The 71,442-nt window shown below is 42.9% G+C and overlaps 2 protein-coding genes across 4 annotated transcripts; one reads left to right on the top strand and one right to left on the bottom strand.

Annotated features, from left to right (window-relative positions):
- The first annotated feature begins 25,959 nt into the window (after window positions 1–25,959).
- Serpine2 (serpin family E member 2) lies at window positions 25,960–51,700 on the top strand. Of its 2 annotated transcripts, none has more exons than XM_035439254.1 (8): window positions 25,960–26,227; window positions 29,795–30,022; window positions 35,955–36,152; window positions 43,594–43,792; window positions 45,048–45,148; window positions 47,032–47,118; window positions 49,164–49,247; window positions 51,663–51,700. In XM_035439254.1, exons 1-8 carry the CDS (start codon window positions 25,969–25,971, stop codon window positions 51,698–51,700), a joined length of 1,194 nt encoding a protein of 397 aa, XP_035295145.1. In that variant the 5' UTR covers window positions 25,960–25,968. The 2 variants fall into 2 exon arrangements, with proteins under 2 accessions (XP_035295145.1, XP_035295144.1); XM_035439253.1 differs by having other exon boundaries at window positions 25,969–26,227; window positions 45,048–45,157; window positions 47,038–47,118.
- An 11,806-nt stretch (window positions 51,701–63,506) lies between these two features.
- Window positions 63,507–68,548, bottom strand: Mrpl44 (mitochondrial ribosomal protein L44). 2 transcript variants are annotated; one of them, XM_027397349.2, is made up of 4 exons: window positions 68,323–68,548; window positions 66,510–66,978; window positions 65,324–65,502; window positions 63,507–63,818 (listed from the first exon to the last, which is right to left on the bottom strand). In XM_027397349.2, exons 1-4 carry the CDS (start codon window positions 68,499–68,501, stop codon window positions 63,647–63,649), a joined length of 999 nt encoding a protein of 332 aa, XP_027253150.1. In that variant the 5' UTR covers window positions 68,502–68,548; the 3' UTR covers window positions 63,507–63,646. The 2 variants fall into 2 exon arrangements, with proteins under 2 accessions (XP_027253150.1, XP_035296945.1); XM_035441054.1 differs by having other exon boundaries at window positions 68,285–68,393.
- Between the last annotated feature and the right edge of the window lie 2,894 nt (window positions 68,549–71,442).

Here is a 71,442-nt window from a genome sequence, read left to right as displayed (position 1 = left end):
AGTTCTGGTCATTTGCCTTTCCTTGCATCAATGGCTGCAGTTATGAGAATGGGGCTCTTACAAGTGGTTGGATCTGAGTCAGGTGTTCAGTGACGTGTAGGGTAAGGGTAGAGGTAGGGTGTGCTAAGCACATAAGTTATCATCACCTGATGGATGCTCTTGAGGGCTCCTTGAACTTGCTGCCTACCTCTAGAGTAGGAGCTAATATCTCTTCCACTCACACAGTTGTGAAAGAAGAGTAGAAAAGCGGGTGTGTCTGTGGTCATATAGCCTGTGTGTTGTGATGGAGTTAGGTCTGTTAAATTTGTGAACTGTGAGCTGATAGCACAGGTCACACAGACTTATGTCACTTCTCAGCAGTGTTTATGTCTTCCCAAAGAGAAAATCTCCCAAATCACACCCTTCCTTCCAAGTCACTGCCCTTTCCCTAGGGCATGAAAGCCCAAGTGCATGAGGGAGGAATAGGCCGACCTTTTATGTTGTTTGAAGTAATGTGTTTATATCATTTGGCCTCCCAGTTTGTTCCTTAGACATGCCTCCCCACCCCCCTGACTGGAGTCTAAAATTAGTGCTGACCTTTGGATGGAGAAGGCATTTACACACATTTCAAAGGACCAATTTAGCCTGAGCTGGATAACATTCCACAGAACCAAGAATGAGTGTAACCTGATGTTTAAATTCAACTCTATTTGGGATTTCACTTTTCTTTTTGTCAAGTTGATACTTTATTCCAAACTTGTCACTTCTGTATAGCAGAGACTTCCCCTCCTTCCCTTCTCTGTTCCTTCCCCTCCATTTCCTCATCTCCCTCCTCCTCTAGATTTGGAGTCTAGTAGACTTTGGTTTGAATCTAGATCCCATCAGTTGCAAGCAGAACATAGCCAGGTTTCTAAGGTTTCCTGAGCCTTGTTTGTGAGTTGAGCATGAAGGCAATCACCTCTTGGGTACTGTAAGGAGAGAGTGGAGAGTATATCTTAGGTAGCTTCTGTGCATGGTGATAGGAGTGATGTCTAACAGGACAGGAGGTGGCCATGGTCATAGTTCTGGATTGTATTTGCCACAGTGTAGGTGAGTCCTTAACTTCCCCAAGATTCCAATTCTGTGTGTCTCAGACCTGGTGAGTGAGTTACTTGCCCTGCGTATTTGGTACCCTTTGTATTCAGTCTCCCATCCTGTGACACTAAACGGGCAACACTCCCTGTGAGCAGCTTCAAGTCAACATTCAGTATCTTCCTCTATCTCTCCCCACTTCATTGAGATGGGGCCTCTCGCTGAACCTGATTGTGTCTCTTCTTGCTAGCCAGTTTGCTCCAGGGATATTCTGTGTGAGTGCTGAGATTTCAGTTGGACTACCTCTTCCAAGGCTCTTAAGAGGGTTCTGGAGATCCAAACTCTCATCCTCACATTTCTGTGGCAAACACTTTACCCAGGATCATCTCCCCCACTCAGAAATGACTGTTTTAAAGATGTGCTGCATGAATTTAGAACGCAAGTTCATTTAAGTATGATTGGATTCCCTAATTATACAAGAATCCTAAGAATGTTTAACTTGCAAGTATTCCCAGATCAGACATGCATTTTCTGCTGTAGTTGATAGAGTTGTCTTAGGGTTTTCCTGGAACTTAGCCATTTGAGACTTAATACAATGCTCAGAGTATGTGCCTGCACCTGAGTTCTTGCCCTGACAATGGCAAGGAAGATGCTATGGCGTTTTGGTGTGGTGGATAACTCAATTATAAAAGGGTTTCCTTTCTAAAGACATGAATTTTCTCTCTGGAATTAATTCACCAAGAGATTCACATCACTTTCTGCTAAATCTATGCTAGTTTCTTAATAAGACATGTGGGTTAAGACAGCAATTTAGAAGATTGGCCAAAGATACTCAGATATTCATAATAAACCTATTCTTGTGCAACAGGGTGGTAAATTATGAATATTGAAGTGCTGATCATGTAAATGTGATTTAATTCAGCATAGTCGAAGGGCTGAAAGCACAGTTGTTCCTACAGGCGTGCACCACTTATTTGACTACAATTTCTTTGTGCAAGGTAAGTCCACCTTTTGCGCATATGACGGCTAAGTTATGTTTTCCTGCCCCTCCCTTCATGTTCTAGTTGTGGGTGTCTAATCTGTCCTGTGAGTACACACACACCTATCTTGTCCTTCTGAGTTCCTTTTACTGTGCCTGGCATAGAGGAGCTGAAAAGAAGCTCCAAGGAGAAGAAAGAAATGAAAGATTAACAGATAATCCATGTGCCAGGTACTGTTAGGCATGCTTCATACCTGACTTTGAGTCTTAACAACACTAACAGTAAGGTAGGAGTGGGTCATCTTTTATCGTGAGAAATCAAGGGATGCAGATGTGAGCAGCATCTTTCTCAGACGCCCTTGGATGGAAGAGAATTTGGAACCATGTGTCCTCATGGAAGAAACTTTTTGTTCTGGATTGCTGTTTTCAGTGGCTGAGCACCAAGGCCAGGCAGCTCACATTAAAAAGGTCAGACATTGCCAGGCAGGGAATCACTGGGCAGTCAGAAGAACTTGGGTTTAAATCCCAGCTCCACCTGCATTTGTTGTGTCTAGCTAATGTCAATAGTCACCTATCCATGCTCAGTTTCCACAGGTGGGAAGTACACACGGTGGAGGTTTCCCTCTTTATGAGAGAGGGATCATGTCTGTCCCATTTCATACGGAAGGAGCTAGAAAATTCAGGGACCTAAATCCATGTCAAGGTTGGGGCTGTGACAGAACTCCGCTTTTCTGATTACTGTCATCTGTTGCTCTCAGGATGTCAAGTCTGGGTACAGTTTTGCAACAGACTACCCTGCCTGCTTCCTACCCCTGATTGGACCCTTTATTTGTCGGCTGTCCCATCCGTTTCCTAAGAACATGTGGCCACCACACCTCTCCCCCTGTCTGTATTCACTCCCAGCATCCTGAAGACAAATCAGTCTTGAGAGTGCAAGAGATTCTACAAATGGACTGGTGATGTGCATGTCACTCCCATAACATCCAGAAATTGAATAGCAGTCCTGTCACTGGGGTGAAATTCAGCTTAAAAGCTTGGTTTTGGGTACATACTCAGAGTTAACTGGAGGCAACCAGATGTATGGACAGGACTGTTACAATAAATCTTTCCGCCAAAAGCCACCCAAGCCCCACCTCCACGTGGGCGGTCTCCGCCAGCCGCCCGAGTTCTGCTGGCTGTGTGGATGGACAAAATAATACAGAGACATATTAGGTACAATGCTGCTTGGCCAATGATTAGGAGTCTCATCTGTTAGCTCAGTCTTAATTATCAAAAATCTATATATTTTATAAGACTTATCTTATCGGACGCCTTATTGGTGTCCCTCCTTGCCGGTGGATCACATTGCGGTGCTGGAGGAAGAGCGGAGGGGAAAAGGGGCCATTTCCTATTTCTCCTTGGTTAAATATGAGTCTCCTTGCTATGTCACTTCCTGCCTGGATCACCACTTCTCTACTACATTTCCCAGAATCCTCTTTGACTCCTAGTCCTGTCTAACTTGCTCTTTCATTGGCCAAACAGAACTTTATTAAACAATAAGATAAACATACACAGAAGTACTTCCCCCATCACAGGACAGGCATCAACCTTGGAGGTTTCTCATCTACTTATGCTGAAAACATTTCTGTGATCAGGATAGCCTAGAACAGTGGCAGAAGGGAAGTGACCACAGAATGCTCTAGACCAGTGATTCTCAGCCTTCTTAATGCAGTGACCCTTATGTTGTAGTGAACCCCCCAACCACAAAATTGTTTCGTTGCTACTTCAAAACTGTAATTTTGCCACTGTTCTGGATTGTAATGTAAATATTTGATACGCAGGATATCTGATATGTGACCATCGTGAAAGGGTCATTCAACCCCCAAAGGGGCGGTGACCCACTAGTTGAGAACAGCGTCTTAAGAGGGTACAAAAACAACAGTGAAGGGGCTGGAGAGATGGCTCAGTAAGTAGTAAAGTGTTTGCTGCACAAGGCCAAGGACCTGAGTTTGTATCCCCGGTGCTCATGTAGAATTTGCAGTGTGTATTTCTCATCCCAGAATTGGGGAGGCAAGTAGGCAGGTACTTGGGGCTAGCTGGCTACCTGTTCTAGTTGAAATGATTAAGGTTCAATAAGAGACCCCCATGCCAAAAACTCAGACTGCAAGCAGTAGAGGGAGACACCCAGCATTGTACAGTTACATGCATACTTAAGGACACCATACACACACATACAAATATACATGCTCAAAAGTGGCAAGCCGGTTTCCATGGAGTTGTTTTGCTCTTTATCGTCTTGCACCGACTTGGTCAGTATTCCCTCACCAGAGCAGACTTGAGCCTGTGACCTCCATCCTGCCCCTAGTCCTTCACCAGGGCAGTCATAAGCTGCTAACATTAATGACGCTAATCAAGTGTTTGGCATGTCAGAATGGTTAGTGGTCGGTGTGGACTGACTTGTTGAGAAGGCTACACTGAAGTCTCTCCCTCCTATGTCTCTTATAAAAGGAATCTAAAAACGTAGTCTGTGGTCTTGAAAGGCAGAGAAGCCCTGATGTCCCGATGAAGCCCTGGCCTGGGAAGATCCTGCTGAATCTTCCACGTGGTCTGCAGAAGCTTGTGGTTCTGTAGATGAGGAACTCAGACTCCCCACTTAAAAATACAGGCAAGTGACAGGATTTCCTCTGTGACATGAGGACAGTGATAGCCAGTCCTTAGGCAGTTGGCTGGGAGGCCTTGTGTGAAACCCTTCACGCAGAGAAGTGACTTAAATGTCACAAGGATGTCTGCAAGGTAAGTCTATGCACAGGTGAGGGGTGGGAATGAATGTAATGTGTCTATTTGCCCTATGGGTAATAAATAGTCTTTGTATGTTCACAAAATTCCATTTGCCATAAACTTTGGGGTCTTTTTGTTTTGTTTTGTTTTTTTATTGATTTGTTTCAGCCAAGAATTGTTTGGCTTTCTGTGGCTGACTACAAGTAGAAACTCCTTTACAGAGGAGAAATTAGTTTGTACACAAAAGGTGAACGATTTGGTGGATAACTTTGGAGAGTGTGAGCTATATTGTTCATAGGAAGCTTGAACTTTCATTCAGTATGTGTGGTTACAAGAATAGTCACATGTGGAATTGTTGTCCACACTCAGATTACATGATGGGCCAGGCCTGGGAACAGCATATATCATCTCCTCTGTTTTGCTACGTTTACTTGCACCTTCAGCATAGGCCAGGAAGTGTCATCCAGCTCTGGGGATGGAATGATGAGGAAATGGATTAGCTGATATCCTAGTTACTATGTGATAAAGCACCATGGCAAAAACAGCTTGGGGGACATGGTTTATTTCAGCTTACACTTCCAGGTGGCCGTCCGTCACTGAGGGAAGTCAGGGCAGGAACTGAAACAGGAATCTGGTAGCAGGATGATGCAGAGGCCATCAGGGAGTGCTGCTTCCTGGCTTGCTCCCCGTGGCTTGCTCAGTCTGCTTTTCTTATAGCACCCAGCACCACCTGCCCAGATGTGGTCCCACCCACAGTGGGCTGGGCTCTCCTCCATCAATCACTAATTAAGAAAATGCCCGGCAGGCTTGTCTACAGGCTAATCTTATGGAAGCATTGTTTTTTCATTTGGGGTCCCCTCTCTGATGACTCTAGCCTGTGTCAAATTGACATAAAATTAGCCAGCACAGCTGAAGCCCTATGTACTGTCAGGAAAAGACTACTAAAGGTCATTTTTTAGCATCATCAGTACAGTCAGTCATTGGCCCTAGGAGTCTGAAGGCAATTGTACAGATGCTCCCTCAGGGTCTTCTCATAGCAACCAAGACAACATTTCAGAGTCAGCGCCTATGACATGTCACTTGGTAAGGAGCTGTGGTACCTGGGAACATAGTTGAGAACTACAGAAATGATAGCAGGTATTGGAGGATGGCCAAGGACAGGCCAAAATAAATTGCTTCAAAGAAGAAGGGGGAGGAAAGAAATGTGTTACTTGTAGCTCACAGCAGATGGGATTTCATGTCTTAGTCATAAAGTTTGTTTAGTCTGGTTAACCCCCAACTTGTGATGGTAGTGAGGATCTTCTCACTGAGGAGAGAGGAAACTGAGTTTGCTCAATAGTCGTCTGCACTTGGGAGTTAGAAGTCCATTAATGGAATAGTACATCGTCTAGAAGAAAGACCCTTTCTTTAACAGTGTGGAAAGGAGTGTTGGGTGTACTGGAAATTCAGCTCTAACTCTGGGGTATCTAGGAAGAAAGTTGAGACCAAGCTTAGGTGTGGCATTTTCTGGAAGAAGCACTGGCAATGCCAGCCTTGAGGGAGACACACCCTACATGTTTCCTTATGTCCATCTCTCTTTGACTATGTGACATGGCTGAGATATATACCATCTGTACATCTCATGTGTGATGTGACATGTCAACAAGACTGTGACCCTTTTAGGAACGTTGTTAGTGAAACCACTCACTTTCTGCATTGTTGAGGAGTATCCTCTTTTCTTTAGAATATGCTTCCATGACAAGCTAAGTGTGGCTACCCGCCCTACCCATTGCCTGGTGCACCATCCATTCTAGAAGTTAGGAAAAGGGAGAAAGTGAACTTTGAGTTCTTGTTTTTTTTTTCTTTTCTGTTTGTTTTATTTAGAAATCCTTGTTCTTCTGCCATAGATTGGATCTGGAAGAGAAAAGTGGTCGATCCTACAAGGAAAATCTCTCAGATTTATGTCATCACTCCCACCATGACAGTTCCCTGAAGTAGAAGGTGGATGAAAAGGGTTAGCACTCACTATGGAGCAGGGAAACTGAGTCACTGAGCAGGTCTGTGATCTATGAAAACAGGCAGAGATGAGGCAGCTGGTCTGTGTTCCACATTTGTATTGGGTGACCTTGGACTTCTTGTAGGAAGTAGCTAAATATCCCTCTTGTTGCCTCCCTCCTAGATGCCTTCAGAAGGTGTCAGCACTTACTGTAGCAAGGGAAGTTGCAGCACACCAAAGGAGGAAACTTTATTTGAAGCCATCATGTTCCTATCACTTGAGGTGATTTCTAAGCTTTGAAGAATTATTTTGGTTTCATGGTGAGGATGATTTGTAAATATAGAATTATATTTTCTGTTACTGTGATAAAACACTACTACCAAGAGCAACTTATAGAAGAAAGGGTTTATTTTGGGACTTACAGTTTCAGAGGGTTAGGAGTCCATGATGAGGGAATCGAAGGCATGCCAGTAGGAAGAGTAGCTGAGAGCTTATACCTTACAAGTGGCAAGCAGGCAGAGAGGAAAAGGCTAGGAATGAGACAGAAGACAAGTCTTTTGAAAATCTCGAGTCCTGCTCCCAGTGACACACCTCCTCCAACAAGGCCACACCTCCCAACCCTTCCCAAACAGTTCCACCAACTTGGGGAGCCAAGCACTCAAATATGTGAGCCTGTGGGGGCCCATTCTCATTCAGACAACAGGAAGCATACCCTCCTACCATGCTTATTGCCCTTCTTTCCACTATTCTGATTTATTTTTTCACATATTCTTTGGGGTGAAAGACTTGGAATCAAGAGGCTAAGATGGTCCCTTACCCTTTCTAGTACCAGGACAAACCCAGTGCCTTTCACACATAGGGCAAGCACACTATCACTAAGCTATATCCTTAGACCCACAAGAGCCTTTTCTTAGAATTATTTCCAGATCCATGCCTTTGGATATGTGTGTGCATGTGTGTACATATGAGTGTGCATGTGTGTGTTTAGTTTATTTTGGAAGGTGGCTCATAGAATTTGTCCCATCCCATATATGTTTGTAATACTTTCTTGGCAGCTAGTTTTGCTTACTGTAACTCACCAGAAAGATCTGCTTAGGAAGTTGGACTGTATCAAACCTGGATGGGCAGGCAAGAGACTTGGTTGAGAACCACCACCACCACCCAAAAAGGGGACTAATATCATGGGGTCACATCAGTGAGTGCCGTAGCTGACTTCACAGCAGCCATAGCAGTGCTAATAACAAATGCAAAACACTGGTTCCTGTTTCCTGGTGGAATCCCTTTTAAGTGTGATGTCTTCAATGAATTTCGAGAACTTTTTAACACCTGAATGTTTAGTTTCTACGTCTGTTTGGGAACATGGATGTCTTAGGAATCTAATTTAACTATATAGCTCTTTCCTTCTCTTTCTCTCTCAGCTTCTGGTTGTGTTCCTTGTGCTTACCCTGGGGAAAAGATAATAAATACTGTCTCTTGCTGTGGGTAAGGGAAAGGCATACAGCAAGTGATCAAAACGATGCTACGTTTTTCTTGCATGTCAGAAAAATTGGCTACTTAGATGACATTTCCTCCTGGGGTTCACAGCGTGAAGTATGGGATAAAAGTTCAGAGTTTGTGGGCCCAAGATCTAACTCTAATGCACAAACTGACTTAGTGGAGCCCATTCTATATGGAGAGATACCTTGTCCAGCCTAGACACAGGGGTATAGGGGTAGATAGGTGCCTTGGTCCTGCTTCAATGAGATGATGGGACAGACTTAGTAGACTTCCTAGGGAAGGCCTTACCCACTCTGTGGAGCAGATGGGAGGAAGGGAGGAGAGGAGGGAAAGAGAACTGGGATTGGAAAGCAAAAAATAAATTAAAAAAAAGAAAAGTTCAGAGTTTGTCATGGTGCTCAGTGTTATTTAGAGTTAGAGAGACTAAGAGTTACTAATCTCACAGACATGTGACAGATAAATGGGGTCCTTTGCATGAATAGCATACCCCATGGTGTGATGGTTCAGAGGCAGAGGCAGAAGGATCTTCATAAATTTAAGGGCAGCCTGACCCATTATTGAACTGCAGATACATCAGGATCACTTAGCAAGACCTATTTCAAAAATTCAAAACCAAAGCACAATAACAACAAATCTTGACTGATTGGTAAGGTCGTGTAAGTTGACGGGTATGGTGGTGCATGCATTTGGTCTCAGCACAGAGGCAGGTGGATCTGTAAGATCATCTGGATGTACATAGAAATTCCAGGATAGCCAAGGCTACATTTAAAAAAAAAATCATGTAAGTTAGTAGCCTAATTCACAGAACTAAAAAACCCCCAGGTAGTTCCATGTAGACTGTTTCCTAGCCAGGAGGCACAGGTAGTAGTTAGGTTATCAAAAGTTACACACAACTACATCCCCTCTGTTCTTATGCATAGCTATAGATAATGTAAGAGCTTCACATTATTGAAATTTCTAGGTTGTGAGTTCTTTTTGCCCTAATTTCATTTCTTATTTTATAGACTAGAGATGAGGGTTTAAAGTGTGACTGGAACTTCCATGCCCTCAATAGATGTATATTCGATGTCCCTTGTGTTTCCTGACTTTATAGTCTAATGATTTTTTGTTCTATGCTGGTAGTTATTAGATACTAATTGCTACCACTATTGGTCCCTTGTGTCTGTGAAGAACAATGTTTCCCCTCCTGTTCGTATGGTCTCCTAATTATTTACTACATGGGGGGACACTGATAATCAGTGTGACCATTTATAAAGGCAGGTAGCTGCCTCCCTCATTGGCCTGAAGCTCTTCTTACTATCCGTCAATTTCTGCCTTGATTCTTTTTCCTTTAAGGATGTCTGTCATTCATCCGTTCTGAAGGTTCTTGGTGTAGGACTTCAATAACTGCTTTGTTAACTTGGGAAGTGCACAGGCTACTTCAAAACCTGCAGAGCTCTCAGAAATGGAAGGTGGTCACACATTTCCTTACACCCTTCTTCCAAATAGCATCTTTTAAATCCCAGCCTCTGTCTTCATCCTCATGTTGCTGTTAACCACCCCAGTGTGGAACATGGAGGGGCCTTTGTGTCTTGAATCATATAGTTCTGGGCACTCTTGAGAACTCTGTTGTGCCTCCTTGGTGAGTATGCTCTTATGGCCGGTGCCTTCCTCCTGTCAGGCATGCTGGCATCCTGCAGCCATTTTGAGCTTTCTTCTCTGGGTCTCACAGGTTTGAACCAGGCAAATCTATGGAATGTTTGTTTTCTCAAGAAAAAGAGCTTCTTTCAAGCCATTGTTTTTACAAGTCACTTGGAGCCTTAAAAACCTCAATCATTAATTCACAGTGCTAAAATTTAGGAGTGGCTGGGCCTTCAGGCAAACTATATTGAATTAAATGTATAGAGCACTTTAAGACAGCATTTGATTGTACATTTAAAATAGGGAATGCAAATTGAAATTCCTCCTGGGTGCTTTAAATCATGCATTATATGTGCAGTATTTTCAATTAGCTACAGAAAAAAAATTCCTTCAGTACAGCTCTATTTTTACAGCTGGGAATTGCTCAGAGAACACAATTGACTATTTTATACATGTAAGATTTATTTAAATGACTTGTGGGGCATTTGTAATTTAACCAATAATTGAAAATATTGTTGCAGGGTGGCAGGTAAAACTAGGAAGTCATTTTGCATTCCAGAAGAGGTGCTGTGAGCTCAATAGAGCCTTAGAGTGGGCTGGATGGGGAGTGATGGCAGCAGAGATTTGGTCCCTCACATTTCATACCTAGCTTTTGCCCCACCATAGAGAGGAGAATGATTGGCTGTAAGGTGGTACTTTCAACTGGAACTTCCAACTCTAAGGTGTTATCCATTTTCTCCCCTTCCTTCCTTCCTTCCTTCCTTCCTTCCTTCCTTCCTTCCTTCCTTCATTTCTTTCATGTGCCAAACCCAAATTAAAAGTCAGATGGGATAAAAAGAACCACAGCTCATTCTCTGAATCCTGCCCCACCCTTCCCATTGTTCACCATCATCTCACTTCACCAGGAATATTGATGCAGAAAGCAAGTTGAAGCCATCGGGATGGACTAACCCACACCTCCATGGTTGTTTATAAGAATGACTGGGGTGGGGCGGTTATAACGAATACTCCTACTGAAACAAGTGATGTTATAAATGGTTGTTCAGCCACACTGTACTGAAAACCATCACTATTCTGTTTCAGACAATGAATATAGGTTAATTAGGCGTTTTGTGCTCAGAATGGGAATGGTATCCATTTATTTCTAACCTTTATAATAGTGGTTGCCAACCAGGATAGACCTTCCCTCTATCTTCCAGGGATGTCTGTTAATGTCTCTAGGCATGTAGTTATCACGATTGGGTAGAGAGGATGCCAAGAATTTCTTGGGTAAAGCCTAGAGATCCTGCTTAACAATTTATGATACACAGCCCCTTACAACCAAGAGTCATCCAGCCCTGCATGTGAAGTGTGCCAAGCACTTGGCGAATGTGTTAGACTATATGAAATGGTCCATGGTGCACCATTAAATTAAGTTGATCTTTAGAGGCCTGGATACTTCTTTAATACCTTGTTTGTATGTTGAAGCCCTGGATATCCATGTGCCATCCTGGATACTCAGGTACAGTGATAGACAGGGCAGATAAAGAAACCAAGGGGAAACAAGATGATGGGAAGAACTTTAACATGGAAGCCTGATGCTGAAAAGAAACAGGAAGAATCAGTATATTTGGAGGAAAAAAGCTTGAACCTGGCTAGATAGTGACTTACAGACTGCAGGATGGACTTGCAGTTGCTAATACGAATATTAGAAAACCATTGGAGAGTTTGGCACAGATCTTTTGCAAAAGTTCATGCTCAGCTTTCCTTCTCAGCAGTGTGGGTGGTGAGTTTGGTACAGGAAGTCAGTGCTGCCTTCCAGAGTAGTTGGTAACTTAGACTGGACAAGGAGATGGAGAGAATATTCGAGATGTATTTAAGAGGGACAATGAATTTGTTGATGATTCTAACCGGATAAAGGAAAAGACAGTTCCCAGACTTTTGGCTTGGATTCCTGGCTGGGAAGTAGGTGGTGGGTGTTACCAGTTATTAAGATCTGGCAAATAGCAAGTTTTGTGGTTAGGACTAGCTCCTCCCCCTCCTAGTATCTCCATGAAAATTGCTAGGGACTGTCTATATTCAGGAACACTGTGTTTTGGGGTCCACTTACAAACACTTAAACCTTTTCTCCCAGATTGCCTGTTCTTCTGGGGTCACCCTAATAGGCTTTTTACTGTGGTACCATATTATTTATAAGTGGTCTCTTTGGGTAGTTGTCAAGCATTTCCTGTTCCATGTTATTCTATCCATCTAAACAAACAGAGCATTCTGAGAGTCAGCTTAAAATCCAGATGGCTGCCATTAAATCTCATGACCACCGAGACAGGGTTTGTCTGGTTGCACCACACTAAAACCTTCAAAAATTGCTTGGATCTAATCGCACCTTTTCAGTTTCAGGCTGGTAGGAAAATACTCCATATTTATGAGCTTGACAGCCTTGGAAAAAACACGGGTGCCTGATGCCCATTTCCCAAGCTGACATGGTACTCCACAGTCATTTCTAATCCTGTCATGGGGACTGTTGATGGAACAGCAACTCTCTATCCCGCCCTGGGGATAGGGATCTGTGCCCAGCTGCAAAGGACCTGTAATGTCATACCCTAGACCTTTGAAGCCCTCCTTCATTGAAGAAATATTGGAAATTGGTCAGCAATGGAAAAGAAAGACAAGTAAATGAAGAAGGCAACTTTCTCTTTGTTTTCAGGAACCACTTTGAGTCTTTTGTACTTGAAGTTAAGGTTAAGGTGGCCTATAGTGGAAACTCTCAGAGAATGAGATCCTCATGTCTGTCCATGATGGTCAGTAATAGTGATGGCCAGCATTGATAGAGGCCTTAAGAACTGGCCTAAGCTGGAGAGATGCACCAGCAGCTAAGTGTACAGGCTGCTCTTCCATAGAACCTAGTTTGATTCCCAGCACCTGCATGATGGTTCACAACCATCTGTAACTCCGGTTTCAGAGGATCTAATGCCTTCTTTTGCATTCAGTGCATGCAGGCAAAACACCCATCCATTTAAAATAAAAATAAATCTCAATTCTGTTAAAAAAACAAAAACAAAAACAAAAAAACTAGCCTTCAAACCCGACACATTGTGTTTCTCAATAACTACAATACCTCATATTTTGCATAGCAATGGAGCAACACTACGACCAGCAAATCGGCATGTGCCATCTCCCCACCTCATTCATACTGTACCAGTTTCACATAGTAAATATTTATAAATATTTTCTCCTAGTTTTTTCATTTTTTTATGTGTGCATATTCGTGTGTATGTATGTATGTGTATAAACCAGAGGTCAACCTTAGGTGTCATTCCACAGCAGCTACTCACCTTGCCTTTTGAGCAGGGACTCCTACTGGCCTATGGCTCACTACATGGGCTGGGCTGACTGGTGGGCCGGTGAGCCCCAGGAACCTGAATGTTTACCCCCTAGCACTGTGTGGTTACAAGCCCACACCATCATACCCAGTTTTTCATGTGGATGCTGGGGATTAAGGGAAGACTTAGACCTTCATGTCTGAGCAGTAAGTACATTCACCAGCTGAGCCATCTCCCCAGCCTCTTTATAGGATCTTTTTTGAAGAACAAAAGGTTTTCATTTTTACTAACTTTTCTTTTTATTAGTTTTACCTTTTATGGCGATATGGATGCTTGTAGTGTGAAATCTGAGAAAGACTGGAGTTGGGGTCCCGCCTCTTATCCTGTGCAGTTTCTGGTGGCTGTGGATGGGCAGTGGAGGCAGGTGGACACAGGTATGAGAGGTTCTTCAGCTGCTCTCTAGTTTGGGCTTTGATGTGTGTTGCCGTGATTTGGGTTTCCCACTCCGGGGTCTCCTGTGCCTGGCAAAGACTGCGAAGTGACGATGTCATGGAAAGAGAAGAAACAAAGCCATCAAAGGCATTTTACCCTCTAGACCATCTTAATGGAAGATTTTCTGACATCTCTCCCTGCTCCTTGGACTAGTTGCATATACCTCATTCTCCAGGCTCCACCGGGGTGGGTGGGGCTTTATAGGCCCTCTCTGTGTGGGTGTGCCTGGCTTCCATTGCTGTACAGCCTACTTGCTTTCAGAGCATTTGTATCAAAGATAGCTAAAAATGAGTTCAAGTATTGCCTCGGTGGCATGATGCTTTGATTAAAGTCTTCTTCTCTAAAGTAGGACCTACCAACCTCTCTATTCTGTTGACACACTGGACTATGTCATTCCTCATTGTTGGGGGCTTTTGTGGCTCCCAGTGTCCCTGGCTTCTACTGGGGATGTCATAGCACTTTCCTCCCCACCCTTCTATGTTTCTAAGAACCACAAATGTCTTTAGAGATGATGTCCAAGGGTCCAGACCACTTGGGTTGAGAACCCTGAGAGGAGATGCTAATGTTTATGATTTGATCATCAATTTGATTTGCATGTGAAACAGCAGGTGCACCTCATTAGTGCCATTATCACATGCAATTAAAAGGTGCTCGCACCAAGGCCTGGTTCTCTTCTGGCAGCCCAGCAATGAGCCCAGTTAGTATCTGTGGAATAGAGGACTGGATGGCTGTGCTTAATATCCAAAAAAAAAAATCTTAATACTACCTGACTTCAGGGGAGCCAAGAGGCTTTAGCTGGGAAATTGAGCCCTAGCACTCTGAATCCCTCTCTGCATGGTTGAATGTGGGTTTCCTTGCCCACCACCCCCACTAACTGAAATAGGAGCACAAGGACCTTCAGGTTCCTGCCTGATTAAAGCCCACATCCTCTGTTAGTGCTGTTAAAGCTGGGCCTCGAAGCTCAGAAAAAGCATCTCTATGACTTCTTTGCAGGGCTCGGATGTCACCTACCCACTTACTGATCTGCTAAAGAAGGCATCCTTCCCCATGAAGATGGAAACTCCCTACACACAATGCACACACACACACACACACACACACACACACACACACACACACACAGACACCTTCACTTTTCAGGGTAATTTGACATGGGGTCATCTTGAGACTTAATTCATAATTTATTGGGCGAGTAGTCTGGCTTTCCTGGCTAGAAAGACAGGTCTCCTCAGATGAAGGAGGGAGTAGAGTTGGGGTGGGGCTCAGAGTTGCTTAGCTCAGTGGGTCCTGGAGATAAGTGGTTCAGAAAGTGCCAGGGAATGAATACAGAGGTGTGAAACATAGCACAGGGTGTGTGTGAACTTTCAGGGTCTTCTCTCCACTTGGCAGTTGCATTTCCCGAACACGACTGATAGAGCGAGTAGCTTTGGTTTAGCAAAAACAAGCAGCCACAGGGAGAGAGCCGACGGTCTGTGGGAAGGAGGACATACCAAGGGCAGAACTTGTGATGCCACTCGGCTTCCTGCTGCTGCTCTTCGGAGAGTTTAGGGAAATAACTGCCCAGTAACTCAGCCTGGTATTACCATCTCCCCATGCTTCTTGCTGGAAGCAGCAGCTCATTAAAATGTCTGTCCCTCTGCTTCCAGCCTCAGCGTTCCTCCACAGGCTGTGGCAAACTGGAGGTGACACATTGGATGAGGTGAACTATCAGGCTGAAGGTATAATTGCTGGTCATAAGCCTTCCTTTCTAGGATGCACTGACATAATTGGCTGGATTCCTTCCTCTTCCACACAGGAAAGTTTCAGGTTCTTACACACACACACACACACACACACACACACACACACACACACACACACACACACACACACCAGAAAATCATGATGTGAATTGGTGCCAGTGCTGCCATTGCTTTGGCTATGATTATAAATGAAGGGAAGCCAGTGACATTGTGGAATGGCCTGGGCAATGGAGGAATGTGTGGTCTTCTGTGCATCCCATAGGTTCTCTTGGAGTCCTGAGGCATGAGGTGTGGGAGCTGACCCATACCCTGAGAGCTTCTACCCATAAGGTTCTGTATCCTTGGTCTCCACCCACTAGATGGCATAACACCACTTACCCAAGTAGTATGACAACCAGAAGTGTCTTCAAAAATCCCCTGGGGACAGAGTTGCCCCCACCCTGAATGAAAGCCACCGCCCTAGAGTAACAAACACTATGTTCAGTTTGGCACTCTTGAAAGCTGTGGTCACTTGTTTGTTCCAAGTGTTTGGTGAGTTAAGCCCAGGTAGAGGAACACAGTGTTTCTTCACCTTTTCCTTCACTGGCCTTTAAACTCCACCAAAGGAAGCACTGTGGCATATTAGCCAAGAGTACAGGCTCTCAGCCAAAGGTCTCTCTACCATGTATGAGCTATGCAATCTAGGTGGGTTGCTCATCTTTTTTTTCTGGTCCCCAGTTTCCACCATTGTAATGTAGAAACAGCTAAGGCCTACTTCTTATATGGAGGATTAAATTGAATTTTCAATGTAAAATACAGTGTCTGACATTTAGTAGATGCTGTGTTCATTTAATCTGTTATAATGAAATACCATTGGCTGGTGAGCTTACAAACAACAGAAATTTATTTCTCACAGTTGTAGAGTCAGGGAAGTCTGCAGTGGCTGGTAAGGGCTCGATTTCGGTGGTACCTTCTGGTTGTTTCCTCATGTGTTAAGCAGGACTAGTTATCTATGGGGTCCCCTTTATAATTGCACTAATACCATTCATGAAGCCCCACCCCTAAGATCTAATCATCTCTCAAAGATATGATTTTTGTTATTATCATTATTATTGAGACAGAGTTTCACTGTATTTCCCTGGTTGGCTTGGAATTCACTATGTAGACAAAGCTGGCCTTGAATTCATAGAGAGGCATGTCTACCTCAGGAGTGCTTCGACTAAAGGCATGTGTGTACAAGAATCAACTTCTGATAACATCACATTGCAGGTTAGAACTTCAATAAGTGAATTCTTAGAGGATACATATATTCAAACTACAGCAGCGTGCATCCAGTTAATGATGGCTATTATTCCCAAGTACTTAACAGTGTAGCCTATAGATTTTAAGTAAGTTAGAATTGGGAAGAAAGATTTAATTGCCGTTGGCACACAGACTAGAAATGGAGCAGTTAACTTCCATTGAATTACAATTTGGTTCATAAGCATGTATTGAATCCCTTCTATAAGCTAGGCACTGTACTAAATTCATGGCATAAAATATTAATAAATAATTATCTTTATTTAAATGTTTGATATGGAGATATAGAGACAAATAGATCAAGTTGCTCATCAGAATAGAGCCGCCTCTATTTATTGACAGAAGAACATGGACAGCCTGTAACATTCACTGTAGTATATAGGAAAGGAGCTCACTGTGTTATGTGTCTACATTTCTCTCTCTTTCCAATAGATACCATTTGTTAGTTTTTCATGGTCTTCTGACTTGTTCTGTGCTCTGCAGCTTTCTCTGCTGCCTTTCCATCCAGCTTTCACCTTTCAGCTGATGTTGAATCCAACATCCTGTCATGCATGTTTTTATAAGCAGAAAAAAAGATTCTAAGAGAATTTCATTTCTGAAACTTTGCAAAATATATAGTGCTATGCAGCATGAAATGGTCGTCAGCAACAGTTGTGTAGTGGTAGCTCAATGATGTCCTTTAGTCTTTTTGCAAATGAGTATAATTTTTGCATAGTTGATTGTATCATAAATAGTCTTGTTGTCAATTAAAGTTATGTCTTTTCCAACCCTAGGGAGGCCGAGGCACAAGACTAAGCATTCTGAGGCCAGCCCAGGTTCTATAGCAAAAGTATCTCAGCAACAAAAAACAAATATTCCAGTTACCCAGCATTAATTACTACTAATATACTACTTCTTGGTTTTCATAACAGTGAGTAACACTGTTGGGTTGATGCCATTAACCACTACTCAGTGTTGGGTGACATTGGTCATGTATGTTCTCCCAGAAACAGCAAGGTGATTTGATAAGGAAGCACTTCTAGGCGAACCCAACAGGGGATGGGAAGAGAGAGCCTTAGAAAAGGGAGGAGCTAAGCAAGATATGGTATCAGGGCCAAGTCCTACTACAGAGCTCATGGGCATTCTGGAGAGTCATTTACAGCGAGACCAGGAGTCAATGGCTATTAGCCTTCTGGGAGGAAATAGTGTCTGTAAACACTTAAGGTCCATGAAGAAAAGTGGGCTTTGCTTCCCACTGGCAGTTGTCCAGAGGTAGCAGGTGCAAACAGTTAGCAATGGAGCACACAAAAGCTAGAGGGCAAGTATGCTGAGCTGCTAAAAGGCTACCCACAGTGCCACTTCCATTGGAGATTTAGATTGCAATTAAAATTGCCAGTTTAGCTGCTTATTGCAATCATTTTGCTTCTAGAAATAATCAGTTTTGGATGCAGATCTTTTATTCTCACGCAGTTATTTGATAAAGGGAGTTTGTTGTTTAACAGATATATATATATATATATATATATATATATATATATATATATATATATATATATATTTTAAGAATACATCTTTATTCCGGACTGGCTTTCAGAAAATTTTTTAAAACCATTTGTTCTTATAACCCTTGGCCTTTGTAGTTTGCCTCAATCAGCATCAATTTAAAGAGCACTGAGTTCTCCTCAATGAGAGGAGGACCCAGAGATAGCATCAGTGTTCTTGCAAAGGACTGGTGAAGTTATGTTCATGGCCTGGCTTTGCATATAGACTGAATAAACAGCATCTCAATGGGAGGTAAAAGAAACAAAAACATTTTTTAGGCTCAGACAGTAAAGGCACTTGCCACCAAGTCTCATGGCCTGAGTTCAACCCCAGAACCACATGCCAGAAGGAACAAACTGGTTCCTGTAAGTTGCCCTCTGATCCCCACATGCATGTCATGGCACACCCTCCTTGCACAAATAATTAAAATGTAAAAATAGATTTTTAAATGTACCTTAATTATGTTATTAAAGCAATTGTGAATTCACAATTATTTTTTTATCCCCAAAGTACAGTATCTGTTATACTTTTTTTTTGTAATACAATGAAATTGTTTCCCTGTTTATCAAAATGGTAAGCCACTGGTTGATATCACTGTAGTACTGAAGACCTCTCTTGGTTGGTGGATTAGGAAATTCCCCATCTGAAGCATTGTGGATTTAATGGGTTAAGTCTGTACACTGATAGGCATAGCTTACTATCATGAATGGCTTTGGGGAGGTGGGGGATATACACACCACATTTATCATCCCACCACTACCAACCACTGTATTCCTTTTTATACCTCATACCCACTCTTTCTTGTTTAAAACATCTAAGGAAACGGTAAAGACACACGTGGAGTAGTAGAGGAGAAAGCAAGCTTGATGAAGAGGTCACTCACTCTGCATCTCCTGATGAGTGGAGGTAGAAGTTGGATTTGAACTCCAAGCAAATTGAGTCTGAAACCTTGAAGGAAGTGGAGGAAAATGTTCCTGATCTTGTATTTTTCAAAGTAGACAACTAACAAATCTTCTTTAGCCTACCCCTGCCCCCTCCAAAAAAAAATCAGTATGAAAAATATATGGGTAAAAGGCACTTTACCAATAGAACATACCCTTTTCCCTTTGGGCCATTGCTGCCATACATTTCAATGGTTGAAAATGTCTTTCCTAAGCATTTTTAGGCTGGTTCTTGACCCAGTCGATTAGTGTGCTAGGTCAAACATACATGCATACCTGTTGAATTCACATTAAAAAACAAAAAACTATGAATAACTTCAGGGAATTTAAGTTTCTTTACAGTAACCTGGAAAGACCTTTTAAAGCTCCAGCAGCTCCAGCTGCCATTTCCTGTTTGTCCCTCCCTAAGTTAAAAGATGCTGACTCACGTGGACTGTGGCGTTCTTATCAGAGATGCACACCGTGATATGTTCTAGCTCGCTTGCTCTTCTGGTTTGGTTATCTTAAGGAAAACAAGGATGGCCCGAGGGACATAATTTCTGGAATGGCTTGCAGAAGTTTCTGTTGTAATCTTCTGGCTTCCATGTTTAAGGCTAGCCGCTTCTTGGCTTCATAATCTTAACTCCAGTTACTTATGGATGAACTGTTCCCACTGCTTTGCAGAGGGCCTTAAATCTTCATAGACCAACTCCTGAAGGGTCTCTAGAACACTGCTTGTGAAATGCTCTCTAGAGTTGGAAACATTTTTTTCTGCTGGCAAAAATATCAGTAGGAAATAGTTGGTCTTGAGCATCACAACCTGTGAAAAGGTTTTCATTTCTCCTTTGAGCAGTCCTTGTCGAAAGCTGTTGAGAAGATGTGGTCCTTCTCATGAAATCTGGTTTGCAGGTGTGTTCCTACCAGTCATTTCCCCTTAGAAGAATGGGCACATGGACAGATCTATGAGGGAGCATCTAGGTTTGAAGAAGAGAAACCTCAGAGCTTTCCCTGTTGGCTGTCTCTTGGACTGGGAAGAAGTGATGGAGGGAAACTGGGGAGTAGAGTGGGAGGTGACCTTTCTTGCAATACTATCAGTTTTTCATTCCAGCTTCCTGGCATTCTTGTGACCCTCCTTTTTATGATAAGGAGAAATTCAGGAGACTCGCTGATTTTTACACAGTAGTATACTTTAACCAGTATTACCAATTTTTAATGTCATCTGGACTTCCCAATTTTGGCCTCATCTAATGAGCCCCCTGTGGTTTTCTTGGCCCTGGGAGGCAAGGCAATTTATGTGCAGGCAGTCTGCCTTTCAAGATTTGGATACACCCCAGAGAACGACATAAATAAATGTGGGCTCTTCAGTCTCTCCGTCTCCCAGTATTGCTTCATTTTACTTGGGATTTATGAGATGGGGGTGTTCCAATGCAATCTGTAAATAGTGTTTCACCCTAAAAGGAGCCAGAGAAGTGACTGACTGTACGTGGGACAGGAAATATACAGATGAACCTAAGGACATTTTGTCAAATTAGAAGACAAGGAAGCTGGGGACACTCCCTGATCAAATTGAATGTTTCAAGAATCAGCTTGAGGTGACTTGATTGACTCTCGACAAGAATAATATTTACAGTGGATCAAGCCTCTAGAAGATGTTGAAAGCATGAGTTTGTAATGACCAGAAAACAAAGCAGAACACTCTGGTGAACTCAGAATTGTCAATGAAGTCATTTTGAATTGACAACTGTCTGGCATTTGTTCCACCTTTCCCACACATACTGAGGTTCATATGGAGCCTTTCTTTTTATCTAGATTCCTACTAGTGAAGGAAGCAAACTTAGTTATAAGAGCATCTACCATTTTGGAACCTCTAATTTTAAAAAAGAAGGTACTTGGGTAATGATCATGGTACAAAAGCAAAGCAGTTGACCTGAGCCTAACACCTTTGACAGCACCATTGCAATACAGCCTTCCCTGAAGAATCAGTGGAGTGCCTTAGCCTCTGGGTCAGGGTTGCAGATAACCTTCTAGGTAGTAAGTTTTCTGTTCTTCAGGCCACACCGTCTCTGTTGCCAACCACTCTGCTCTGATTCTATCAATTTTACAGAGGAATGCAGTTATTAAATTCCAGTGGGTATTAGAACCACAGTTAAAAGTAAAGCAAGGTGAGACTGTTGTTGTTGTTGTTCTGAAAAAGCAAGAGGGTCATCAACTTGCTGTAATGTCGGGAGCTTACGGAAATCTTGAATCAAATAAAGTTATAACAGAAGACAATCAGGACAGTGAGAACATTGGAGAATTAGCATTTGAAGGAGCTATTGATTTTGCTAAGTGATAATGATATTGTGGGTCTATATCCTGTCTAGGGGGTACATGTTTGAATGGTCCTGAATGCTGTTCTATGATGTCTGCAGTTTGCTTCAGCATAATCTTTGACATGCAAGAGATAAGCCATGAATTTGATCATTGTTATTGCTAAATGTTGAATATTGTGGACTTATATTTTTCCATATATTTTATGAATACTATAATACATGATTCGGTGTGTATACACATACATATGTGTGTTTGCACCACACATGTAGTTTATTATTGTTAGCTCTTCCAATATATTTTAGTGAGTGACGGAGGATAGACTATTGTCCTTTCTTTAGACACTCTTGGGTCCCCCAGAGCAGATGAGAAATATCTGGCCAAGTCTCAGAGCCTATAGACTTATGTTGTGGTTTTTTTTTTTTACACCAAAATGTTTACATATAGCTTGCTATGTTAAATACAGCATGTGGACATGGGATTTATTGTCTACTTGTGCTATGGATAAGATATATTTTATATAAAAATAGCTTGTTAAATAGAAAATTAGAAAATAACACCATTTACCAGGCTATCTCATTTTCTGTTCTATAGAAGGGCAGCAACGAATCAGTCTAGGGCTCTGTTTGCAAGTCCTTATGCAGCCCAGGCTAGTGATGGACAGAGAGCCACAGAAATCAAGACACATGACCAGTCCCCTGAGGAGCGGCACTGGAAGCAGGGCATTTGTGGTGAGAGTGAGGGCCCAGCCGTACCAGCCCTTCTCTTTTTTCACATTTCCTGTTTAGTAACGCTAAATCCAGACTTGTATGTGCCGTCTCCTGAATTTCAGTTTCCTAAAGTATTTTTGGAACACCACATTCCAAACCATATCCCAAGCAGTGGGATTAGGCCCTCGCTCCTGCCTCTGATTTAGTGCTTGCCAATGGTGAGGCTCTAAATAGACCCCGTAGGCTCCGGGACTCTAAAGGCTCCTGGTTTTGAGCTCCCTGTCTAGTAGGGAATAGGTGGGGCAGCTTGAAAACAAGCCAAATGAGAGGTGAGGAGAGAGGTGACATATTCACAGAGGAGGAGTCGGGGAATCTTTGGTGGTCACTAAGTGAACAATAGAGAAAAAAGGAAAGGAAAGGCCAGCAAGAGAAAACAATCCTGGAAGAGGCGAGGTGGGAGGCTGAGGGCTCTGCAACCCACCAGTGAGGGATTTTTATTTGTTTATTTATTTTTTGAGGTCAAGAGAGTGTCATGAACCATCAGGAGGAAATAGGTAGCAAGCTACTGGAAGCCTGACAGTGAAATTAGCAGAGATTTCAGCTTTGTCTCTGTAGATGTGACAGTTGAAGCTACTAAGTCTATGGCATGTGTTTCTCTCACGGCTGCCATGGCCACGAGACACATTTTCAAGTATGCATTTTGAATCTGGCATTTGCAGAACTAGCAGCCCATTATTTACTACGCTAAGCCATGCTTACCGCTCAGAGCAGTACCCAATTATTCTGGAGCGTTCCCTTGCTGGGGTGAAAAGGCTTGGAGTAGGAGAAAGACAACATTTGGAAGCCTGTGCCTGTGGCGGTAGTTTCATTGGTAGGCTTATGATCTCCCTCAATGATGGTCTAAAGCACAGGAATTGCTTTTTATTGTTGCAAAAAACGTTATTCAAGAAAGCGAAACACTCAAACCAGATTTATGAACTTCTATATCCATGTTACCCAATACATTTGAGCCAAATACTTATTCTTCCTCTCATACCCAAGTTTGAAGAGTTTTTTTTTTTAAATGAAAATAATGCTATATTCTTCCCATTGCAGGATTCTGCTTGTCCTGCAAATGAAGCATTTTAAAACCAGCCACACTTCTTTCATGTAAAACAGTATCTATAGGGGCATGAGTGTATTTTATTATTAGGACTTACTCAAACCTGAAGAGATTTATGGATCCACTAGTACTCCAGGCTCATGAGCTTATTCTTAGACATGTGTACAAGCCAGGTGAGTTTAGATTTGAGAGCATTTGGCCAAGCAGAAGTTATGCCCAGAACATCCATCAAAAATTGCCCTGATTCCAAGTTCCACACAGCCTGGAGACTGCCCAGTGTGCTTTTCAGAAGCCCAACATGGACATCTCTCAAACTTCCCTGGGCAAAGAAACCAAGAAAAACACTCCCACTATAATGAAACTGTTCTTTCAGAATGGTAACCAAAGTAACTTTGTTTGGGAGAGTATCCATGCTGATGCCAAGATATTAGGGCAGTTGAGAATTTTATTCTCATTTGTCCTTCTCATTTCAAAACTCTCTCTCTCTCTCTCTCTCTCTCTCTCTCTTTCTCTCTCTCTCCCTCCCTCTCCCTCCCTCTCTTTTTCTCTTTTCTCCCTCCCTCCCTCCTCCCTCTCCCTCCCTCCCTCTCTCTGTTAATTAGCTTTAAGCTACCAGTGACAAAACCAACATGATATATTTTTGTGCCTTTTGAGTGTACAAACCCAACCATTTATTCAAATATCCCCTCACCCAACAGTTTCTTAGGCGTCATTAAACTGAAATTGATGAGGCTGGTTGGTACAAAGATTCTGCACATTTTTTTTTAATTTTCAATCACTTTGTGATATGTTAAATTTCAAAGAGGAAATTCATTCCCTGAAGGAGAAAGGGAAATCAGAGCTAACTCAGAGGAGTGAGTGAAGCTGCCATGGTCAGGGCTTGGAAGTCCTCCAAGGTCCAACAGGCTCCAGGAAACTCGGGCAATTGTCGTAGTATTAGAGCCAGTCCAAGGTGCCAAAGTCAAAATAGGCCACTGCTGACCACAGCAGAGGCCCCACGTGGGAGTGTATGTAGGTCACTTACACATTTTGAATTTAGACAGGCTGAATTTAGACAATTATTTTATAATTAAGCTCTGGAGAGACCCTAAATGTTCTGAATTTTTAGAAGTTGCATATTTCACAATGTATAAGAAAATTACAACATGTGCTTGAATGGTATGTCCTTAGTGGCTCATAGTACGTGGGTGACCAGGTGGGGAATTCTGATTGTGCTGACAATCCTTGCTCAACCTGGATGCTGGCATTTCCTTGGACCAGTTTTGGAGTTCACTGTGATGCTCAGGACTAAACACAAGCATTTCCTCAACCACATTCAGTAAACTCTAGTTTGATGCAATGAAAAATAATAAAATTAGAAATTGGTGCTCATAGCCCCTAGGACTTAATCCCACAAGTGTCTTTTGAGTATCAGGCATACATGAACTAGTGTGGGACGTTCCCAAAACAGGGTAAGGAAGGCAGGAAGCCATAGTTTACCCCACCCTGCCCACACATTTCTTTTCCCTGTGGCCACTGATTTCCTATCACTCCAGGTCACCTGTCTCTCCAAATGCTTCCCTCTGGAACTTCCCATAGGTGACAAGGGGGTTCCAATGGCACCACAGGAGATTTGTGCCTTTTGAAACCTCGGGCCTAAAAGCAGGGATCAAATTAGTAACATCACAAATTCTGCCTTTGTTTTTGCTAAGTGCTGCCGCTGAGTTCTAACTTAATGGAAGTATTTGCTTTCCCATAAATACATGTAAACTCCTACCTCTTGTCGTAGCCAAAGAAAGCACTGTCGGTGGCAATCAAGGACTGAAGCATTTTTAAAGCAAATGGCTGTAATTGAAGTTCTCCGTGTAAGTGACGCCATCCGCACAGTTTATGGATTTAGCAATTGTTCTGCCCTGTTGTAGCTTTAAAGCTACCACTGAAATTTGTTTTAATTAACAGCCCTGTAATTTAAAAAAGTTGTGTGTGGTACATTAAAAGAATCAAGTCTGGGTGGTTATAAGAAAATCCCGACAAGCTGAATCATTCCCTCTCTTTAAAACCTTCCAAGTGGTCTCTTGTGACACTTGGTTTCTGTCTACCTTGGCCTCTATCAGATAGCCTACCTATTCTTCCTTTGTCCTGCTGTCCCTTTGCCTGGCATGCTCTTCCCACATCCATGCATGGCTAGTTCTTTTCTCAATATTTGACTGTCCTCACCGGTGTGCCTGCCACAGAGGTGGCATTCCCTAGGGTGTGGCCCTCCTATGGCCCTTCATTCACCCATATCACTTTGCTTTATTTGTGGCTTTTATTCTTCTCTGCAGTTACCTAATAGCTTCCTGGTTTTTCCCTGTGTCTCTCTAGGATACTCTTGAGAGGGCCAGGGTCACACCCATCAGATTTACAGTTGTCTGTCTAGCACTTACAGTAGGGCTTGGCACATGGAAGACTCTTGGAAATAACACTTTAAATGACTGACAGAGTTACAAGATTTAAATACTGATTTCAGCCTAGTGCCTGGTACATACTAAGGACCTAGCAGATGGAAATGTACTGCTTTCCAGCCCTGTCTGTCTAAACCCCATGCATTTGAGACTAACTTAGCACAGCGTTCAGTTATCATGAGCACAGGAAATCAGACCTAGTTGAGTTCAGAGTATTCATCCCTTTGTGTTCACAAAAGAGTGATGTGTTTCTATCTGCTTTTTCTTTTAGGCTGATCCTGTTGGAAGGAACCATGAATTGGCATTTTCCCTTCTTCATCTTGACCACAGTGACTTTGTCTTCTGTGTACTCCCAGTTCAACTCTCTGTCTCTGGAGGAACTAGGCTCTGACACAGGGATCCAGGTTTTCAATCAGATCATCAAGTCACGGCCTCATGAAAACATCGTCATCTCCCCACATGGGATTGCATCCATCCTGGGCATGCTGCAGCTGGGGGCTGATGGAAGGACGAAGAAGCAGCTCACGACGGTGATGAGATACAGCGTAAACGGTTCGTGTGTGCTCTCTCCTTCCATTTGTGAGGCCTTGCCATCAGTCCTGCATGTGAAGGGTCCTGGCTTTGTCTCTGCTTAATCTGAGAAGCAGGGCATCCAAGAAAAGTCATGCAGTGACATCTGGAACATAGGGCCAGGGTCTTTTAAAGGAAAGATGACATCCCCAAAGTTAGGTTCTGTAGCTGTTGGGTTTTGTGTTACCTTTGCCTGCCAGCACTACTGTTTTCTCCTAAAGGAAATCTTTGGTGTTGTAAGTAAGCATCTTTGTAGTACATGTCCACATTACAGACTGGCAGTATGGGAGTGAGCTGGCCAGTGAGCTCTGGGGATCTACCTGCCTCTACTTCCCCAATGCTAGGATCACAGACATATACCACCACACTGGCAGGTTTTACATAGATGCTAAGGATCTGAACTCAGATCCTCATGCTTATGTGTCAAGAACTTCACTGACTGAGCCATCTCCCCAGCTACCTTGTCTGCTGATTTGAAATCACTTATAAATCTGAATTAAGAAGCTAAATGTCTTTTTGAAAAAATACCCAGCCTTGTCTAGCCATTGAGCCTGGTAACTAACACACTTCTAATCATAGCATTTGAGATGTGAGACAGGAGGGTCAAGAGTCCAAGACCCATCTGGCTACATACCAAGCCTATCTCAAAGAGATGAGATGAACCTGGAGATCTAGCCCAGTGCTGAGGCTGGGGCTTGCCTCCCGTGTACAAAGCCTTGGGTTTGATATTTAGTTCCACAAAAGGACAAACGAACGAACAAAAAACCCAACAAACTAACAACAAATACGGTAGAGGATGATGAGAGAGGCTTAGTGTTATTGAAAGAAAAGCTTGTTTTGAATTGCCTGCTTATCCACAGGAACAGTACGTGTCTGCTGGTGGTATTTCCCTGTAGGTTAGTCCTCCCTTTCCACAACCATAGCGCCGGAGGGAACAGGACTGTTTCTGAGCTCTTCTTTGCTGTCATGCACACTGAGTGCGAACAAGTCGTGATTCATATCAAGGCAGCAGTTACCTCATTGGAAAGTGATGGAGCTTTCTTGCCACATTCTCTCGCCCCCTCCCCGCCCCTTCTAGCTGTTGAAGCTCTAAGACTCTTGGAGCTGGGTTTGTGGTAGAAGAATGCTTTTCCTTGGCTGTAGCTGATCATTGCCACTTCCTTTGTGTTTTCAGTGTGGCCTTCATATTGGGGGGGGGGAGTCATATGTTGGGAGTCCCATATACCCAGTGCTATCCCCTGTTGACAGAGAGTAAACTTTACATGCTTTTGCAGTTTGCCCACTTATTAGATGTAAGGAACGTTCTGTCTCTGGCTGGGACATTCAGGGTTGTTGGTGATTTATACTGCCTTCGTGAGTCACTGCTTAAATTTATGGCCTTTCTTGTTGCCATCCAAGCCCTGTCAGCCAGCATAGTTCCAAAATAGCAACTGGAGTTGTGTCTTGTTTTGGTTTGGTTTGGTTTTAATGCTGATCCACCTTGATTGTAGATCGGCATCTTCATGTGTTGCCCTGTTGGCTACCAATCTACCACTACCTTTTCTCCCTCTAGAATTGCCAACAGTCATATGTAGATGGTAATGTCAAGATTCATAATATATTTAGGCATGCTGGAGGCCTTCTTTGGAGCTCAAACTCAAACACTATTTATTGTAGTGATAATTCACTAAGGAAGATGCAAGATTGTTTGAGGATATGGAATATGAGCCCTGATCTTTTCCCTCAGGGAGTGTATTAGTTCCCTTTATTCATTGCTGGGACAAAATATCCTGGCAAAAGCAAGTCAATGAAAGGCAGGATTTATCTCAGTTCACAATTTGGAGGAAAAATGATGACAGAGGAGCTGGAGGCAGATGGTCATGTTGTATCCCTAGTCAGGAAATAACAAAAAAGAAACCTGGTGCCCAGGTCACTTTTTCCTGTCTTATTATGTCTGGGACCCTAGCTGAGGGACTGGTACCTCCCTGGTGTAGGCTGAGTTTTACCACCTCAATCAACCCTCACAGACATGCCCTGAGGTTTTTAATGTGATTCTAGATCCTGCTAAGTTGGCTGGTAATTGCTTATCACAAGGAGGGACTGTACATGTAGAGCGAGCAGAGTCAGAAAGTGCCAGAGCTGGAACTTGGCCTTGGAGGTGACTTTTGGCCCCCAAAGCCTGCTGATCTCCATACAGCGGTTTCCCCATAGCATGGTGTTAAGGTGGATGAAGGTTCCAAAGTCTGGTCCATAATGTAAAGCTCTCCTTGTGGATCAGGAGATGGCCTGGCCCTGGTATTCATGGAATCTGAGGAAGATGCATGTTCAGACTGACAAGTCATCCCTCAGACTCTGCCAAGGTGACTCTGGAAGGATGCTTTAGGACAATATAATTTTGGAAAGACCTCAGGTGATTAGGGCAGTCCTGTAATTCAGCTCCCTGGGGAAACCCATCTTACATCCTTATGACATAATTTTTTCTCTGTTTTTCATGCCCCCTCCCCCAAACTAAATGAAGCATGAATGAATGGCTGGTGTAAAATAAAGCTTATGTTGCCATAAAATTAATTTCTTTACTTTCCAAGCTCAGTATCAAAGTGAAAATCACAGTGTTCTGGTTGGCGGCACATGACAATTTGTAAGAGTCTTCCTAATGCTTATTTTATTCATCGTCTTTTCTCCAAATAGGGGGAAAAATCACACTGTGAATCCTTGGCAAGAAAGGAAATAGTGCTTAAGTCTGTTAGGCAAGGGAGTCTGGGTGAGAAAACTTCCTGTCATTCCCATGGCTTCCAGTCCCGGGGTAGACCAGCATTCATGCTGACTACAAGGAGAACATCATAATATACTTGGTACCAGAGCAGTAGTCTCACAAGAACCTTTAGGGGTTTATTTTAACCTTATCTGTGTCTCCAGAGATAGAGACCCTTTACAAGACACACTTTGTCTCTTGTGACTCCTATCTTGCTTGTTGTTCTTATATGCTGTGGTACAAATGATGTTTTTTTTGAGTGTGTGTGTGTGTGTGTGTGTGTGTGTGTGTGTGTGTGTGTGTGTGTGTGTGTGTGATGTCTACTTGCATGTATGAGTTTAAGAACACACATGTGCATCCATGTGAAGATTAGAAGCTGACATGGAGTTTCTTCCTTGATTGCTCTCAACTTTAAGTATTCAGGCAGGGTCTCTCATTTGATCCCAAAGCTCACCAAATTAGCTTACTAGTCACTTCTACTTAGGGACTCTCCTGTCTCCTCCTCTTTCTCCAGGCTGGAATTGTAGGTGGGCTGCCATGCATGACCAGCTTTTATGTGGGTGCAGGGGATCTGCACACCAGTCCTTATGGGTTGCAGGACAATAATTTGACCTGCTGAGCCATCTTCATGGAGCCTTGTTTTTGAACAGTGTCTTGCTTTGTAGCCTGGGCTGACTTCAACCTAAACTCTTGCTAATCCTCTTGCCTTAGCCACTCAACTCCTGGGATTACAGATATAAGCCACTATGCTCAACAAGAATTTTTTGATATGTAAATTATCATAAAAATATTGCCATGTTTTCTGATTTCTCCTTCAGGAGTTGGTAAAGTGCTAAAGAAGATCAACAAGGCCATTGTCTCCAAGAAGAATAAAGACATTGTGACGGTGGCCAATGCTGTGTTTGTCAAGAATGGCTTTAAAATGGAAGTGCCCTTTGCAGCCAGGAACAAAGAGGTGTTTCAGTGTGAAGTGCAGAATGTGAACTTCCAGGACCCAGTCTCTGCCTGTGATTCCATCAATTTTTGGGTTAAAAATGAAACCAGGGGTGAGTAGCTCTCCTATTACACGTAGATTCACGTTTTGTGAATGAAAGAGAAGAGACTCAGATTTTCACTACAGTCTTCAAGACCACTGCTTGCTCTACCAAGAACCACGTGGGCTTAGGCAGGCTCGGACAGACCTCTTCATTCTCCATGATCCAGGTCTCAGTCTGCCTGCCTCCCCCACTTCGAGCTGCCACTGCTCACTAGCTAGGGTTTTCCTCCTGCAGGGTGGGCAGCAGAAAAGAATACAGCTGTCCCCCTCTCTCCTTTGCCTGCCATACTGTGCCCGCAGAGTCCTTACCCATGGGTTTAGCAGGTTTCCTTATTTTCTTTGTCTGTTCTTGCACCTACTGTTTCCTTGGCCTGGAACAGACTTCTTAGGCTTTGGCTCTGTGTCTCCTGTGACCCCAGCCTCATCTGCCGTGGCAAAGCTGTAGGTGCCCTCCACTGGCTTTGTTTGGCTTGTGATGACACTGCTTTGAAACCCCTCCATTATGGCATTTTCAACATCACATAATGACTACTTGTTTAGATGTCCCTTCTCATTAAATGGAGTTTTCAAGTGTTAGGGTTTCAAACCTGCTGACTTGTCGTAAGCCGGAAGTCTCATTCAGGAGGAGCTTTGGGCCTACTGCAACAAAGAGAAGCTATTCTGCTTTCATTTCTGTTGCTTGATAAAATATCCTGACAAAGATCAGTTTAGGGAAGAAAAGGTTCATCTTAGCTCACAATTCCAGATTCCAGCCCACCATTACAGGGAAATGTGGACAGAGTTTAAAGCAACTAGTCACATCACATCCACACTCATGAGCATAGAGAAATAAACTCAGGCATGCTCCATTCTCAGATAGCTTTCTCTTATCCCGCACAGTCCAGGTCCACAAAACCAGGAAATGGTACTGTTTGCTTTCATGCTGGGTCTTACTGCATCAGTTAAAGCTGTCAAGGCAGCCCTTTGTTGATTCGTTCTTCCCAGGTGATTCTAGATTTAACATTTAACAATCACAGCTTAACACTCACAGATGCTAAGACTGGAATGTGCTCTCAGAGTTGGAGTCTTAAAAGAAGCAGAGACTCAATAGGGTAAACCCTGCCTTTGGGGGAACAAGCTTCTCAGAACCTAGTTCCTGGTGCACCTGAACTAGGATTACCCAGCGGTGTGTTTAGAATACAGTTCCCTGGCCCTGAATTTCTAAGGGAGGGGCAGGGTACCTTTGGTCAGGCTCCATGATCCATCATTCTACTTACACATGTGAAAACGTGATCATCTCAGAGGAGCTAATAAAGAGGGGGAAGAAAGATGTGCAGGGAGTGGACCAGTAATTTTTTCTCAATTGTTTTGCAAACTGGAATCTACTCCCAAAACTATGCTGCTATAGGAAGAATAATAGTGTGTATGTCCAGGGCTGGTTTGGGGATGCTGGATCCTGTATGTCTGGTGGTAGCAGATTGCAACACATAACACACAGAAATGGCTCTTGGCCCTGATGCTGACTGTGTGATGTCCTGTCATTGTACCTTATGGCTTTCTTTACCTGTGAAAAGATAATGTTGCATAGTGTTGGTGAACTATCTGATGGAACCCCTGACCACATGTGCTGGGAAGCTCAAGTAGGGTTTTTCAGTTCTGTCAGACCCAGCTCCCTCTGTTAGTTTGTTCATTTGTTTGTTGGCAGTGCTCCTGGTGGAACATGTAGGACTTTGTACCATGAAAAACAAACCCTCAAACAGTTAACTACATCCTTAGCCTGCAGCTCCTCCTTTCTAGCTTGAAATGAAATTCAGGTAATATATATAATTAAATATATAGCAATATATCTGTATATCATAGAAATTCTATATGTTCCCATTGCACACATAAACAGATTTTTTAAATTAAACAATGATATAAAGGAAAACAAAGAGTTTATAGTTGTGGTTAAATAGCTATACCTTTGGGTTCAAGTGCATATGGATACATGATACATTTTTTTGTTTTAATATTTTTGCCAAATTCTCAGGATAATTGTGAACCGGCAATAGTAGACTAAGTCAGGTATGTTATACTATGACACAAGGAACCACAAGCTGTCACCATTGCTGATACAATTAAAAAAAAAAAAAAGCAAACCAACAAGAGACTTTCTATATATTTCACAGTTATAATAACCCCAAACAGGCTGTTTCCTGGGCTTTTCTGCTATAATAACAAACAGACCTATCTTTCACTTCTTGTCATTAGTAATTATCATGACATAATTGAAAATCAGTGAACCACATGGGGCTTAGGGTAGAAAGTGACTCCCAGCTCTTAGTTACTACTGCCATCAATAACTGATGCAATTCTTTTAAATAATGGTGCAAAATTCTTGATAAATTTCCAAGCTTGTCTCAAAGCAAACAAAATGGAAATATTTAGAATTAGGAACTGAAAAGATGGCTCAGTGCTTAAGAGCACTTGCTGCTCTCGCAGAGGACCAGAGTTTGGTTCCCAGCAACCATGTTGGATGGCTTACCACTGCCTATGACTTCAGGTCCAGGGGAATCCAACAACTGCAGGCTACCACGAGTACCTACACTCATGTGCACATACCCACACAGAGACATACACGTACAGACATAGTTAAGAATAAATCTTTTGTTATTTTTAAGAGAGGCATTCTCCGTTATGTGGGGCTGTTTTGAACACCATGGAACATGAGCCCCTGCCAGCTCAACCAAAGCACACCCCCAGATCTTCAGACAAGCAACCTCTGTCCCCAAACTGCTAAGCTTATCTAAGGAGATGTGCTTCCTGCAGACAGAACTAGCACCAGGGTGCTTTGCTCACCCTGTGACCGGTCTGACTTAGAGGCCTCCGCAGCCTCAGCTTCTCCCTGCCACAAAGGCTTCTCTCCTCCCATCACAGACGCTTCCCCCTTGACCCATGCCTGCAGCAGCCTGAAATGTCTCCCAGCCTGCTGCCCTATGTCGCTCCTGATTACTTTTGTGCCATCACACGAGTGACACAGAACCTGCTGGCTCTGTTCTTTCTCAGTCTAAAGTCCGTTCTGCCCCTCACAAATCAGCTGTGTAACCTTGGTAACATGTCTTAATAGCCCCCTCCCAATGCCCAGCCCCTGATTTGCAGAACATTGATATGTTAGTGATAACTGTCTGAATAACAGTTCCATGAAGGATTTTTGGTGATATGAATGATAATAGGAGCACTGAGCACAGGGCCTGGCCCTTCACAAAGTTAGCTGTTTTCACAGTGACTTGCTCAGTGGTTCTCAACCTTCCTAATGCTGCGACCCTTTAATACAGTTCCTCATGCTATGGTGACCCTAACCATAAAATATATTCATTGCTGCTTCATAACTGTAATTTTGCTGCTGTTATGAATTGTAATATATCTGTTTTCCTGTGGTCTTAGATGACTCCCTGTGAAAGAGTCATTGACCCCCCTCCCCCAAAGGAGTAGCAACCCTCAGGTCAAGAACCGCTGGAAGTCCTGCTAGCTGGGGACCGTGTCTGCCATTTCAGATGAACCTTGCTTGGATTTGCTTTCATTTCAGGGTGTTTGTTAAAATCGAAGCTTTATGCTTTTCCAAATCCTTTCGGCATCTCCCTCTAATCCTTAGCTCTTTGTGGGAGGGTCCCACTTGGGGCATGTTAAGTAGCATCCCAAGATGGATGGAGGAGAGTCCATCTATATTTATGGCAACACCAACAGCAGGTCTCTCATGTACTCCCTTACCTCTAACCTATCCATTTCTTACTTATTTTTCTTAGTCATTTCCCTTTTTCATTTCACTTTGCCGCCCTAACACATACTGCCCTGAAAGTGACAATATAAGGTGTTGCATTTTTGTGTTTGTTTTTTTGCTTTTTTTCAAGATGAAGTATCATGTATCCCAGGTTGGTATTGAACTAGTTATCCAGCAGAGGCTTGCCTTGAACTCTTGATTTCTTCTGCCTCTACTTCCTGAGTGCCAGGATTGCAGGTGTGCACTGTGATACTCAACACCCAGCCCTGAGCCATAATTTATCTCTGCAAAATGGTCTGAGGTTTCTTCTGCTTATTGAGCCCTGACTACATTCTGAAGAAGGAATAAAAAATCCTTGCAGGGATGTGATGCATGGTGCAGTTGGGGGAGGCAAGACTCATTCAACTTGGCTAGAATAAATACCTTCATGGTGCCTGGTGGCCCTCACCCTTAGACTCTGGAAAGTAAGGGGCAAGGTGGAGAGGGGGGCCAAGGGACATTGGTTGTAAAAGAGAAGGATGGATTCAGTTGGGTAACGTTCTCTACAAGAGGCAGAAACAGCAGCTGAAGTGCTAAAGGAGTGCTGTTGAAGAACCTGTTTGTGAGGCCCCCTTGCACTGAACTGAATGATTGAGGGCTATTTATAGCCTGTAGTTTTCTTCTGAGACCAGGCTTAGGTGGCAGTGATGCCCCCTTGTGGAAGGAAGAGCACTGAAGACACTGTGTGTCAGGCACCAGAAACTTCATTCTTTTGTGCTGTCTGACAGTTTCAGAGGCTTTCAGAGAGTGTTAGGACTCCTCTTTCTTGAGTTTCATTTTAAGAGACTTGAAGGTCTCTGCTTGAATTAGACATCTGGCCTCCTAGGAACCTGTGGATTTTACTCTCACCATTTCATTCGTGTGTGTGTGTGTGTGTGTGTGTGTGTGTGTGTGTGTGTGTGTGTGTGTGTTAAAATCAAACAAACTAAATTTTAATAGCTTTGGGTATAAGGAAACCGCATTTAATACACACACACACACACAACACACACACACACACACACACACACACACACACACACACACACACACCTACTTTTTTTGAGACAGCGTTTCTCTGTATAACAGTCCTGGCTGTCCTGGAACATGCTCTGTAGACCAGATCTGCCTGCCTCAGCCTCCTAGGTGCTGGGGTTAAAGGCATGCACCATCACCACCCGGCACACACTCCTTCCTACCTTTAAACCTTCTAAAACCAAGCAAAAAGGAATCTTAACATCAAGCATGGGTGACATTTGAAAGATTCTGCCAACACTCTGAAGTGAGAAAGCCTGTTTGTTTCTTCACTACTGATGCCACATCCTGGCATCCTGCCATCCCAGCAAGAGAATACTTGCCTTCAAAGTCATTTCCTGTAGGCTAACCCCCTTTCTTCTCATCTCTGGACTCTTGGAGCCTAGTTAAGTGCCTAAGCTTTAAATGGGGACATGATACTCAGTTTCGGTTCTTCTTGGAGTCTTCAGGAGGCTTGTGATGACCTAGGGATTGATTCCAAGCATTTGTGGAGTCCTGGAAGAGATGATATTTAGCTTTGATGTTTCACAAGCTGGGATATTTTACTTTGATGGGGGCTGCATGAACCTATCTGCTAAAAAACAGAAAAGCAAATACTATCACACCAATACCAAAGACCGTCATCAGCAGCCGCATGACCGTTGTCAGTAAAAATATCTAAAATAATTCTTAATTAAATGCAGCTTATTCTAGACACATAAAAATGTTCTAAAGCAAGGAGCTTACAGAAATAGTTGTGATTTCTTGAGCTGAAGTTTGGAAAACTCTTAAGGAACCAGTACCAGTCTTTTCTGGTGATTTTAATTTGTTTTTAGTTTTACTTAATTTTTTTCAATTTGAGTGAAAATAATTAGTATAAAACGTGTGCTTTGGAAATCCAGTTGAGGAGCTGTTGATGTAGTTCAGCTGGTAGAGTGCTGTTTAATTCAATTTCCAGTGCCACATACACTGACATGGTACCACACACAGAAATCCCACCCCTTGGGAGGTGAAGTCAAGAGAGTCAGAAGTTCGGTTATTCTCAGCTACATAGAGAGATTAGGCTCCATGAGACCAGAATGTCTGATTTAAGTTTAAAATTTTTTTTCTCTTGTATTTGCCCTCAATGTGGCTTTCCATTGCTGATATTTTCCCTTGTTCTTGAATTTCACAGGCATGATTGACAACCTGCTTTCCCCGAATCTGATTGATGGTGCCCTTACCAGACTGGTCCTTGTCAATGCAGTGTATTTCAAGGGTTTGTGGAAATCCAGGTTTCAACCCGAGAGCACAAAGAAACGCACCTTCGTGGCAGGTGATGGGAAACCCTACCAAGTGCCCATGCTGGCCCAGCTCTCTGTGTTCCGCTCTGGTGAGTACATGTTGGATGAAGTCTATTCTAACATGTTCTGGCAGCAGAAAGGGACAGATCTTTGTTGGTGGTAAGGGAAAGTTCGGGAAGGTGGCTCTCACCTGGAATGCCAGTACTCTACAGAGTGGATGAGGTTTCTCTGTTGAGCCCTGCCTGTCCTAGAACTCACTCTGTCCACCAGGCTGGCCTCAAACCCACAGACCCACAAACCCCTGCCTCTTCCTACCAAGTGCTGGGATTAAAGGCATGCACCACCTTTGCCAGGCAAGGCAAGATTTCTTAAAGCACATAAGTCTTTGTGCCATGCAAAAAAAGTTGTGTTAACACATCACACGTGTAGGCTTCTGGGTTGAAAATGTAGGATGAAAAGACAATTAATAAAACCAATATATATGGACATTGAACATATGAAGGAATCTATCGTCACCATTAGAAGCTTACATTACTAAATAAAAATTATATTTCTTTTTCACTTCTCACATTACCAAAAGTTAGGAAGACTAGTAAAGCCCACTTGTAGCTACTGTATGGGGTAGGCAGGCCCCTTGAGCATTCCTGGTGGTAGGGACCTGTTACCTAAAGGACTTTCTCTATGTCATTACCCTAGCAGCCCCACTCCATCCAGAAAAACTTACTACCTGAAGATGATCGATCACACACTGGCAAATAGAAACCTGGTACAAAATGACACACAGGGCCTTGCATTCTGTATCTTTGGATTTAACCTACCTCATATGGAAAATATTCAAAAAGAAAAGTTAACTGCATATCAACCGTACACAGAGATCTTTTCTTGTCATTATCCCTAAACAATATGATGAAGCAGCTATTGACATTGCATTAAGTGTGATAAGTAATAGATGATTATAGGTACATGAGAAGACCACATTGAATATGAGGGTGTTCAGCATGCTGAACCCTGTGAATCCTGAGACATGACTGTGCCCTGGAACCCAGGTGGTAATTAGTTTAGATTTACATAAATAGGAAGATTATACCGTGGGTATCAGATTTCAGCAGGCAGGTTATAAACCAGCAGATGCTGATGAACTATGCATACATAAATACTTTCTGTCATTTGTCTATACAGATATATCTTGGAGAATGTTCAAGAAAATGTTCGCAGTGGTGGGCTTTCACACAGACTTCCTCATTTGAAATTGAAATTCCCTGTGTTTGGATGGGCATGTGTCAGTGTGGTGTATGTGTGTGTAGGTGGATGCCAGAGGAGGACTTTGGGGTTGGGGGATCTGTTTCTCTCCACTTCATTCTGTTGAGACAGCATCTCTCACTGGGCATTGAGCTGGTAGCCAAAAAGCTCCAGCCATCCCTCTGTCTCCCAGGTTTTACGAGGTTGCTGGGGATTGGAACCTAGCTCCTCATGCTTGCCTAGCAAGCTTTCTTCCCCTCTCTCCAGCCCCAGAACTTTCTTTTTAAGGAACATGTATCATCAGCCTTACAGATAGAGAAAAAGTCTCCCACGCATGCTGTCATTTCCACAGCACAGATAACCATGGCTGATTCTTTTTTACGTTTCACTTCATTGAAATCTCACCTTAAATCTCCTTTACCTGTCTGTATGTATGACAGGCTTCAAGTCTCCAGTCTACACTGGGCCCCCTGGGTACCAAATATCCCCTCCCCCTTTTTTCTTTTTTATCTTCCTTTTTAAAAAAAAAAAAAAAAGAAGAAGAAGAAGAATTTATTAGGCCAGTCGGAGGTAGTGTATGCCTTTAATCCCAGCACTCAGGAAGGCAGATGCAGGCAGATTTCTATGAGTTTGAGGCCAGCCTGGTCTACAGAGTGAGTTCCAGAACAGCCAGGGCTATTACATAGATGAAAAAAGGCCAAAAAAACTGTATGTCTGAATCTCCCAGAGGAATATCTAAAGAATCCTTGCGTTTTAATCTGTTTTGCTTTTAATAGAATGCAGAGTGTATAGGGATCCATTTAAAATAAAACACTTCTGTCTGAATAGGCACTGGGGATGCTACCAGCATTCTAAGGGTGTCCTCGAGCAGTGTGGCCCAAGAGATCTGCCTGCCTCTGCCTCCCAAGTGCTGGGATTAAAGGAGTGTGCCACCATCACCCTGCTGACATACAGTTTTTCATAAGAAGGTAACCTGCTCTTCTTGAGTCTATGGTCTGTTCCCAGAGAGAAACATGTGTGGGCCTATTCTGAGTTCAGAACTGACTTGTCCAAGAACATACATGCGTATACCTCTGGTATACACAAATGCATCTTTTTTTGTGGTGCTAAGGATCGAACCCAGGGCCTTGGGCATGCTACATGATCACTCTTATTACTGAACTGTATCCTTGATATGCATGCATTTTTATCAGTTCAGTTACAGGGGAGAGAGGAGACTGGGGTGTGGGGGGAGGCAAATATCTGTCTTCCTGATTCACTCACTCTCTCCTTTCCCACCTCCTTCCACCCTGTCAGCAGCTTAGGCTGCCTTTTGGGGCTCTCTTGCTCCCTGGCTTCCTATGGGAGTGGCCAGTGTACATACAACAGATAATTGGTGAGGGAGGAGAGAAGAGCTGGGTCATTGACTTCCCAGTCTCTCCCCACAATGACACCACGGCTGCAACCTTCTTCCCACCAAAAGTCTCAGCTCCTTCCCAAGGAATGTGATCAGGGAGCTCTTTCCCGGGAGGTCACCCTACCCGCTAAGGCTGAGAATGGTGACCGCTGTCTAGAACCAACCCATAGCAGTTGCTGTGTGTTCCTCCTGCACTTTATATAATGCCTTCACTAAGCTTTGCTTAGATGACCCAGCCCGATGGCACATCTGTTCCTGTCCACTGTGACTGCTGTACCGAGTGCAGGACAGAGTATGTGTAAGTGTTCTTGCCTCTATCCCGTTTCCTTACGAGTCAGGACAGCGAGCAGCATGGGCTCATCCTTCTCTCCTTGCTTTTGTGTTGGGTCCACCTGGAATCCCAGCTTGGAGTCTGGCTTCTTTCTGGATTGTGTGGTGTGAGAGTGTCATACACTCCCTAGTTTCACACTTGGCTACCAAAGAAGCTTGTCAGGATAAAATGGGCTTATATGCCTGGGCCTGTGAGGAGGATCCAGCAGGCTGCAGTGGCTCCAAGCAGGCATTTGTTTTCATGACATCAGACCTCTTAGTCTGTTGGCCATTTCTGCCCATCTCCTCACCCTCTGCCAAATGCTACCAGCCAGGGCTCAAGAGGATGCTGTGTCCAAACCCGAAAGACTCGAAGGGTCTCCTGTTGGGTGTTGGGCCTCAGCCATGTCTTAGTTCCCCTTGCTAAAACACTGCCTTTCAGAGGATCTGCCTTCTTTACTTGTTTCCTAAGATGTCCTCGGCATCTCTGGGGAGACACACTTGGCAACATTAAGGTGAGAGGGTGAAAAACAAAAAGAGGAGGGCAATGCTTCTGACTGTGCTTCCTAATGAATAAGCCTTCAAGGACAGATTTCTATTCAGGAAGAGCTTTGACGTGCTGTTTGGTGGAAGGGCATTTGGGTTCACTGCAAAGCCAGCTGCCACATACGTAAAGAGAAAGAAAACGTGCTTCTCTCCTCCCACTTCCTAGTATAAAAACCCTTTGAAGCTCTAGGTATATAATTTTTGACCTATAAATATGTAGGATGTATTAGAAGCCTTCTTGCATGCATACGATCACACTGCAATGTTTATTCCGAAATCTGTTTTATTCCTTAGCTACTGTAATCATGGAACTTCTTTTTTTTCATCAGTTTGTTAGGATTTACAAGACTGTTTTTAGCTGCACATTATTTCATGATATAAACTTACATAATATTTTCTGGCTAGCCAGTTATTTTTTCCTCTAATAAATAACATGGCAGTGAGTGTTCTTATACATAAATATGTAAAAGCTTTTATCACTATTCCTAGAGGAAATTTGTTTAAATAGGAACTGCTGATCAAAGTTGTTATAAATGCTCAGCTTAAATGCTTGAATTTATACTGTAGAGACCTTATCCTGGGGGGAAAAAATACAACAAATAACCAGATTTCTCTGTGTGTATGTGTGTGCACATGCTCATAGGTGTGCAAGTGTCTGGATCTGGGGGTATGTATGGAAGCCAGAGGTCCCCATTTGAGTATATTCCGCAATCACTCACCACCTTAGTTTTTGAGGCAGTGTCTCTTACAGAGCTTGGTGCTCACAGATTCAGCTGGGTTGGCTGGCCACTGAGCCTCCAGGATTCACCTGTCCCTGCTTCCCCAGAACTAGAATTACAAGTTTGCCACCATATCTGCATTTTTATATGGATACTTGGAATTGAACTCATGTCCCTATGCTTGTGTGGCAGGAGCTTTACCAACTGAGATGTCTCCCTCTAGTTTCCTTTCTTCTCCATTTCCAGCTCATACCTATCCACCAGTGTTACTTCCCCTCTGACTGTCCACTAAGTTGTGGTTCCCAAGACTAGGTGTGTTCTTGTCCTTGCCTGTCAAGCTTTCCCAACATAGCACTTTTATTGACTGACCTAGTTGCCTTGGGCTTTGTTTCTTCCCTATCAGCTGTCTTCAGGTCTGCTTTGGGCTCCTAGTCTGTTTGTTGTTTCCAAATACATTTTACAGTTTCTATTCAAGTAGGGTCAAAAACTTCACTTTGAATGCTAGCCAAAGGTCATTACAGGGACAGCCATCTCTAATGCTTGCCTGATAGTATTTAAAATATTCTCCTTGATTTTACAGACCATAAAGCTTTTGTAGCATTTCAATGGAGTTGAGTTATGTCCTTCCTTGTAGGACTTAACATGGGAATCAGAATACTACAAGGACCTTTCTAGAATAAAAGCTCGCCTAAGAAAAGTCTCCAATCTTCACACTTTTCATCCTTGAGTCCTAATTATGTCATTCATCTAAGAGAATGGGCTTCCTTGTTTCTTTTTTGGAGAGGGAATTGCTCCTGTGTTATACACTATAGAAATCGTCCTCACAGAAAAGCACATGGTGTACTTGGCAGATACAGAGTTTTACACAGATTAGAATATGACACCTTAAAGAGAAGATCTATAGGAAAGGCAGAGGCCCTGTGCCCTGACCCCAGCTCCCAAATACCCTTTCCTGTATGGTCTGTCCTAATGGGGAGGTGGCACACCCACTGCCACTGTGTGATTTCCCCATGATAGGTCAGCTCTGTGTCTAAATTGAGAAGTAACCAATCATTCCAGAAGTAAGGCAGCCAGGCATCATCATGGCTGTCCATGCATTTGTTCTTTAGGTTGGCCTGGAATCCATGGCAAGATCTTGTTTCAAAAACTGGCCGGGCACTGCTTCCATCAGTGTGAAAGTTTGTGCTGTGTGTCGTATGTTGCATGTGTACATTGTTTTGATGAATTTTACTGGAGTCATTGACTGAGTGAGCTGTTCAGATTGGTTTTGAGTCCAGTTGATTCTCTGACTCCAGCCTGTGTTCTCAATCTCACACTTGTCTTCTGTAAAAAGGTGATGGGTCAATATTGTAGTGTCTGAGGTGGGAGAGAGAACAGAGGTGGCCATCCATCTGCCCACTTCTCAAATTGACAAGTACAGCATGGGTATGGGCAGATTCAGCCTGCCTGCTGGCACTGGTCACCCAGTCTTGGGTCAGATGCAGAGACAGAAAAGGTCAAACATCCAACAGGTGTGTGACAACATAGAATGGTTAATGTGTGCTTGTTTTTACTGGTCAGTCAAGGTTGGGTTAACCTGTGAGACTACTTACCTGCCCCCCCACACACACACCACACCCCAGTTCATACTTCTCATCATCCATAGCTTCAGGCCTCCTTACTTCTGTGGCAGCTAATCCCTCCAGGTCTTTGTTTTCTGCCCCCAGAGCAATAATTTGGTAACCACTTCCCGAATTTCAGTGTTTCTCAAAATTAGCTCCACTAGAACCGGAGACTTCATGTTTTCCTCAAGGATTAAAGGGCTCATTAGGAGGTGATTTTTTTTCTCACTTTTTCATTGATTTTTCAGTTTCTGCTGAGACTGTTTTATCAGTCAGGCTAAATGGAAAGGTGAAGGATACTAACTTTGATTCTTGGGTAGTCCCAACCCAGAATCCAGGCTGGTTTGAGCTTTCAGCAATTCCAGGCTAAGTCAGACCACACTGGATTCCTAGGCTTTTCTACAGCCTGGTGAAGCCAATGACTGGGGAGACGAAGAGATGCCCCAAATCCCTGGAAAATTCTATTTATCCTATTGTGGCTACTCTAGCATCTTCAGCTGTTTATATTTTATGGCTAAGGCTATGTTTGTCACAGAACAAAGCTTGCTCTCTATTTCTTGGGTGTCCTCTCTCTTTCTTTGACCTTCTGTCCTCCTTCTCTGGAGGTGTGGCCTGTCCCAAATTCCTCACCTCACAAGCTATGATTGGCCAAAGGTCCAGTGAAAACAATAGGAGCTCGCTTCCTCTTTTCTCTTTCTTGTGCAGTACCTTCATGTAGAGGAGGAAGAGGAGGGACCCATGGGCAGCCTGCTTACTCGGACATCTATTATCCCTTTTCATTTTATCATCCCAGCAACCTGTGAGGTCCATACTTCCATATCCCAGTATTTCTGTCTGTGTAGAGGGGTGGTACAGGGAGGCCATGTCACCTCATCAGGCTCACAGAGTTTATCTTTAAAGATTTAATGTTTAATAAAGATTTTAGAAATCCCCCATCGATCCAGAAGTACCACCAGGGACCTTTTAACTGCTCGGTTGTGCTGTGCAGTTGCTGCCATAGTCTGTTGTCAGTTGCTGTGTTAGTTACTTTGCTTGTTGCTGTGAGGCAGTACCGACCAAGGCAGCAAAAGGAAGGCAGGGTTTATCTCGGGTGGCAGTTTGAGGGTATAGTCCATCATGGTGGGAAGTTAATGGTGGCAGTGGTATGAGGCAGCTGGTCACCCTGCATCTGCACTTGAGAAATAGAGAGGAAACCTGGTGCTCAGCTAACTTGTTCCTTTTTACTTTAAAACAGATAACTGGAAAATGACAGGGATGCTAATTGGCTTCACCATAGAAATGCTTTTGCTGTGTCTTGCCGTACCATCATATTGTACACCTTAAATGCAATGTAGGGAGTTTTCTAAAACAAAGTAAAATGTAAAAGACAATCTCAAAAGTCGCTTTAATTTATTCTTTTACCCATATAAAGGTCAACCTCTTACAAAGCTCTGTGTGGTGAGTACCTAATGATCTACTTACATTCTATTCAGTGGAATTAAAGTGAGTTTAGTGATGCCCAGAGGCATTCTGTCTAGACTGAAGACAGAGAATTCGGCACCAGGGAAGAAAGAAGTCATTGTCCTTATCTGTGTCCTTCTGAGGGAGCTATTTGTAGCAAAGGGAGCTTTGTGGACTGGATTGCTGTCTTTCCCCCACAGCTTCCCTGGTGACCGCCAGCCACTTGTGCCCTGTCTAGAAGTCATCAGGCATACACTAAATGTGCCTCTGATTTCTCTAGGGTCCACCAGCACCCCGAATGGCTTATGGTACAACTTCATTGAGCTGCCCTACCATGGTGAAAGCATCAGCATGCTGATCGCCCTGCCAACTGAGAGCTCCACCCCACTCTCTGCCATCATCCCTCACATCAGTACCAAGACCATCGATAGCTGGATGAACACCATGGTACCCAAGAGGATGCAGCTGGTCCTGCCCAAGCAAGTATCCCTTCCCTTGAAAGAAAGGATGCATTGCTCAAGGGATAACTGTCATATTGCATAGCAGAACCAGGGAACTAAAAGGGTTTGTTTGTAGAATGTGTCTTTGTGGGGGGGAGACCAAACTGACTTTTCTGAAAGAGTTCTCTGAGACCCTGCAGTGCCTGTTTGTGGTAGGATAACAATGATACTCAAGGAAAGCAGGAGGCCTTGGCCTTAGAACCTCCTCACGGGTGCAAATTCATGAACTGTGACAGTTTCCATTCAGAGAACTGAAAAGCACACACATATATCTTCATTTAGTAAGGATGAGGACACAGTAGTCTAAGGAGCTTGGTGATATAAGGGATGTCACTGATCAGTCAGGTATCAGCTAGATGCTACTAAAGGCCAAAGCCGTGTGGCTGTGATCAGTTAAGTTCTTTGCATCCATATTTAAGGCAGATTTTCTTTTATACCCCCAAAGTAAATTATAGGTGGAATTTTTGATACTATGGCTCGAGACTAGGGCAAAAGCAGCCCCAGTTCTTGGTGCATCCTAATTCCTAACAGTTCAGAGGACACGCACTCCAGCATGCAGAGGGAGTAATGGAGTTTGTCTCCCTTGTGAACTTTACATCATTCCCAGCTTTCTCACTCTCCAGAGTATCTGGCCACACCTCAGAGGCAGTAGAGAATTCGAAGAACTTTTAATTCTCCAGCCCCTGAGTTTAGTCAAGAGAAGTACATTTATAAGCATTAGAACTCTTCCTCCCAAGAGGACCTAAGTGGTGGCTCTGTGGTTAAGAGTGCTTCCTGTTCTTGCAGCAGACCTGGATTTGGTCTCCAAAACCCATGTGGTAGCACACAACCATCTTATAACTCTAGTTCCAGGGGATCTGGTACCCTCCTCTAACTTCTTTGGTACCGTGTGTACATGTGATGCCCATAAATACATGTAGGCAAAATACTTACTCACCTAAAAGATAAAGATAAATGCATCTTAAATGTTAAGTGCTTCCTAACCACTCTAATAGAAGGTCACTGAATAATGTTTAACCAAATATCTGATACGGAGTGCCATGTCCCACAGTCATGCTCACTGTGATTGAGTAGGGGGTGTGTTGTCTACTTACCTGGCATTTAAATATTAGGGTTAGAAGTCAGACTACAGGTCTCCCCTACAGCATCTGTTTGTAAATAATGCACTGATTTTGTCATGTTTGAATCACTTACAGCATTTTGATCCTCCTCCATACTCTCTGTCCTCTTGTAGGTTTACAGCTGTGGCACAGACAGATCTGAAGGAACCACTGAAAGCCCTTGGCATTACTGAGATGTTTGAGCCATCAAAGGCAAACTTTGCAAAAATAACAAGTATGTCGAGTTGAACACTTAAACTTCAAGAAAATGTTACAGGTCCTTATGTGCGCAAAAAGAAAAATCAAAATCAGGAGTGTGTTGCCCTAACTCTGTGCAAGTTTTAATTTGATGTATTGTCAAAGGATGCTGTTGACTCTAAACCTGTCATCAGCATTCATCATTTACTCCTGCATTTCATGTGGGGCCCGAGGGACCACAAGGATAAGGACTTCTACATATATTGCCCGTTACCCAAAAACTTGGCTTTTTTTCCCCTTCCTCAATGCTGGGGCTTGAACCCAGGGCTGTGTGCTTGCTAGACATGTGCTCTACTGCTGAGAAATATTTGTAACTCCAGAGTTTGCCTCTTAATTAGGACCTAGTTGCTCTTTATTTTTGGATACAAACTTTTCCCTTAGGTTTGAAAAAAAAAAATCTGAAGACTTTTTTTTTTTAAATTCTAAAACGTTAGTTTACTTCCATGGAGCAACTATAAGGCTTGCCTATATTCAGAAATGTATTTTGCCATGTCTGAAATAACTCATTCAGTATGCCTGATTAGGACTGTCCTTCACCCAAGCAGCTATGAATAAGGCATGCCTAGTATCATGTCCCTGTATTTGCCATCCTCTGTTACTCTTCTTGGAATTGTTTGAATGGTTCAGGTCTTTTGCTTCTACATTTCGAACACTTTCCAAAGAAAAGCTATAGCCTGGGCATGCAAAGTACTCCAGTGTGTATTTTAACCCTTGACTAGTAGAGAATTGGTTTTATTACCAATTCCAGTTGCATGCTAAAGAATATCTGGGTATACATCTATACACACATACACACACACACACACACACACACGCACGCACGCACGCACGCACGCACGCACGCGCATGTGACCTTCGCTGGAACTGTAGCTCCATTGATCTTCCCATTCCCTTTTCATCCCAGCCCAGAACATTAACATCACTTGTGACGGTGTTAGAAATGCATCTCTTGGGTCTGATCCAGACCTCCTGAGTCACAACCTTTATTTTAATGGGATCCCTTGACCTAATAACATTTGAGAAGCACTTCTTGTTCAGAATCACCTGTTAGAATCTGAATACTAAACAGGAGGGACCAGGGCTCCTGAATCTCCTTATGCTGTTCTGTTTCACCTTGTAGGTGACCTGAGCCACATAAACATGCTCCTAGTCACAATTAGTCATATTCGAGCTGGGTGTTTGTGCAGACAGTGCAAAACCAGGTGATCCAAAAAAAAATCCTTTTGCTCTCCTCATCCAGACCCATGTCCATCAGCTCATGCTGACTGGAATTGGTGTCCTCCTAGACAGTGCTGCCCACTCAGAATTATTTGTCACTTGGGCTCTGGTGAGAAGACACAGCTGCAGTTCTGTGCCTGGCCCTTCCCAGGAGTTCCTTCTCATATGACTATGCTGGTGGATGAGTGACTGGGGCTAGGAAAGCCAGCACTTACCTGCGCCTAACTAACCAAGTAACTAGGGACAGATTTCTTAACCTGTGAGCCTCAGTTTCTGGGCTGGACAGTTTGTAATTGGACAATACCATTGTCTTTCTTCATCTGGAAAAATGGCATCTTTACAAATCTCTATTCTTTTCATTCTTAGAATTAATAGTGATCTGAGTTGAAATGATTAGAGGTGCTAATAACATTTGGGGCCTAGGGATCCCTCCCAGAAGTAACAATTACAAATCATTTAGCAGAAATTGAAATCCACTGCAAGTGACAGCCACCTAATGCCCTCAATCTGTGTGATGGTCAGAGGTTACTTTGGACCCTTTTATTTTTTTAAATTGGAAGTTGCCGTGGCTTTGCGGTTATTTTTGACACTGGAGATGGCATGCTCATTGAGCAAGTGCTGATTTTGTGTTTCTGGGAACAGGGTCAGAAAGCCTTCATGTCTCTCATATCTTGCAAAAAGCAAAAATTGAAGTCAGTGAAGATGGAACCAAAGCTTCAGCAGCAACAAGTAAGTGCTGGGTCAGGTTGCAAGGCCACTTCCAGTAGGAGGGCAGACACAACCCAGTTCACTCATCAGCTTAGCAGACTTTTAGGGAGACTTGTTTCCAGCTGAGAACTGGGGAGGACTGAGCTTTGGGGGACAGCAGTGAGTATGGGTAGATGAAATATTTCATGATGATGAGGAGGAGGAGGTAGGAAAGGCCCACCTTTAGATGGTAACATAATAGCAAGTATGAGAGCATAGCTCATCAGGATAACATGAAAAATCAGTATCATTTACAGGACTGCACCAGGAATTCTGTGCATCCTTCCTTGATCATTAGAACATCTGTCTATGGCCTCTTGGCAGCTTATAAGGAAAGAAAACCTACATTTGCCCCCTACGTGATCACTGCCATCAGTCACCATATGCGATGGAGTGAGGAGACTGAGCTATGACCTGTAAGCTCACAGAATAGCTTCACTGCACATGCTTCTGGATGGTTGACTATTTCTACTCATGAAACAAAGTTATTATTTATTCTACAGAATCAGCACCTTATCACCTCCCAAACAAATGCTCGAGTTTTTTCTGTTAACTTTAAAATAACACTAAACATAAAGACCTAGAATACTAGATTTGATATTTTTAAAATACCCTTTGTCTTTTCTAGGTGATTGCTACATCTTAATTTGTCAGGTTTACTAACTAATATTCCAGTCAGGACCAGCTATGTGACTTGTAGAGGAGCCTAATGCAAATAGGAATATAGCCTCATTGTTCTAAATTTTACTAGGAATTTCAAGACCACTACAGCCGAGTGTACTAAACCAAGTCCAAGGCTCCACTCACCACCCTGTCACTGCTCAACTAGCTCAGACTCCCATAACAATGCCAGAGACTGGAGAACTTAACAGATATTTATTTTCCCACTATTCTTGAGGCAAGAAGTTGGGGATCAGAGTGGCATCAGGCTTGGCTTATTTTGAGGTCTTTCTCCTTGGCTTATGTGCTCATATGGTCTTGTCACATCCCTGGTGCCTCTCCCCATCTTAATAAGGACATCAGTCCTGCTTGGTCAGAGTTTCACCTCTAGGTCCTTCTGTGTCCTGTATATAGCCTCAGTGAAGAGGCTGTCTCCAAGTGTAATCATATCAGGAGCTTAATTCCTCAACATAGTAATTTTAGGGAGACACAATTCAGTCTGTACTGCCTGATGTCTATTTGTAATTCTGAGTGAAGTAATTTTCCCAGCCTAACTTTTGAGTATTTACTTTCTAAGAGCAAGCCTGAGTCATTCATGTCGTTCAGAAGTTTGAGGAAAATACTGAGCCATTGTAGCCAGCCTTCTCCCTTCTGCTAGCCTTCATGGTCTTGTTAAATGGGGCCAGCCATTGGTCAGCAGAGTAGACCGATCCAATATCTATATGTCTGAAGAAGCTTTCTTTCAGGCTAGAGTGTAGTTCATTGGCAGATGACTTGCTCAGCAATCCCGCTGTCCTGGGTTTATCCCCAGAATGACAAGAATAATAAAGCGTGCTTTGTAAAGCAGGTGTCTGCACTAATGAGTAGGCTGTGGCACAACAAAACAGATGCAGATAGATGAGCAGTTCACAGTGCTATCACAAAGGGCACCAAAATGATATACCAAAGGAGAAGGCACAGAACCAACAGTTAAGCATTCTGAGCTGGTCTTTATCTGCAGAAAGGGTGTTAAAGAGGTCCAGCATGGCAGATGGGATGAATAAAAATAGCTTTATAATAACCGCAAATATGCATTGGATGTCCATTTGGCATGGTCTCTGTCCTGAGAGCTATAGTGTGTTTTATGTCATCCAGTCCTCTTAAGTCTATGAGGACTAAGTACATCTATTGTGGAGATGGGGCTTTCACAGAATAAAGGAGACAGTAACTGTGAAAAGCCCAGCCCAGTGTTCCATAGATAGTGACTGTTGAAGCCATTAGAGCATGCCAACTTATAAGACAAAGCAAATGTTTCCTCAGATACCAGCATCTGGGAGTGGGTTGCTGGTCTGCTGCTGATTGGCTAACACATCTTCTTCTTTCCATAGCTGCAATCCTAATTGCAAGGTCATCACCTCCCTGGTTTATAGTAGACAGGCCTTTCATGTTTTTCATCCGACATAATCCCACAGGTGAGTGGTTTTTCTGTTTCATCCCTGGCTTTCCATCCTCAGACAGGTGCTCTCCAGCTACAGTTGTACCCATCAGTGTGGGCCCTACAGCTGTAGGTGACACTGCAGATACCATTAACAACCTACTTTAAAGAGGAAAAAAAAAAAAAAAAAAAAAAAAAACCAAGTCTGTGTTACAGAGTTTGATGGGATCTTTTAAATATTGCCCAGATTGTAGGTTTGGAAGAAGGTGGTGGTTTTTAAAAAGGTTCATCTTACCCTTCATAGATTCAAAAATACCTTAAATTTTTGCAACACACTCTGTCTCCACATTTTGTGAACCCACTCAAATATAATGCCCTGGGAAATGTCCAACCTGTAGATCTTAGCACCACAGCTCATTCCTTAAACTGGACTCTGACCTTTAGCTTGTGTGTGTGTGTGTGTGTGTGTGTGTGTGTGTGTGTGTGTGTGTGTCAGGGTGTGTGTAGGGGGTGATGTATGTGTTTATTTGTATGGAGGGGTATGTAATATGTGTATACATATGTGTGGTGTGTGTGTGTGTGTGTGTGTGTCAGGGTGTGTGTCAGGGTGTGTGTAGGGGGTGATGTATGTGTTTATTTGTATGGAGGGGTATGTAATATGTGTGTGCATATGTGTGGGGTGTGTGTGTGGGGGTGTGGGGATGTGCGCACGCGCGCGTAGGGTATGTGGGTGGCTGTATGGATGCATGTGCACATATATGCATGTATGAAAGCCGGAGGTCAAAGTTGGTTGCCATTCCTTAGGTGCCATCTATCCTGTTTTGTTTGTTTGTTTACGATAAGGACTTGAGGCTTGAAGATTAGGCTAGGTTGGCTGTCCAGCCAGCCCCAGCGACCCTCCCCGTCTCTGTGAAATTATAAGCTATTAGTATGTACCACCATATTTGGCTTTTGTCTCTGGGTCCTGGGGATTGAATTCACATCCTCATATTTACATGGCAAACCCTTTACCTACTTAGCCATCTCACCAACCCACTAAGTCCAGCTTTTAAAAAAGAACTGATCAAAATATATTGTATGAATTTTTTTCTTAATTAAAAAAATGTTTTTTAAAAAGATAAGTAACTGGACAAAAAAGATAGTAGGGCCAGAGAGATGGCTCAGCAGTTAGAGTGCTTGATGTTCTTGCAGAGGAGTTGGGTTCTGTTCCTAATGCCCACATCAGACAGTTTACAACTGCTTGTTGTAGACGGAGTTTCTATTCTGCCTGGTCCCACAGCCATTTAGCCCCAAATAAACACACAGAGACTTATATTAATTATAAACTGTTTGGCTGATGGCTCAGGCTTCTTATTAGCTATCTCTTAATTATTAACCCATTTTTATTAATCTAAGTATTTCCACGTAGTCTTACCTTACCGGAGAATGTTCCACCATGTTACTCTTTCAGTGGCTATATAGCGTCTCTCCAGCAGCTCCTCTCTGCGTCCTCTCCATAGAATTCTCCTCATCTCATAGCTCCACCTCTACTTCCTTCCTGGCTATTGGTCTATCAGTGTTTTATTCATCACCCAGTAAGAGAAACACATATACAAAAGGACATCCCTGTCATCTCCTCTTTTCTGTCTAAGTAAAATGAAAATTTTAAATTTAACATAGTAAAATTATATATAACAAAATAGTTATCAAGCAAGAACTATAGTTGGTCCATTTACATTTGGCAAATTTTAAAGAAAATATCATATATCTTTGTGAGTGTAGTTTTGTATGTAACTTATCTTTTATAGTAACTAAGGAAAACCATAACTATCTGTCTTCAACTCCATCAAAGACCTCAGAAGGATAATATATAAACCCTAGAATTGACAGACACTTCAGGTCCAGGTGATCTGATGCCCTCTGGCCTATGTAGGCACCTGTATACATGTGGTGCACATCATCTCATACAGGCACACACATACATATGAATGAAAGTAATAGAGCTCCTAAAAAGTAACATAAAGATAGTAACAGTCCCCCTCTTTTTATTTATGAAGTGTACACCTGCCTTTATTCAAAGGTTGGTTTCATATCCATACACTGTGGGTGCTAATAGGTTTTATTATTTGCTAATCAGAAGGTGTAGTTCCTTATTCTTTTATCTCTTTGTTTTGTGTATCAGAGCTGGTCAGTCCAACACTGGAGCTTCTCACTACTTGTGTCTACTTAACTTTCATTAAAATGATAATTAAAATTTCCATTTCTTAGTCACACTATCCTCTGTGCAGCCACCACATCTGAGTAGTGGATTCCATCTCGCACAGTGAAGGTGGAGACTTTGTCTGCCCTTGGAGAAAGTTCTAGAGAGGGCACAGATAAGCAAGAGGTTTCCCTCCCCAGCATACAGCACCTTCCATCCTGCACCATGAATTCACGTAAAGGAGTCCAACAGTGTCTCTCTTTCATCCTCTAGGTGCTATCTTGTTCCAGGGGCAGATCAATAAGCCCTGAAGAGTAGATGGAAGAAACCCATGCAAAGCCAAGACGACTTTGGTGTGAAGAACAACTCCCTTCCCCACATCTTTCATAGTTCTGTTAAATATTTTTGTACACTGCTTTCCATTTTGAAACTGGTTCATAGCAACAGTTCGGTGATGCAAGTGTTTCTGGTCAGGGCTGTGTCAGAAGAATGGGCAGGATGGCTGGGATGCTGCAAGTGAAGAGTGAACAGGAGGGCTTCCAGATGTCTAAAAGATTTCTTTAAACTACTGATCAGTTACCTAGATTAACAACCCCCTTGAGTACTTGCTGTCTATCCAGTTCAGGATTTTTGTTTCATTTTTGTTTATATGTGTGACTTTCCAGGAGAAGTTTAATCAGTGTGACAGGAGAGAAGAAAAAAAAAAAAAGAAGACATTTTATAGTTGTTTTATGGAAAAATGTCATTTGCCTTTTTAATTCTTTTTCCCTCACTTCCACCCAAAGGCTTGAAGGTAGCAAGGGGTGGAACTAGCTAAAGCTGTAGCCTCTTCGTGTGTTGTTTTTGTTGTTGTTGCTATTGTTGTTTTATATAGTGCATGTATTCACTAAAATAAAGTTTGAAAACTAATGTCTTGCTAGACACGATTTGCTGTCAAGCCACGTGCCTGTCACTACTGGTCTGTACTCTTTGGATTGGCATTTTTGTATTTTGTACAAAGTAAAAAAAATAAATAAAGTGTTACAAGTAGTAAAAATGTAAAAGAAGCCATTTCTCTGTTTGAAAAATGACATCAAAAGAAACAGCCTTTTTGGAAACTTTGCCTCGACCTCTCACGGTAAGCCTTTGTACTTAGGCAGCTGGCAGGCGCTTCAAAGCCCCTGGGCTTTTTCTGTCCTTTTTCTTGCAACCTGACAAGCAATTGCTGTTCCTTGCTCCAGTGCTTCTCAGTTGATAGAGCTCTTCCAGCAGTGACTGGTACAGTAATCCCAGCTCGAGTCCCAGCTGCAGTTCCCTTGAGCTAAGGATTCTCCACAGATAAGTACTCCATAAAGTACAGAAAGAAACTTCTGGAGACGTCCATATTTTGAAAATCCAAACAACAAGTGAATATTTTGGTTCAGGTGACTGTCTCGAGGGGTCGCTGTTTGAACTGACAATTTTTGTTTCCTTTAGGGAGATAATTTTTCACATTGAATTTAAAAATCACAATTATGTTATTATTTACTGGGCATCTTAAAAATGAGTTTCTGGAAGAATTGTATTTCCTGTCATCAGAATAGATGAAAACACCGAAACAGTGAGATGGCTCAGCAGGTAAAGGTACTTGCCTCCAAGCCTGATGGACCTGCATTCAATCCACAGGACCCACGTGGTGGAAGAACTGACTCCCATAGGTTGTTCTGACCTCAACATGCACACTGTAGCTTGCACACACACTCAAATAACGAGTGTAATTTAAAATTTTAAGACCATTTAAAACACTTCTTATCAAAATCTAAGAGTTTATTACTTTTTTAACACCAGAAGGTCCACAATTTATGCTACATCAAAATGTCAGTCATATTCAGCACTATTTGACCTTCTTGTAAGATAGTCTTTGTTACTTGTAAAGTGAACTAAACTATGTTGTTTGCAGTTAGTTAATTTGTGTATTTGAAACCACAGAAGAAAAGGAAGTGAGTACCAAAAACCTGTTTTGAACAGTTCCCTCAAGCCACATACATTCTAGCAAACACGCCCCTTGTTGTTAATGCCTATTAGGCCGGGTCTTAATGGGTTTTATTCTGCCCTGAGTCAGTAATATATTATGTATTACTTAAAAACAATAGTGCCAGTGGCAAGAAAACGAAAATTATGTACTGCCTTCACCTACTTGTTATTTACTCAAGTCCTGTATTGTTGAGAGTCTTCTGGGGAAGGAACTAGTATGACTCAGGTAGAGAGACGTGAGAGGGAGTTTGTTACAGCAATTGCAATTAGGGAGACCAAGACTTTTGCAGTCCACCATCTGTAAACTGGAGAACGAAAGAAGATGGCAACACAGCTCAGTCTAAGGCCTGAGCAGTGAAGGAACCATGATATAACTGCCAGAGGCCAAGGGCTTGAGAACCTGGGGCTAGAATGTATAGTCAGGAAATGGGGTCCTACTTCCAGAAGAGAGGAAATGTTGCCTTTCCTGTATTGTTATAGTTTACCCTCCATGGATGGGACAATGCCCTCCCACCCTAAGTGAAAGTGGGTCTTCCTTTGTCCTCTGACCCAAGGCCATTCCTCTGGAAGCACCCTCAGAGACAAACCCAGAGGCAGTGTTTTACCACCTACATGGGCATCCATCTTTTCTCCCAGGCAAGTTGACTCACAAGTGTTTGCCAGGTATCAAATGCTGGGAAGTCCTTTTCTCAAATCTTGGGGTAAGCAGACACATTATTGGCATAGCAAAGTACTTGCCTGTTTCAAGAACATTTATGAGATACCGAAGCAGGACAAAATGGAGATGAGCCCAAGAGAAAGATGTCCTAGTGTTCACAGAGCCAAACAGTCCCTGGACTTCCAACTCTCCCTAGCAGTGCCTCCTCCCAAAAGGACCAGAAAGTTTGATGGATGCTGAAATGGACCTAGTTTATAGTATAGAGGTGGGCCATTTTCCAAGAATATGTTGCCCATACTTCACTGGTTACATTACATTTCCAAGTGTCTGGTAAAGAGCCAAAGTTTCAGTGATGCACAGAACTTGAAAAGTCATCGCATCAAGGTACCAGGCTATACTCTGCTCCCTTAGTTCTCTCAACTCTGCCATCCCTACTGTTCCTCTGCTCACACCCACACTCTGCTCCTAGCTGATCTGGTAATAAAATCTATTTGCAATGCCCTGGATCAGAGGGAAAATGTTCCTCTCATCTTTTTTAATGCATAACCTTTTACCTTGTGATATATTTAAGCCAATCAGTCTGCAGGCCTTTTCTTCAAAAACACAGATTTTCTGAAAGCTTGTTCCTGGAGAGAAACTGGGATAAATGTAAGATACGGAGACTGCTAGGAAAATTACAGGCCTGTGAGAGACTACTTTCACCCTATAGACGTGGTTGAGCGAATGACTTACCATAGATTAGATGCCACACTGAGTTTGAGCAAGCAGGAGGCAGGCTGCAATTTTCTTAAAGTAACAAAATGGTAGACCTAGGGGAAAATGGAGCCAACTACCAGTGAAATTACTCCTCTGTCACTTAATGAGATGGGTACTTTCAGTTTTTCCTGGGACACTAGAAAATGAGAGGAGACACTGACCCAGATATGCGAGGTGCTCTGATGTCTTATTGGCCTACCAAGTGTTTGTCCCATAAAGGAAATAATGACAGGTGACCCGGAAAAAAAACTCCAGTCACCCAGAACCTTACAAAAGGTTTCAAGGGAGTGTCCTTTATGCCTATCACTTTGTTTTTTTCTAAAAATGAACTGGGAGATGCCTGGGCTTCACATGAAGAGGTCTGAAGAACTACAGTGGTTCACTGTGTCAACAGAGCACCCAACACTCCCTTCAAGGACCCATCAGCAGTGACTTCTGGGAAATGAGATCTGGCTAAGCCGTGGGACATAGTTGTGTCCTCAGTTTCCTGTGACTGTTGAAATCTGCCTACTGAGAATCTACTTGAAAATGCCACAGAGTGGACAGCCAGTGCTGTTCTTTTTTGAGACAGGATCTCACATAGCCTCAGATTTTCGGTAGCTGAGGATAACTGAACTTCTGGCCCTATGACAGCCATGCATCCCGTGCTCAATTGATGTGGTACCGGGGCTTTGTGCACTCCACAGACAGATGGATCTGCAGCCCACAAAGCATTCTCTGGGAATCCCCAAACTACTATACTTTTTAAAAGAGGCTTTTTAAATCTTTTGATGTTATATTTACATCATTTCTTTCTTCCCTTCAAACCCTCCCACGTGCCACCCACTCTCCTTGCTTTCTTTCAAATTAATGGCCTCTTTTTCTTTGTGATGTTGTTGTTGTTATGTGTGTATTCCACATATGTAAATACAACCTGCTTGGTCTGCATGCTATTTACACGAATGGTTCTGATGGACTGTTTGGTATTGGCAAGACTCTTCTCACTCTGTTTTCTTTAGTTGCCTGTAGTTCTTTGTCCAGAGTTGAGCTTTCCTCCTACATTAGCATGTCTGTTGGTGTCTTCCTTTCTTGTTCAGGCCATGTTTAGGCAGCCAGTGTTGAGTCTTCGTGGCTAAAGCTTCTCTGACATCTCTAGGAGAAACAAAATCATAGCAAACTTCCTCCTGTTCCCTGGCTCTTACCTACCTGCTCCATCTCCCACAGTGATCTTTGAGCCTTGGGTGCAGGAGTTGTGTTGTAGATATATGAGTTGTGACTGGGTTTCGTAGTTCTGCATTTTGTTTGGGTGTGATTTTCCGTAATGGGCTCCTTCTGCTGCAAAAGAAGTTCCCTTGATGAGGGGCGAGGTCTACACTTTTCTGTGGGTATTAGGATAATACTTAGAGTGTATTTAGGGATTATGATGGTTATTAAAGTGGCAGTTTTAGGTTCTCCCAGATCCACGAATGCACTAATTCTAGGCAGTTGACAGGGTTTCCAGCACCAGGCATGGTTTGTCTCTTATTGAGTGGGTCTCAAGTTCAGTTAGCGAGCTGTTGGCTATTGCCAAGGTGTGCTTCAATGGGAGCATTTCATTTAGACTGTATATGAGCTGGTCGTGGTGTCACCGGCCTTTAATCCCAGCACTTAGGAAGCAGATGCAGGCGGATTTCTGAGTTTGAAGCCAACCTGGTCTACAGAGAGAGTTTCAGAACAGTTGGAACTACACACAGAAACCCTTTCTCAAAAATAAATAAATAAATACACATATATGTATGATATGTAGACTTACGTGTGTTACAGGTATTTTTAGGTAGATAAAAATGATTCCTCGAAACTTTTATAGACATCCTATTATTTTACACCCATTTCTGTCTTCAATTATCCCCCATTTTTCCCATTTCCCCCGTTAGATCACATATACTGCTATTCCCCTCTCTATTGCACAGCTCTGCAGTTACCCCAGATTATGTTTTCACATCTGAAGACTTAGAGGAACCTCAGACGAGAGAACATACAATGTTTATGTTCCTGGGTCTGGGTTTCCTCACTTAATATGACTTTCTGATTCCATCCACTTACATACAGTTGCTTGTTCATGAGTTCCCATCCTTTACAGCTGAATGGAATACCCACAGTGTCCATAGTGTATATGTACCACATTTTTACTATCCATCACTCAGGTGAAGGACATTGTCTTCATTTCTTAGCTATTGTGAACAAAGCTGCAACGAACACAGCTGCACAACTATCTGTGTAGTAAGATGTTGAGTCCTTTGAGAGTATACACTCAGAAATGGTGTAGCTAAGTCATATGGTAGATTTATTTTTAATTTTTTGAGAATTCTCCACACTGATTTCCATAGTGGCTGGACCAATTTGCAATCCCACCAACCCACATCCCCCGCCTCCCCCAGCATTTGTCAAACTCCTTTTGTCTTCTCTCCTGAGTCTTGAGGAAAGATCCATACATGATTTAAATGAGAAGCATGCTGGATAGAAACCCATCATCCCATGAGCTCTGCTGACCAATGCTTGCAAATGTAATTAACTATCACTCAGCAAAGAGAAGTGAACTTTCAAACTCAGCAGTCCAGCCTCCATCTGGAGTCAGTAAGCCCAGCACTAATGTAAAAGGTGGGGCCGGCTTAGGAACAGCCCTTCCTGGATGTGACACCTGTCCTGGAGCCAAGAACTGAATCCTGTCAGGCTCCCCACGAACATCTCTATCAAGTCCGTCAGCTGAGCGTTCTCTACTTTTGTCTCATTAGCTGTCGGTCTCTGTTAAATGTCTCCAGGCCTTTGGTGGCATGCTGCCTTGATGTGAAGGTGCCTGTGTAGGAGGAAGCATCTCTGCAAGCTGTTCCCAGACTTAGAAATAACCTTTCTCCATCTGTAAATGACCTCGTGACTCATCTCTTCTGCACAGAAAGGACCAGAATAGATTAAACTCATTAGACCACTTTGCAATTTTAATGTAGTACGAACCTGGCAAAAAGGTACTCTGAATAATCAAGACATGCAGCTCTTTCCTCAATGGCGAGGAAAAAAGGTACGTTTATGCTTTGCAGTTTTCTCAATTGCTTTTCCTCTAAGAACACTTTTCCTACATCATTAGTTTTATATTATTAGTGAATGAGAGGCAGCGGAATACACAGGTATCAGAGGGAATGCAAACACCAGTTGAGCATTTCTTTGTCAAAAGTATGTGCCTATGGCTGTGAGTTAACTTCTTTGTTTTATTGTTGTTTGGAAATAGGGTCTCACGATGTAGCCCAGGCTGGCCTTGAATTTGTGATCTAGCACCATCCTTTCTCAGTCTGAGTGCTGTGATTCCATTCACCACACCAAGTTTGTGCTTTGTGATTATGATTGGGGGGGGGGGTAGGAGTGGGGAGGAAGTTGGAGTCTTCCAGAGTTGACTGTTGGCTGGCCTCCCACTTGTATTGCCAAACTTGGCCTTGAATTCTGATCCTCCTGCTTCTACCTTCTAGGTGCTGTGATAACAACTATATACTACCATGCCTGACCTGAAGATTTTGAGTGCATGAATTTCCTTTTGGTGGAAGGGCCAGGGTAGCCTTAATTTGCAAGATGGGAAGAAATCAAGCCATCCTCAGTATTTCTGCTGAGATCCACAGACTTCATGTGTTCTCATACCCAAAGTCAAGAGCCACAGATCTTAGGTCTTCAACTACAAGGGTTGTAGGTCTTTACAAACTGAGGATGAGAACAACGGTACAGGATATCTGTGAAAGGGACTGGAACCAGGGGCATCAGAATGCTGGCCTAGATGGTACACTGCTAGCTGCCGGACGTTTGCGCGGGTGTTCAAGTAGTAATAAACGGTAAAAAAAATCTTTCAAAATTGTTATTTTCAGCATCCATACTGTTTTCCCTTTTCCCGGTGAAAATGGAAATGAAAAAACCAAACACTCATATCTTGGCAGCAGAGTGAAGTATGCATGTATCAATTTCCTAACTACAGAATCCCGAGGAGAAACAGGAAGTGGGCTAGCTCAGGCAGACATTTTCATAGAATTGTAAAGCTGTGTGTGGCCTGTAAAAGTCACACTACATAATCATGTACCATATAGACAAACATCCTTTCTTTCCTAAGAGGAAGACAGCAGTCCCCACTAGGTTTGTGACATCCTAAGTTGTGCTGCAGGGCTGGAGCACCATCTTGTGGTCAGGATCAGTCCAGGACTACAAAAATAGCTCTTGATTTGTTCTGGTTTATTATTATTATTATTATTATTATTATTATTATTTGAATTAGAAACTAGATTGTTTTACATGTCAATCCCAGTTCCCTCTCCCTCTCTCTTCCCCTACCACCCCCCCCACAACTAAAACCCTACCTATCAAGTATCCTTTCTGCTCCTCCTGGGGGGTGAGCCCTTCCATAGGGTGTCATCAGAGTCTATCTTATCCTTTGGAATAGGGCCTAGGCCCACCCCCGTGTGTCTTGGCTCAGGGAGTATCCCTCTATGTGGAATGGGTTCCCAAAGTCCACACCTATGCTAGGGATAAGTACTGAACTATAGGAGGTCCCATAGATTTCCAAGGTTTCCTCAATGAAATCCATGTTCCTGGGGTCTGGATCAGTCCCATGCTGGTATCCCAGCTATCAGTCTGGGGAGCAAGAGCTCCCCATTGTTCAGGTCAGTTGTTTCTGTGGGTTTCACCAGCCTGGTCTGGACCCCTTTTCGCATCCTTCGTCTTTCTCTGCAACTGGATTCCAGTTCAGTTCAGTGAGTAATTGTGGGTGTCTGCTTCTACTTCCACCAGTTGCTGGATGAGGGCTATCGGGTGCCATATAAGTCAGTCATCAATCTCATTATCAGGGAAGGGCATTTAAGGTAGCCTCTCCTCTGTTGCTTAGATTGTTAGCTGGTGTCATCTTTGTAGATCTCCAGACATTTATCCCTAGTGCCTAATTTCTCTGTAAACCTAAAACGTCTCCCTCTATTATGGTATCTTCATTCTTGTTTTCTTCTATTCTTCCCCCAACTCAACCTTTCTGCTCCCTCATGTCCTCCTCCCCCCTCCTCTTCTCCCCTTCTCACTCTCCTAGCTCCCTCCCCCCTCCCATGCTCCCAATTTGCTCAGGGGATCTTGTCTCTTTCCCCTTCTCCAGGGGACCATGTATGTCTCTCTTAGGGTCCTCCTTGTTTACTAGCTTTTCTGGCAGTGGGGATTGTAGGTTGGTGAACCTTTACTCTATGTCTAAAATCCACATATGAGTGAGTACATATTTGTCTTTTTGTAATTGGTTACCTCGCTCAGAATGGTTTCTTCTAGTTCCATCCATTTTCCTGCAAATTTTAGGATTCCATTTTTTTTTTTCCTGCTGAGTAGTACTCCATTGTGTAAATTACCACATTTTCTCTATCCATTCTTCAGTTGAGGCACGTGGATCCTAATCCAGACTGGAGATTTGTTGTGTTCTTAGCCAGAACTATAATCCCTAGTACATTTTCTTGTAAGACTGAGAATAATTTTCTACATTTTATATATGCATATAGTAAAATACAATTTGAGTTTAAAATTACATGGCTTATGTTATCCTAGATGTTCATCTTCTATCTTTGGCTTAGGACTTTGTGGGCTTAAATTATACTAAAAAAAAAAAAAAAAAAGACAGGAGAGGTAAAGTATAATAAATGACTATCTTTTCAGTGCCAAACCAACAATGTCTTTATAGCTCAATAATTCCCTTATGTTCTTATGATTGCCTTTACAATGCAGATAAGGCATTGGTCAAAAAACTAGAACTTCAGACAATCATTGGATGAATTTAGTCACATGGTCCTTATAACCCACATGTTTCTCTAGACCATGTATAAAGTTTACTCTTAACAGGGTAAAACTTGCACAGAGATTGATTCCAAGTTTTCAGCTATTTCAAATGGAAATATGCTGATCTGTCTACACTCCAGCTCATCATCACTTTTCGGTGGTTTTAAAAAGATTTTAAATAAGTATAGCCTGACAATTTAAGTTCAAAGACTTTACTTAGAAATGTGCTGAAAAGTATATTCCTTATGAAAAATATGGGTCTTTTTCATTGCAGACTATTTTATGTACTGAAGCTGCATTTTTTTTCCCTTATGTAAAGTTATACATATAGAGGGTTTTGAAGCTTGAGAGCTGAATAGAAGTGTCACAAGTCAGGATTTTTTCCCAAACTGGTTCTTTTCACTTCTCTGAATTCAGAAAATAAGGAACAAGTGTAAGTAAACTAGGAAATCACCTTTGCATCTCTAGGGTCTGGGAGGCTATAAAGAACTGGGAGGGGCGGCTAAGAAAAGAGCAGGACTAGCTCTGCCTTATTTTTATGCTTTCTTGTCATCTCCACAGCCATTACACCTGTCATGGCACTGGAAGCCAAGCTGTTTAGCACGAACATGGGATCATAATGGAGTTACAGACAGGTAATCATAGCAGCCTATAAGAACAGGACTTCCACCATCTGTACTCAAAGATAAGTTGAGCAGAGGTAGGTTTCAGCTAGGGCCCTAGGCCCTGCTGTAGATAAGAGAGTTCTCATTCAGCCTTGTAAGCTAAAGTCTTACAACCTGAGCAAGAGAAGTCAGAGACTGCACTTTCCACACAACTCTGAGAGAGAGAAAAGAATTACTGAGTTTGCCCATGAATTCTCCCAAGACTAAGATGAATGCTTGTCTAAAGAAGCCTGCAACAGATTCTAGCTAGAGTCTGGCATTTCACATATTCTGGGCCTGTGTTGGACATGCTTGTTGTCTTGTGCTTCGTGATATAACTGACTCCCCAGTGTTTATATGAAAGTGACTCGTGGATAACAAACACAAATGGTGTCTGCCCTGCTGGGTTTGGTCTTTGCCTTTAATTGAAATTGAAGTTAAAGCTCGAAAAGCTAAAATTAAAAAACGAAACCACAACTACAAAAAATAGTGAAGTAGGAAGATGAGAGTTCTAGGCAAGCCTTGGCTACTAAGGAGATTCAACAAACAAAAGAAAAAAAAAATCATGATGAAACTTATTATGAGAACTACTAATTTACCTGACTAGAGACCTCTCAAATGTTCTCTGGAAACAATTTCTGTTACCTGTGATATTGTGTCTGTTACACAAGACACAAGTTCCACCTTTCCAGCCAGTCTCAACAACAGGCTTGTTTTCTAGGCAGACTGAGATGTCACTGGCAGAGGGTGAGACTGCTGAGAGAGCTACCTTCTCCACTCAGTGTCAGAGCGCCTTCCTTGCTCTATATAGACCAAGGCTTTACAACATATTGTCTCTTATCTCAGAGGTGTTTCTCTAGCTTCAGAATGAATTCTGTGTAGACTGTCTTGTCACAGGCCTAGGGAATCTTGCTCTTGTTTTCCAGGGGCAGCCCTGTAGAGACCAGAAACAAACACACTCAAGGCTTTACGAATCAGGGTCAAAACGGTACTGTATTCTAGCTCTGACCTGTAGCCATCCTGTCCCTGTGATCTGTCGAATGAATAGAAACACGGGGCTTCTTGTAGTAGATAGATAAGGATTATTATAAAACATGATATACTGTCAAGTGCGAGAGTGTGCAATGACCAAAGGGGCGACTTAAGAGGAAAATACTCTCAGGTGATTGGCTAACAAGACCACTATGCTGACCTGTGTGCCTAAGTTGCCTATTTTCCAGTGTCTGGAATGGTTTTCCTGAAGTGTGTTTTCCAGTTCACATGATCAATAGACCCTTTTGAATTAAGTCTTAAGGGGGAGACACTGTGTCTTTGTCCTTTTGGACTTCCCTGTTAGACAATAACCTTAGGCCATTTAGAGCTGTGCAGAGACAATGCCAGAGATACATGTCAGATTCTATTTTTTTTTAACCAAAAAACAAACAACAACAAAAAACAACCCTCCTCCAAAAAAAAAAACCCAAAAACTCCCCCCACAAAATCAACTGATGGGGCAAATTATAAAGAAAGAAAAGCTGCTAATGCTATCTAAATAGTTGTGCTGTATCAGGTGGAAATGGGTTTCTCTCAGTGAGGCCCAGCAAAGCACCGACTCTTTGACCTTCCTCCCTGCTGTGTGCACTTAAAGCTCACTAGTATTTTCCTCCTCTTTACCCATTTTTCACACATAAAATTTGTATTGTTGGGAAATACAGGAGGTGGGCCTGGAAGCTGGTGATGAGGCAGTGGTCCTGCCGAGATATTAGGTAAAATTTCAAAGACTGCACCTGGTCTCGAGAGACTCCATTACTTTAAAAGATTGACTTAACTTGGTGTATTAAGCACGCATGTTTGTGTGCAACATACATGCAGTGCTCATGGAGGCCAGCAGAGGGCATCAGACACCAAGAATTCAAGTTCGAGAAGGTTGTGAACCAGCACATATGTGCTGGGAACCCAACACCTACAATAGTAGTAAGTGCACTTAACTGCAGAGCCATCTCTCCAGGTCCTGAGAGACTACAGCTTTTGACTGTTTGAGGACAGAGGATGACTGTGCACCTGCGCAAACACAAGAGCTTTGCTCTCATACTTGTGACACTTACAGCCACTGCTGTTTCTTCAGCCTCTTTCTTGCATCAATGTGAAAAAGAAATGAATCTGAAAGAATAGCTTTTTATTCATATTACAACACACTTCATATATTTGCCTACACTCCAAAGCTGCAGAAGAATAAAATATTGCACAACTATACATAGTAATGGACCAGTATAGAAGACAAACAGAAAAACAAAACAATACCCGTCACATGATAAACACTTGTTTAATTTTATGAGTACAGTAAAAATGCGACATGACATGTTCCTCCCTGTATTTTGAGCTGTTCACCCTGCAACTGTCTCACTGCTTTGCTCTAGACAGGATGGTGTTACCCTGCTTGCTGCCTAACTGGCAATGCTGGTTTTCTCTGCTTTCGCGCTCTCTTTGGGCTTGGAGTAGTCCCAGGGCCGTCTGTTCTCTGTGAATCCGTAGAGCTTCCTAAGTGCCACTCGAGCAGCTTCTTCCTCTGCAACTAGTACCGTTTCCCCAGGTCCTTCTGCAACCAGCTTTTTATCACTAGAAAGAAAACAGACAGTTATCCTGACTGACAGGAGGACAGAGCACATGAGGTAGTCATGCCTTGCATTCCATTCCATTCCATCTGAATATAATAACCCAGGGCTCAGCATTTAAGAGCACTGGTTGCTCTTCTAGAGGTCCTGAGTTCAATTCCCAGCAACCAAATGGTGGCTCACAACCATCTATAATGAGATATGGTGCTCTCTTCAGGCCTGCAGGCAGACATACGGGCAGAATACTGTATATGTAATAAAATAAAGAATAATAAATAAGTATAATAGCCCATGAAGCCCATTATTTTTCAAGTCAAAGCACAAAGTAGCAAGAGTGTCCAAAGGTTAGAGCTGGGTATGGTACCAGCATTTGGAAGGCAAAGGCAGGTAGATCTCTGAGTTTGAACCAGCTGGGTCCACATGGCAAGTTCCTTAGATTAGAAAAATCTTCAAATATTGGGAAAATGTTTGCAGAAATTTTTTTTTCAAGTTTAAATTTTTTTTTCCTCTCTTTTTACTATTATTAATTCAAGTTAGGGAACAGGCTTGTTTCACATGTAATTCCCCTCTCCCTCTCCCTCTCCTTACCCCCATTCCTTCTCCCCCATGTTTGCAGATATTTTAATCTGGTTATCTTAGATACTCAGTGTTCATATCTAGTACTATAGTTGAACTCTCACATGCTTGCTTTCTCTCTCTCTCTCTCTCTCTCTCTCTCTCTCTCTCTCTCTCTCTCTTCTCTCTCTCTCTCCCCACTAAGCTATACATCTAGCCTACTTTAATCTTAAAACCTAAAATCAATTTCAGAGAGGTCCTTTTCTAACAAAACCAAAAGGCTCAAAATGGGTTGAATGTTTGATAGCAAAGCTCCTTAGTTGAAGCTGCTGCCAAGAACAGATTAAGGTAAAGCTCCAACAGATAGAAATTATCTCTTATTTTTTATGAAGCTAGCTTATACCCTGTGAAATTCTACAGCAAACAGCTGGCAAAAAAATGACTTAGCAGGAGCTGGATGGAAGGCTCAGTGGTTCAGAGCACTGGCTGCTCTTGCAGAGAACCCAGGTGTGGTTCCCAGCACCAACACAGCAGCTAACAACCATCTGTAACTCCAGCAGAACTGGTGGCTTCTTCTGGTCTCCACACGAATTCGGTGCATACACACACGCAGGCCAATACTCAGAGACACAAAAATCTTTAAAAGTTACTATTAACAAAACACAGGTAACTTGTCTTCCTCTAATAGGAAAAAGCGGGGAGGGAATCCAGATATCAGACCCCACCCCTGACCCACCAGGGTCTCTGTCCTGGATGTAGACCAATCTGGCCTTGAACTCACAGAGATCTGCTTGCCTCTACCTCCTGAATGCTAGGCTAAGATTAAAGCATGCACCACCATGCCCAGCTCAGAGATACAATTTTAATGCTGTTAGAAGTAACATTTAAAGACTGGAAGTCTATCTTTAAGGCTTCCAATCAAAGTTATGAAGTGAAGAATAATTTTTTACTAACCAGTATAAACCAACAAAATACAAAGGCAAAGCAGTTGTGCTTCCAGACTGCCTGGTGAGTCTAGACTCGGGAGCCGAAATGTCTCTCTTCTTCAGTTCCTCTACGAGTAGTCCCATAGGATTTACAACAGTCCACATCTCAAAGAGCTCTTTCCCTGTCATTTGTGTAATTAAAAAGTCCTGTGCATAAAATGACCATTTATACATTTAAATTAGAACAAAGCATATTACGACCAGAATAAATGACCAACATACATGTTAAAACATCTAGCCTGAAAATCTGAAATGCTCCAAAATTTGAAACTTTTGCATCAAAGTGTTGCTTACAAAAGTTGAGATTTTTAGGACATTTTCAGTTTTAGGCTATGGAATTCCAGTTTGGGCTTCTCCCCCATGGGCTCACACATACAAGGCAAGTAAACACTCTATCAGAGTTAGTTATACCATAGGTTGTTCTTGTTTGTTTGTAGTTTTAACAACAACAACAAAAAATCACAGTTGAATTTAAAAAAACATTTCAATTTCAAATCCTAAGAAAACAATGTCAAGCAATATGACCAATATGACTTCAAAATTCAAAGTAGAAGACAGCATGTGGCTATCTGCCTCCTAAGGACACACCCCCACAGCCGCACCTTCCACCATGGCAGGCTACATTCCTTTTTAGACCCTGAGCTAAAATAAATCTTTCCCCTTAAAGCCAAACAAACAAAAAACAAAACTAGCCGGACGTTGGTGGCACACGCCTTTAATCCCAGCACTCGGGAGGCAGAGGCAGGCAGATCTCTGTGAGTTCGAGGCCAGCCTGGTCTCCAGAGCGAGTGCCAGGATAGGCTCCAAAGCTACACAGAGAAACCCTGTTTCGAAAAACAAACAAATAAACAAACAAACAAAAAAATTAGAAGCTGAAAATGACTTAAATCCTTCAGAACTCACAACCCAGCATTTAATATTTGCACTCCACTCTATCCGCAAAAGAAAAAAAAATTGAAATAACAACAAAATTACCAAAAAAAAAAAAAAAAAAAAAAAAAAGTTTAGGTCTTTGACAGTTTTTCTGGGGAGAAACAGTCTGTTCTATAAAGATATATCAAAGGTATGAACGAAAGACACTTTTCGTTTGTCCTCATCAAGTGTGTGTGTGTGTGTGTGTGTGTGTGTGAACAAGTAGAATTAGCGATACCCACCCTGATGAAAAGCGCAGCCCTTTCAGGTCCGCTGCTCTGTAGCAGGGCTCCAATCACTGCAAAGAAAGTTCGCCGCAATACAGGCAGGGGGACAGGGAATTCTGCACTAAGGGCCAACTGCTCCACAGCCAAGTTTCTAGCCACATGACAGACAACTGCCTCACCAGTAAGAAAGCTAACTAGACTTTCAATGCCTTCGGTGGGCAAATCTGGGAACTCATCTTCAAGAAACTGTGTGAGGCACTTATGTGAAAAAGACAGCCCTTGTTCAGATAGTTCTTGATTGTCCTTAAGATTCAGAAGAACGGCTTCTTTCTCAACCCCAAGTTTCTGACGTTTCGCCTCTTCACTTTTAATATAGCAGCTATTGACGAAAGCAGTTTTGAGAAGGTCCAAGGAAAAGGTTTCTTGTAACCGAGCCCCAAAGGCTTGTATTTCCGCATGGTAATCCCAGTTTGGCTTCTCGGAACTGAGGATGCAGAGACAGAGATGGTAAGGACAGGAGGACACCATGCACAACTGTGCTCTAGCTTTATTAGATAAAGGAAATTATACAAAGGGACAAAACGTAGTCTGCTTCTTTTAACGTCAAGTTCTAACAGTTTAAATACAAAAAAGCAACGCAGACGAATACTGGCGGTCTTTGTTACATTCTACACACATGGTTAGGATTAATTTTCCCTTTGGCTTAACTGCCACATTAAAGTGATTGCTGGCATTACATTAGACCATTGTTCAAGCTTTTCAATTTCTTCTTTCTGCCCTGACAATGAAATTATGCTTTACACCTAAGTATAAACAAATTCTAACTATATAGATTCAGACCAGAAACTAAAAGTATATTATATTTAGTTTATATCCTATTTACTTAAATTTCAGAAATGTCCACTTAAGCTAGTACCAGTATTATAAGCATGTTAAGCTGGGCAGTATGCAGAGGCAGGCGGATCTCTGTGAGTTCAAGACCAGCTTGGTCTGCAAGAGCTAGTTCCAGGGCAGCCTCCAAAGCCACAGAGAAACCCTGTCTCCAAAAACAAACAAACAAACAAACAAAAAATCCATAACCATGGTGAGGCTTGAGGCTGCTATAGTTTAGTGGTGGAGTGTTTGCCGAGCAGACACAAGGGGCTGTGTGTGCTCATACACTTTAAATACACAATTCAAGAATTAGTGTAAACATGATCAGTGTTCTCCTGGAGACCAAGATTAAAGTAGTAACCACAATTTCACATCAGGAGTAAGTTCCCCAAACACTAGAGACAGTTCCCACCTCTTTAGGTGTACTAACAATCTAACGGCGGTCAAGTGCCAGTCAGACTAAGAATGAAGTACATCTACGTGTACTTTTGTCCACAGCGACATCGTAAACAGAAGATGCAAGAAGCAGGCTCATAAGCAAGCATGGTGCACTTCGTAAGAGCGTATGGCTATTTTTCTGTGTCTGGCCAGCCAGCGACGAGATTAACTAGATCAAAAACCTAAACGTTTCCCCTCTCACTCCGGACAGTGGACACGTAGTTCAGTTCTACACAGAAGTGAACTTTTCTGCCCTGGTTTGCAGGACTGTGTGTAGAATGATGCTATCGCCCCTAAAGGCGCCCTAAGAATCTCAGGCCGGAGACTGAGCAGTCGCAAAGCTGGGCCAACCTCAAGCGATCACTCTCTAGCAGGCCCCATTTCTCTATTTGGGGTTACTGGGATTCTGCAGGGGACAGCCCGGCCAGTGTCGCCCTTCTCCTCTGCCCCAGGCCGCGCGCGGCCTCCCCACCACCTGCCTGCAGCTGCAGCCCAGTGTCCTCGGCCGCCCACCTACCGTCGCACGGGTGGCGGCGGGCAGCGCTGCAGCCGCCATCGCTCCAGCTCCTTCTGGAAGCGGAAGGCTGCCCGGAACCCCTTCTTCACTCCCCGAACCGGGGGGACCAGTGTGGGGGCTGCCGGAGCCAAGAGGCAGCGAGGGCCCCGCTGCAGCAGCCGCACCACAGCAGAAGCCATGGCTGGATCAAGGCAACGAAGGGCGGAAGGAAGGCAGCCGGACCGGTGTCGCCAGAACACAGTTCCCCAGGAACTGAGCGGCAAAGGGAGGACTCAGAATTAGGAAACACCCACCACAAGGGCGGGTCGGCGGCGGACTGCGTATTCTGCGCCTGCGCAAGTGCTCCTTCCTGCCCAGGATCTGAGTATGGGTGCAGAAATTGCTGGGAAAAGTTGCATTTCCCTGTCAGTCTCTATTGTGTTTATTTCCCACTGAAGTAAAACAAAAACTTGTTGAACTTTCAGTTTGAAGAACGCAGTTAGATTCTCAAGAGAGAAACACTTGTTTACATTCAGCCTTAGGTTGTAGAACATCAATCCTGCCACCACTGAGCAAATGTTTTCCTAAATTCGAGGTTTCACCTGACCCTTCTCCCAAAATAATCTCACTGCCAAAGGCCTTACGTTCAGAAATGTGTTTGACTTAACCAAAATTAAAGTTTGCATTTTATTTTTTATCCATTTTACATCTTACCGCATTCTCCAGTCTCCATTCTCCCAACCCCTCTCCCACATCTCCCCCTCCGAACCCCAATCACCTCCTCTTCGGTCTTCACCCAGGAAAAGTGCAAGTCTCCTATGAGTATCAATAAAACATGGCATATCAAATTGCCATAAGACTAGGCACCTCCACATGTATTGAGGCTGGGCAAGGCGACCCAGTATGCGTAGGGTCCCAAAAGCTGGTAAAAAGGTAGGTGACAAGCCCAATTCCCTATCTTAGGAGTCTCGTAAGAGGAAAAAGAAACAAAAATGTGACACTTATGCAGAGTGCCTAGGTCACTCTCAAGCCGGCTCCCAGATTGTCTGTTCAGTCTCTGTAGACATCTATGTGCCCAGATGAGTAATTGTGTGAGTCTTCCCGTGGTGCCCTCGACCAGTCTGGTTCCTACGCTCCTTTGTCCTCTTCCTCCGCAGAATTCCTGAACTCTGTCTAATGTTTGGCTGTGGGTCTCTGCATCTGCCTCCATCAGTTACTGGATGACACCTCTGTGATGACAGTTGTGCCAGGTACCAATCTGGTCACAGGAGACAGCCAGTTCAACCTAGGTTTGTATGTTATAACAACTACTTTTTTTTTTTTTAATCATGGGGAAAAGAAGTGTGTGTGTGTGTGTGTGTGTGTGTGTGTGTGTGTGTGTGTGTGTGTGTGTGTGTGTGTGTGTTGGGCGGGGCATCAAAATATTAACAGCAAAATTATTGCTTTAAAAAAAAATCTTCACTGGGGCTGGAGAGATGGCTCAGAGTTTAAGAGCACTGACTGCCCTTCCAGAGGTCCTGAGTTCAATTCCCAGCAACCACATGGTGGCTCACAACCATCCGTTATGAGATCTGGTGCCCTCTTCTGGTGTGCAGATATCCATGGAAGCAGAATGTTGTATACATAATAAATAAATAAAATCTTAAAGAAAAAAAAAAACTTCACTATCTGAAGCTTTCCTAACAGAATGTAAATGGAAGTCACAAAGGGAAGTGTCTCTGCTTTTAGTTTTGTGCTGAACATCTTGACCTTTAGAGGAACCTTTCTAGGGTTCTATATAAAGGCAGCAGTACCCTTGCAGTCACCCAGACTAGGCTCCTGAGTCTTTAATGGTGCCTGTTTTCACAAACTGTTTGTTCTGGTTACTAAATTACTTCTCAATTTATTTCCACATCAGGTACCTCCCTGCCCCTCTCTCTGATTATTGTAATTGACCTCCAAACAATACTCGCATCCGTCTTTTTGCCCAGACATCCATTTCATCTCCCTTGAAATACATGTTACTGCCTAGTTAGAAAGTCTTCAGCGCTAAGATTGTACAGCCCAGTCTGAGGTTCTTAGCTTAACACTTCAAGATGGAGAGAGAGTCTGAACAGCTTATTTAACCTATAAAGGGGCTTCCAATGGACATCCAGTTGAAGCAAATTCTCTAAAACAGATAAAAATAGTAGTAAAAGCATTGAAAATTCATTCATCATCAGATAAGTGGATTCACCAAATCATGGGGAATTGTTATTTCTGCAACGTTTCATTTATTATTGGGATAAATAACCTAAAGCTGGTCGATATAACTGATGAACCAGCCTGCCTCCATTTTGGGCTTGAAAGCCCTTTTAAAGTAAAGACAAACTAGGTTCCATCCTATTTAGGATTAAATCTCTATGTCTCCCTATTCCCTACTTACAACCTTAACTACAAATGGTTCTGTACTACTTGTTCCAGGAACCAGCAGCCATGCCTTTGTTTCAATTGGTTATAACCACCTTATGATAGCCACTTTGCAGCCACTTCTTTGTTTTAGGACTTGTTATTTTTATGTTCTGCGTCTGTAGTAACTCTGTCTATTTGCTCGCCAAATCCCCCATTTAGAGACCTCTTATTCCTGAATTTAAAAAGAGCTTAACTTCCCCATGTTCAATGCTGGTCTCTCAAACCCCACCTTTAGGGAGAGACAGCCCATATTCACAATTTTTTTAAAAAAGCTTGCTTTAATTAGTTTGACCATGATGATTTGGGTCAGTGGTCTTCCTCCTCACATTTGTGGGATTAGCTTCATAAAGTTAAAGTGATGTGACTCTATGTATATACAGAGACTCGCAGCAGCAACAACTAGAACATGATTTTCAAATTTAAAAAAAGCCTCAAGCTATGGGGCCCCTGGTAGTGGATCAGTATTTTTCTCTGGTGTAAGAAGGGACTTTGAGAGCCCATCCCACATGGAAGGATGCTCTCTCTGCCTGGACACATGGGGGAGGGCCTAGGCCTTGCCCAAGATGATATGACAGACTTTGGGGAACCCCCAGGGTAAGGCCCTCCCTGGGGAGCATAGGGGGGATGAGGTAGGGGGCTGGTGGGGAGTGGTGAGAGGGGACTGAGAGGGAGAAGGGATTGACATGTGAAGCAAGCTTGTTTCTAATTTTA

This window comes from Cricetulus griseus, chromosome 2, assembly GCF_003668045.3.
Source record: "Cricetulus griseus strain 17A/GY chromosome 2, alternate assembly CriGri-PICRH-1.0, whole genome shotgun sequence".
Lineage (NCBI taxonomy): Eukaryota > Metazoa > Chordata > Mammalia > Rodentia > Cricetidae > Cricetulus > Cricetulus griseus.
The sequence above is the reverse complement of the archived record's forward strand: the minus strand, read 5'-3'. Positions and strand labels throughout refer to the sequence as shown.

What these genes read in the sequence shown, in the direction of transcription:
- Mrpl44 (XM_027397349.2), bottom strand. Translation starts at nt 68,501, where the DNA reads ATGGCTTCTGCTGTGGTGCGGCTGCTGCAGCGGGGCCCTCGCTGCCTC. An exon ending in CCGCCGCCACCCGTGCGACG is followed by an intron (nt 66,979 to 68,322) that starts GTAGGTGGGCGG and finishes CTGCATCCTCAG; the next exon opens with TTCCGAGAAGCCAAACTGGG. An exon ending in GGGCTGCGCTTTTCATCAGG is followed by an intron (nt 65,503 to 66,509) that starts GTGGGTATCGCT and finishes TTTTATGCACAG; the next exon opens with GACTTTTTAATTACACAAAT.
- Serpine2 (XM_035439253.1), top strand. Translation starts at nt 25,969, where the DNA reads ATGAATTGGCATTTTCCCTTCTTCATCTTGACCACAGTGACTTTGTCT. An exon ending in GATGAGATACAGCGTAAACG is followed by an intron (nt 26,228 to 29,794) that starts GTTCGTGTGTGC and finishes TTTCTCCTTCAG; the next exon opens with GAGTTGGTAAAGTGCTAAAG. An exon ending in GCTCTCTGTGTTCCGCTCTG is followed by an intron (nt 36,153 to 43,593) that starts GTGAGTACATGT and finishes TGATTTCTCTAG; the next exon opens with GGTCCACCAGCACCCCGAAT.